Source organism: Borostomias antarcticus (assembly GCF_949987555.1).
Source record: "Borostomias antarcticus genome assembly, chromosome: 16".
Taxonomy (NCBI): domain Eukaryota; kingdom Metazoa; phylum Chordata; class Actinopteri; order Stomiiformes; family Stomiidae; genus Borostomias; species Borostomias antarcticus.
The window spans coordinates 3,275,398-3,347,486 of record NC_140249.1 but is presented as its reverse complement, the minus strand read 5'-3'; the positions used below and the strand labels follow the sequence as shown (position 1 = coordinate 3,347,486).

At 46.6% G+C, this 72,089-nt stretch overlaps 3 protein-coding genes across 4 annotated transcripts; 1 reads left to right on the top strand and 2 right to left on the bottom strand.

The window, feature by feature from the left end:
- Window positions 1-9,948: 9,948 nt before the first annotated feature.
- mtfr1l (mitochondrial fission regulator 1-like) lies at window positions 9,949-18,786 on the bottom strand. Of its 2 annotated transcripts, XM_084450602.1 has the most exons (8): window positions 18,708-18,786; window positions 18,168-18,317; window positions 17,899-18,006; window positions 16,609-16,718; window positions 16,130-16,344; window positions 14,653-15,013; window positions 12,555-12,707; window positions 9,949-12,260 (listed from the first exon to the last, which is right to left on the bottom strand). In XM_084450602.1, the coding sequence occupies exons 2-7, from the start codon at window positions 18,180-18,182 to the stop codon at window positions 12,590-12,592; spliced, it is 927 nt and encodes a 308-aa protein (XP_084306728.1). In that variant the 5' UTR covers window positions 18,183-18,317; window positions 18,708-18,786; the 3' UTR covers window positions 9,949-12,260; window positions 12,555-12,589. The 2 variants fall into 2 exon arrangements, with proteins under 2 accessions (XP_084306728.1, XP_084306729.1); XM_084450603.1 differs by lacking the exons at window positions 9,949-12,260; window positions 12,555-12,707 and adding an exon at window positions 14,505-14,537 and having other exon boundaries at window positions 14,605-15,013.
- A 2,451-nt stretch (window positions 18,787-21,237) lies between these two features.
- On the top strand, window positions 21,238-40,126 carry LOC311319471 (nuclear receptor coactivator 7; the record flags this gene model as incomplete). The annotated part of the gene is made up of 16 exons (XM_084451032.1): window positions 21,238-21,299; window positions 22,157-22,365; window positions 26,742-26,818; window positions 28,594-28,743; window positions 29,596-29,772; window positions 30,815-30,946; window positions 31,491-31,675; window positions 31,827-31,959; window positions 32,005-32,212; window positions 33,868-34,027; window positions 34,802-34,970; window positions 35,464-35,580; window positions 36,239-36,391; window positions 36,812-36,907; window positions 38,586-38,659; window positions 38,976-40,126. 16 exons carry the CDS (start codon window positions 21,238-21,240, stop codon window positions 39,109-39,111), a joined length of 2,238 nt encoding a protein of 745 aa, XP_084307158.1. The 3' UTR covers window positions 39,112-40,126.
- A 1,831-nt stretch (window positions 40,127-41,957) lies between these two features.
- Window positions 41,958-49,317, bottom strand: selenon (selenoprotein N; the record flags this gene model as incomplete). The annotated part of the gene is made up of 12 exons (XM_084451478.1): window positions 49,193-49,317; window positions 47,897-48,014; window positions 47,442-47,572; window positions 46,516-46,728; window positions 46,112-46,236; window positions 45,202-45,339; window positions 44,985-45,066; window positions 44,343-44,531; window positions 43,725-43,830; window positions 43,097-43,209; window positions 42,385-42,486; window positions 41,958-42,125 (listed from the first exon to the last, which is right to left on the bottom strand). The coding sequence occupies exons 1-12, from the start codon at window positions 49,262-49,264 to the stop codon at window positions 41,958-41,960; spliced, it is 1,557 nt and encodes a 518-aa protein (XP_084307604.1). The 5' UTR covers window positions 49,265-49,317.
- Window positions 49,318-72,089: the final 22,772 nt, after the last annotated feature.

Sequence of the window (72,089 nt, the reverse complement as noted above, 5' to 3'; positions counted from 1 at the left end):
CTAGCACCTTGCATGGCAGCTGCCGCCGTTGATGTGTGAATGGGTGAATGAGAGGTCATTGTAAAGCGCTTTGGATAAAAGCACTATACAAGTGCAGTCCATTTACCAATTATAATACACATATACAAATGCAAAGCTAAACCAGGCGTCATGGGTGGCCCTCAACACCCCCATCATGCTCCATATCCGTGCCCCCTGGATTCTGTATTTCATTGTGTGACGCACGGCTGCCCACCCCCCCATCAAGACCGCGGTGCTGGTCTCCAGCTGGTCACTCCATGCCTGTCTGCCGCAGCCAGGCAGCACTAATGAGCCAGCAGGCCGCGGTCTAAAAACAGCAGCTCGTCACAGCGGCCGCCCCCCTCCACCCCTCACTCAGACGCCAGAGGGGTCCGCGCTCAGAGGGCTGCCCTGTGGAGGGAGAGCCGGAACTGCGCTCCGGGTCTGACCACGCCGAGGCACAAAGTATAGACCCGCTTATTTCTGCACGGTTCACCTGACGTGACGCTGGTCCTGAGGGGAGTGGCGGCACATTTCCACTGTGCTGAAAGGGTCTGTGATGCTGCAGGAACATTGAGGTCTGGGCGGTGTTTTTGCTAGCCCACAAACAACTACAAAGATAACAAGAAAGATAGAAAGATATGAACTTTTATACTCCCAGTAGGAGGAAATTTGGGGATAATTACTACAGGGATTATTAAAGTTCATATCTATTACTCATTTCATTACTATAAAGCTGCTCTTAATCTCTTTGGGTATTGCAGATCCAGTAGACAATAATCCATTATGCAATTTCAGGCTAGCACCTTGCATGGCAGCTGCCGCCGTTGATGTGTGAATGGGTGAATGAGAGGTCATTGTAAAGCGCTTTGGATAAAAGCACTAATCAAGATACAGATCCAGTAGACAATAATCCATTATGCAATTTCACACATTTTCTCCATTGTTAACACCTGTCGGAGTTCTCTTTTAAGATTTCGCACTGACAGTGAAGCTGAATGTAGCCCACAGTGACTACAGTATGTCTGTCATAGTGTCTCTATCATGTAAGGCATGGTGACATATTGGATCGGTCTATAAATTGCACATAGTGAGGCCGCTGGCTGTGGGCCGCCTCCCTGGGGCGGTGTGCTCTAAACGGACTACCGTGGGGATCCAATGCTCTCATAACCTCCAGCCCACCGATCTAAACCTCCGGTGAGCTACGTTATTATGAGCTGGTTAACTAGCTTATTAATACCGCCAGAGCCCGGGGTCAGCTATAGGCTGCATGCAGGGATGAAGAGGACATTATGCTCTCATACTTACTGGAAAGGGCTTGGCGGAATATGTGGTATGTCATACAACAATGCCTCGACAAACCAGCCTGACACTCATACTGAATTCTCATTTCGTTTCACTTCATTATTCAGTCTGAACAGGCTCCAATTACAGTCGTTTTCCAAGATTGGAGTCGCCGAAGGAGTCCACATCAATTCGTTTTTCCCCTAACCAATCACGTTGCGCAGTTTAATTCAAAGGAAGCATTCAATGGACGCTGACTGGCCTGTTTGGAATTTCAACCAAGACATCACTCTGGATGAGAGCCTTTCCAGACCTGGAATTGCATTTAGAAAATTCAGATTCAGGGGCTGGAGCCAGGCTATTGCAAAACAGCTTTTCCTTGAAGTTCCTAGTTGTTTGTTAGAGGAACGCTCAACAATATGTGCCTCCCAACAAAAGAGTGGGCCACCAACGAAGACATACACAAAGAAACTAATGCATTCTGCAACATTTTTCACATACAAAAAGCATGTACAGTAGACTTTATTATTATACATTTGCAGTGACAGGAGAAAGAGGCGACATAAAAAGTGTTGTCAGGGACTATATACCAGTCTAGATACCAGTCTAGATAAGCATTGCTTTTACAAGAATTCTGCAGAGAATTAGCCTCCTTTTGATCTCCCTGGGAGAGGTGAGATAAGATGCTTAAGCCCTCACATGTCATATGTTCCTCTAATCCTTAAAAGGCCCACAAGTGACAAGACAAATATGGTGAAATGTGTTGTTATCTTGACTGTTCTAGAAAGAGGATAGTTTCAAACCATAAGATAACACGTGTTTTGTTTATTTTATTTCATACTAAATATCTAAAGTGTTTCCTTTCACAGTGACACACAGATTATTTGGATCTTGCTGGATCACACAGTTGTCTCACTGAGCTGAAATAGAGCAGCACAAATGAAGGGCTAGACGTCACAAAAACATGAATCGTCACTGACTGAAAATTACTTAATTGTGTTGTGATGCAAGAAATTGACAACCCAGAAGCTGTTATTCACATAGGACTACATTGGACTTGTTTGAGGGGCTGTGATTCATAGAGTGTGGCACATGGCTGGATTAGAACTGTGGAGGTGATGTCTGCTGGCTCTCCAGCTGAATAAATACACATAAATCCCATTCAGCTCCAAATAAAATAAACAAATAAATACCTTTCAGCTCCACCATTTCCCTAATTGTTTCTCCATTAGCTCATTATATTATAATGCTGCTCTCCTCTCATGGTAGCTTCAATATTTTAGTTTTACCAGTCTAATCTTACAAATATGAAACTAATTTATCAGACATATTGATTGAATATGTGCCTTTCATTTTTAGAAAATGGTGTTGAGAAACCCAAGACAAGCAAACAGTTTGTGACAGTTGATTAGCCTGCACCCTGTCTGAATTCACAACAGTGCCGCCAGACAGCTGACCCCTCTCATATCCAGTTTATACCGTGGCAGACGCGCACCACTGCACCCTATAGGTACCGTATCACTTTTAATGTGTGTAGTCCATTTCACTCTGCCACACCGGCTCTGGTTGCCGTCTCTGCCTGGGGGAAGGAAAACTGCCTCGCATCAATTTGTAATCGAAACGTGAACCTGAGGAGGAGGAGGAGGAAGAAGATCAGGAGAAGGAGGAGGAATAGGAGGAGGAGGAAGAGGAGGAGGAGGAGGAGGAATAGGAGGAAGAGGAGCAGGAATAGGAGGAGGAGGAGAAATAGGAGGAAGAGGAGCAGGAATATGAGGAGGAAGAGGAGGAAGAGGAGCAGGAATAGGAGGAGGAATAGGAGAAAGAGGAGCAGGAATAGGAGGAGGAGGAGGAGGAAGAGGAGGAGCAGGAATAAGAGGAGGGAGAATAGGAGGAAGAGGAGGAGGAAGAATAGGAGGAAGAGGAGGAGGAAGATTAGGAGGAGGAGGAGGAGGAGGTCCCTTCTCTCCCTCTGTTCTAGATGGAGGCAGCTGGTCGCGGAGGCTGGGCGAGGAGCCAGTCTGGATATGAGGTCTGGGCCAAAATCAAACCATTCTCTAACAAGGTGTCAGATCAGCACCAGGACAGACGCCCCCACCAGGGGATGCCGAGCAAAACAGGGCTGTGGCAATGACATGCTCCAATTAACATGAGATGGGCTTCCTGAAATATCAACAGTATATGTTTCACAGTCACTCATAGAGGCCTGATGAGGCAGTTCCAGCTTGTCCTCTGTACCACCATTGTGCATTATATCACAATAGTAGCACCACAACTTAACAAAAGAAGAAATCAATTATTGAATCGCTTTTGTAATACGATTTGAAAAGGGTGCTGTATGAAATCCAACTAATGTGCTATTAAGCAGACAGGTCATAGAGCCCCAGTGTCTAATGAGGTTTTGTCCCCCAACACCACAAATGTATTGTATTTACCAGTGAGTCATGCGCTTGTCTGTTCTTTCACATTAGTTGTGAAAAGGGCCTCCAGCACGACCAGGTGCCAATCAGTGTCTGAAACAGAAGTGGGCCCTCGTACGCTGGTAGACAGGTGACTAACAACACCGGTGAATGAGACAGGAAGTGACACCACGTCCCCACTCAGCCTGTAATATGACAGTAATAACCAATACATCCATGGTAATAACACAACACAGCTGCCAAATTAGAAACAGTCACATTTATTCAGTATGGAAGGAGCAACAGGAATAAGTATTTGTGCAGGTTCCGTTGTCGTGGGCTATGAGTCATATGTGTCATTGTGTGAGTGGGTGAGGCAAGGGGGTGGTGACGTGCGCGCGTGTGTGTGTATGTGTGTGTGTGTGTGTGTGTGTGTGTGTGTGTGTGTGTGTGTGTGTGTGTGTGTGTGTGTGTGCGAGAATGGGGCAATGCCAGGTCGGTGTTCCCCAAGTTCCCCATTTAGTTTAACAGCTTCCTGTTGGTTGTTGCTATGATACAGTACCTCCTGCTGACGTCAGGAGGAAGGCGACGGCTCCGGGAACAGACACAGACCACGCTGCCAACATTACAGCCGGCTACACACTCCTCCTGGGAAAACTTTAACACACAGCTCTAGTTTAACAGTAACAGTCTAGATTGAGGGTAAGTATCTGCATGAAGCCACATGTGTCCCTGCCTCTGACAATCTCTAAAGCACCGACTGAACCAAAAGCCAGAAGCATCTGTTAGATCGCTTGAGCATTAGAATTGGTCCCTTCTGTCTGTTGATTGCAGATCAGTGTAGTCAAATTATTACAGGTGTATTCCCTGAGTGAATATCAATATACCAAATCAGATATTTATGGCTTTCTGTGGAGATGAGTCCCGTAGCCAACATGACATTCACACAACAATTTTAAAGAGTAGGGTACACCCGTGGTATGAAAAAAACATCTACTGCTTTCCCCCTGCTAATCTGTTGCTATGGGAGAGGCAGACTTCGGCAGCTGTAATCGTCATTAAGATGTTCTGATACGTCTACTGGCAGGCTGGCCATTCATACAGTCTAGACAATGGTGTCATTTTTACAACAGAGGAAGTCTCTAGGCAACCAAATACTGTGCTGAGAATGGTAAATGGACTGAATCTAGTGCTTTTATCCAAAGTGCTTTACAATGAACCCCACAGTGAGGGCGTTGTGATGGTGTGTCCCCTCCTGACTTTGGCTGTCTGCCTAAAGCAGGGGTTCTCAACCTTTTGTAACTTAAAGGTACCCAATGTCGTTTTTGACCACTAGTATGCGCTCTAGAGCAAATTTGAGAAGGTGGTCCCCGAAAATCGTGTACTACGTCATTGCGTCAATACACGGAGCACATAATAGTGATGTTTCACACATCTTTGTTGTTTTCAAAACATTAGCGAAATATCATTTTGCGAAGAAATTACAAGGTAGGAAAGACATTCAAGTGATTCAACATGTTTATTAGACTACAAGGAACCATATAATCGAGGAATTTCGAAAATAAACAAAGAACTGATTGTTTTGATTCACGTTTCGTTGGGTACCTTTAAGCCCACTTGATTGTTAAAAAAAATCCAAAATACATGAGGAAAAAAAACATGATTTGAGAAAAAATTAACTGTAAATATATGCTTGATATGTGTTTTATGTGTACACTTGTCAGCTGTAATGACCAAAATACATATTCTGCTCACCCAGCATCAGATACTTGGGCTTCTGGTTCATAATGAGATGAAGTGGTGCTGGGATGGCTGAGAGGCTGACACAGAGTAGCGTTCAGGTTCAGGGATGGCTGAGAGGCTGACACAGAGTAGCGTTCAGGTTCAGTTTGTTCCTGGCCTTTGATTTTCTGACAGTCATAATGGAAAAACCATGACTCACATACTGTAAGTACTGTAGGTGGAGGTGAAAGGCAGCAGAGATGTGATTGCTCGTTTTGACAGAGAGGGATATCGACTGGCAGCCAGTGAAACGCCAATCCGCCACCCACTTGACAGCGCTCTGCTGGTTGAGAGTGGCTGGCCTAAATGATGCACTCTCTGGCACCATCCCTCCTCCTCTGAAATATCTCTTCACCTCCTCAGCCTGGGTCAGGATGGCCTACGCCATGGCATTTCTTCTTCTGACGCAATCGTCGGAGAGATCAATCAAACCCAAAGCCGCTGGCATATTCCTGCCCCTAAAGTGAAACTTCATCACTCGCTGGGGGATGGCTAGCTCCCAGGAGAACATCCAGGAGAACATCCAGGAGAACATCCAGGAGAACATCCAGGAGAACATCCAGGATGGGCACCTGAAGAAACTCCCACTTTCACATTGTGCTGGGTGGGTGCAAATGAAGTTATAAATTGTCATGTCGACATCCAGGCGGTAGAAAATTGGGAACATTTATGTTCTAAAAGGCAGGTCTGTTTCTAAAGAGCTCCCAGCAGGCTACAGGAGACAGTGATGAAAGGCACTGTAGCGGGCAGAGTGATGGAAAGGCCCAGCTGGCGTCGTTAGTCTGACTGATAGCACTACTTCCCTGGCTGGAAGGCCTCTTCGCAGGGAGCCTGCTATGAACTACTCCCCTGGTGACTGCTGTTTAAAATAGCAGTGGAAGTGATTTAACACAAACCATAATCCAGAATCATTTGATAACTAGGGCTGCAAGCAGCAGTGAGCGGGCCCTCGCACCCCACGCGTGCTGGGGTGCTGCGCCATTAAAGGGTGTGCTATTTCGGTGTCCAGTACTGAGAGAAACCTGTCACCAGTAGGTGGCGCTCTAAGCTTGACTCAATACTGACGCATAGATGTGTTGAGGATGGTACCTTGATGAAGCGTGAGAAATGTTGTGTAAATCAGACAATGTATGTAGGAGTTATGATGACTTCCTGCTTGACCTGTAGGCAGTGCTATAAGTATGACTCAATACTCACCTACAGATGTGTTCAGGACGCGACCTTCATCAAGCGTGAGCAATTTGGGGTAAATTGGATAATGTATGTAGGAGTTATGAGGACTTCCTGTAAACAGTAGGTGGCGCTATAAGTATGACTCAATGCTGATGCACAGATGTGTTCAGGATGCGACCTTCATCAAGCGTGAGCAATTTGGTGTAAATCGGATAATGTATGTAGGAGTTATGAGGACTTCCTGTAAGCAGTAGGTGGCGCTATAAGTATGACTCAATGCTGACACACAGATGTGTTCAGGATGCGACCTTCATCAACCCTGAGCAATTTGAAGTAAATCGGATAATGTATGTAGGAGTTATGAGGACTTCCTGGTGTCCGTTGGTGCCGCAAAGTATGAATCCTGTAGGGTGAACTAGAATCTTACTTTATGGCGAATTATATGTCAGAACGCCAACTAACACCTCAGTGAGTTTCTCAGGGGACCATCATGAATGAGTGTGCCAATTTTCACAACTTTTTACCATACGGCTATGGGCTGCCATAGACTCCCATGGCAAAGAAAGAAAGAAAGAAAGAAAGAAAGAAAGAAAGAAAGAAAGAAAGAAAGAAAGAAAGAAAGAAAGAAGGTACAAGAACAATGGTGGCCTACGCAGCTTCGCTGCTTGGCCCCCAATAATTCTTTAACAATTTCAATAGGGCCTCGCACCGCCAGTGCTCCAATTCACAGGAATGTTTTCTTCAAGATCACTGGAGCAGGTAAATTCAATACCATCTGTCCCCTAATGTGCCTCTCCTACCTGCGCCTACCTGTTCCATGAGCACAGGAAATCACTGGGAGCTTTACAGATATATAGTGGAATTACATAACTGTGTCAATGTCACCCTAAGCTCTACATTACTAGTTCTAACAAAGCCACGTTGAGATACAAAGCTCGGATCGGATAATGTATGTAGGAGTTATGAGGACTTCCTGTAAGCAGTAGGTGGCGCTATAAGTATGACTCAATGCTGACACACAGATGTGTTCAGGATGCGACCTTCATCAACCCTGAGCAATTTGAAGTAAATCGGATAATGTATGTAGGAGTTATGAGGACTTCCTGGTGTCCGTTGGTGCCGCAAAGTATGAATCCTGTAGGGTGAACTAGAATCTTACTTTATGGCGAATTATGTCAGAACGCCAACTAACACCTCAGTGAGTTTCTCAGGGGACCATCATGAATGAGTGTGCCAATTTTCACAACTTTTTACCATACGGCTATGGGCTGCCATAGACTCCCATGGCAGAGAAAGAAAGAAAGAAAGAAAGAAAGAAAGAAAGAAAGAAAGAAAGAAAGAAAGAAAGAAAGAAAGAAAGAAAGAAAGAAAGAAAGAAGGTACAAGAACAATGGTGGCCTACGCAGCTTCGCTGCTTGGCCCCCAATAATTCTTTAACAATTTCAATAGGGCCTCGCACCGCCAGTGCTCCAATTCACAGGAATGTTTTCTTCAAGATCACTGGAGCAGGTAAATTCAATACCATCTGTCCCCTAATGTGCCTCTCCTACCTGCGCCTACCTGTTCCATGAGCACAGGAAATCACTGGGAGCTTTACAGATATATAGTGGAATTACATAACTGTGTCAATGTCACCCTAAGCTCTACATTACTAGTTCTAACAAAGCCACGTTGAGATACAAAGCTCGGATCGGATAATGTATGTAGGAGTTATGAGGACTTCCTGTAAACAGTAGGTGGCGCTATAAGTATGACTCAATGCTGACACACAGATGTGTTCAGGATGCGACCTTCATCAACCCTGAGCAATTTGAAGTAAATCGGATAATGTATGTAGGAGTTATGAGGACTTCCTGGTGTCCGTTGGTGCCGCAAAGTATGAATCCTGTAGGGTGAACTAGAATCTTACTTTATGGCGAATTATGTCAGAACGCCAACTAACACCTCAGTGAGTTTCTCAGGGGACCATCATGAATGAGTGTGCCAATTTTCACAACTTTTTACCATACGGCTATGGGCTGCCATAGACTCCCATGGCAAAGAAAGAAAGAAAGAAAGAAAGAAAGAAAGAAAGAAAGAAAGAAAGAAAGAAAGAAGGAAAGAAAGAAAGAAAGAAAGAAAGAAAGAAAGAAAGAAAGAAAGAAAGAAAGAAAGAAAGAAAGAAAGAAAGAAAGAAAGAAAGAAGGTACAAGAACAATGGTGGCCTACGCAGCTTCGCTGCTTGGCCCCCAATAATTCTTTAACAATTTCAATAGGGCCTCGCACCGCCAGTGCTCCAATTCACAGGAATGTTTTCTTCAAGATCACTGGAGCAGGTAAATTCAATACCATCTGTCCCCTTCTGTGCCTCTCCTACCTGCGCCTACCTGTTCCATGAGCACAGGAAATCACTGGGAGCTTTACAGATATATAGTGGAATTACATAACTGTGTCAATGTCACCCTAAGCTCTACATTACTAGTTCTAACAAAGCCACGTTGAGATACAAAGCTCTATTATCTGCGCTCTCCACAGGCATCCTGCATCTAAAAACGGCAGGAGAGGTGAGGCAGGATGAAGTAGGCCAAGGACTTGAACGCAAAATAGACTCTGACTCACAGATGGCCTGGATCATCTTAGGGCCTTCGAGAGAGGAGAGAGAATGAAAAAGGAGGGAGAAAAGAAGAAAGAGACAAGGGAGAGAGGTGGAGGGAGAACGAGATGAAGAGAAAGAGAGAGAGAGAGGAGTGGGCCAAAGGGGAAGGGAACTAGGGTAATTAGAACCATCAAAGTTATACTGGGCTGGTCTCCTTGGTGTATGAAGAGAAGATATTCCAGGCTGGGACTGGGGTTAGTGTTCGTGAAATTGGCCACTTTTTGTATACTTTCTCGTTTTACTGTGTTGTAGGTTATTTATTTTACTATGCACTTTTTTTTTACCTGCACCTGATGTGAAGCACTCTGTGCATTCATGCTGAGAGGGGTGCTATACAAATAAACTTTTATTTACTTACTTACTTACTTACTTACTTACTTAGGGTTGGGGCTAGGGTTAAGGTTAGAGCTATGGTTGCAATAAAGAAATATTACCAAATAATTTGCATGCAATCCCTCTGAAATGGCTTCTACGTGTTCAACTGTACACCATTATCTCCACCTGCTGGTAATCTTCTGCTACCGCAGGCGATCAGTTATTACAGTTCGGACCTGAAACAGTCTGAAGACTGCAGAAGGAGACTAAAAAATAAAGTTCAAAAAGTTTAAAAGTTCAAAACATCAGCCCGTCTTTATTATTGTTTTCAACACAAGATAAATCTCAACAGAACACGTCTTCATTCAGTTTGGCGGGATGCAGACATGGTTGCAGAGAGCTTCTCGGGTGGTCTTCCTGGGAGTTTGTTTAAAACAAAGTTGTTTTTTTAAAGAGACAAGCAGAACAAATGTACAAAGCTGGTGACAGACAAAATGGTCTGTTTAACAACAACATTAGCGAGCACAGGCCAACTGTTACAAGTGACAATTGCAATGGTTCTTCCTTGTACCAGGCTCATATTAGCAGTTCCTAAGTCAATCGACTTAACTCTGCAATGTTGAACCAGATCAAAACAACCCATATCAAAAACATCATGAGCCACAAACAAAAATGGTTCAAACGGTTGATCTTTTATGAAATTCTTAGCTATAGCCAGAGCTTCACCTCACTTTGTCTGCCGGGAAAGGCCTGAATATTTGAAAAGGCCTGAGGACAGTTAGAGGAACACTTAAAATGGAGAAAGACAACTAACAGATTCAGTTTCAACAGAAGACTGGGCACATTCTTCATCCATTATTTTTGACAAGGACCCGACTCTCACGGCAAACCTACACTATGGGGTCATCACTTCTAGACATAACCTGGTATTCACACACATAACCTGTTATTCACACACATCATAGGAGTCAGGATATCACACAATCTATCCTGATATGATGGGAGCTCAACATGACTGGAGAGAGACAGAGAGAGAGACAACCTTCCTTCCTTCAGTGACAGACGGATGAAGAAATGACACGATACGCTCTCCGAAGCAGTCAGTCATTCGATTTAAAAACACTCAAAACACCACTGGATTGTGGGAATATGCTCCCTGAAGAAAGAAAAGTGTCAGAAACTGGAAAAACAGGTGGGCTGAGGATTTTTTTTTTTTAAGCAAACTCATGGCACATCATCAACCAATAAATAAAGAGGTTCAGTCATCGGAAGAGGCAATAGGTTTGTAGTAAGGCGTCGACAGGAGAAGCGTCTCATAATCCCTCTACAGTATTGATGTGACAGCACACATGCACAGGCTTGCTTATTCCCAAAGAGTCACACATTCTCCCCCGTAGGGAAGTCTATACATCTACACTCAAAAAGATCTGTACATGTTTATTCATGGTGTCTTCAACAGGCAGATTTAGCACAACAGCAGTAAACGAGGAGGGGTACAGAACACAGTCACACTCTGCAGTAGATAATATACAACGGTTACACTTCATCTGGGAGGGGGGGGGGGGGGGGTTATTGATAGATTAACCATAGATAAGCATTCAACAAACTATCCACTAAACCTTACTCTTGCATATCATCATCACTGGTTGCCGGTGATGGTCTACTGGATAATTTGAGTCTCTGTAGCTTAGCTATGAGGGGCCCCCGAAAAACAGTGCTGCCTTCACAAACCACCACCAAATCAACCATGCGTTTATGTATCACACAGGTCAAACTTCAAACCATTTCCTTGTTCCCATTTAGTCATGGGCATCTCCTTCCACTGCTATAGGCTGGGATCCCTCCGTCAGTAAAGCCTTACCCAGTTGCCGTCGACCAGGCTGCATTATTTAAAACCTCAAGGCCAAGGTACAGTACAGTAGAGTTTGGTGTGTGTGTGTGTGTGTGTGTGTGTGTGTGTGTGTGTGTGTGTGTGTGAGATGGTGAAGGACAAACTATATATGCTGTACCAGATGCAATGGCAGCTAGCTCAATATTGCAATGTAAATATCTGTACTTTTGAAATAAGAAAAGTCGGCGTGAAAAGGTTGGCTCTTCCGCAATTCTTCCGTTGATAGTCCATCAGCTTGCTGGGAGAACCAGGCCCCTGTGAGAACCATGGTTCTCATAGCATACCAGGATGGGTAGAACACAGGAGAGCCTGCAGACAGAGGGTTTACTGAGTAGCACTACTGTCACCTGAGGGCTCAAACACATCCACCATGGTGGCATGACAGATTACAACAGTATCATCTCTAAGGGTGCACTGACTGACTGACTGACTGACTGACTGACTGACTGACACGCACGCACGCACGCGCACACACACACACACACACACAGTGGCGTTGACCTCTTATCACTGTGATACAGCCAGCTTCCTTCAGAGGGGTGTGAGGGAGAGAGAGAGGAGTGTTGACTGTCGAGTGCAGATGGACCAGGTGAGTGATGTAAGGTTCCTCCTCCTCCTCTACGTCATGGGGGTTGGTTCAAGGTTGGTTTGATTCAAACAGGCCTGCCAGGTGGGTAGGATTGTTGTTGTTGTTGATGGGTTTTGTTAATAGCCGTTGCCACGGTTGATGAGGTGAGGTGAGGTTGGGTCTCCATGGGAACACAGTCCAGAGGCAGAGCCAGGTCTGGTGACAAGAGAGAGAGAGAGAGAGATTAAGCAAGCTTGACTAACGTCCTTCAGCAAGGCCACAGTCTCGTGGTGGCGACACACTGAAATACCAAACAAACAGAAATACCAACGGCTCATTTCACATCACCAGTCCCGTCACAAACGGAGCGCCAGAGACGCACCATTAACGTTACACACAGCTACTCTAAACACTTGGTTCTGCTCAGCTGCTCAAACACAACAGGAATAAGAAGTAACGTTCCCAGCGACGCAACGCAAATTATGTTGCGTTTATTCCTGCTTGACATACATGGGGAGGCGGAGCCAGGTGTCAAGGGGGAGGGGCTACTTCCGTTTGACGGCACCGATGTCCTCCTCCTTCAGAGTGAACTTCTTCCTCAGGGCCTCGGAGATGAGAGAGGCGGAGTCTTCCTCCATGAGGGATGCACAGCCTCGGTTATACCTGTGGAGAGAGACACACCAGACCAGACAACCCACCGTCAACACCACGGAGCGACCGGCTGGGTTTCACACACTATTATAGTGGACTGGGAAATGGTCAGATGATAAATGGACTGCACTTACATAGCACTTTTATCCAAAGCGCTTTACAATGGCCTCTCATTCACCCATTCTCACACACACATTCACACACCAATGTGGACAGGAGGAGGCGGGATTCGAACCGCCGACCCTATGATCTTTGGACGACCCGCTCTACCTCCTGAGCCACAGTCGCCCCACAGTTAACCGATTCTGCAGTTAACCGATTCCTCCAATCATTCATATGTCCATTCACGCGCACGCATGATCCTTCATCAATACCCTCACTGTTACACAGTCTGTCTGCAGTAGGTTACACTTCATCTGGAGGGGTATTGATAATCTATTAACCACAGATAAGCATTCAACAAACTATCCACTAAACCCTAACCAGTTCTTGCACATCATCATAATTGGTTGCCAGTGATGGTTTACTGAATAATTTGAGTCTCTGTAGCTCAGCTATGAGGGGGCCTATACCCTACCTGTCCTGTCTGGTATAACCCTACCTGTCCTGTCTGGTATAACCCTACCTGTCCTGTCCTGTCTGGTATAACCCTACCTGTCCTGTCCTGTCCTGTCTGGTATAACCCCACCTGTCCTGTCTGGTATAACTCTACCTGTCCTGTCTGGTATAACCCTACCTGTCCTGTCTGGTATAACCCTACCTGTCCTGTCTGGTATAACCCTACCTGTCCTGTCTGGTATAACCCTACCTGTCCTGTCTGGTATAACCCTACCTGTCCTGTCTGGTATAACCCCACCTGTCCTGTCTGGTATAACCCTACCTGTCCTGTCTGGTATAACCCTACCTGTCCTCTCTGGTATAACCCTACCTGTCCTGTCTGGTATAACCCTACCTGTCCTCTCTGGTATAACCCTACCTGTCCTGTCTGGTGAAACCCTACCTGTCCTGTCTGGTATAACCCTACCTGTCCTGTCCTGTCTGGTGAAACCCTACCTGTCCTGTCTGGTATAACCCTACCTGTCCTGTCTGGTGAAACCCTACCTGTCCTGTCTGGTATAACCCCACCTGTCCTGTCCTGTCTGGTGAAACCCTACCTGTCCTGTCCTCTCTGGTATAACCCTACCTGTCCTGTCTGGTATAACCCCACCTGTCCTGTCTGGTATAACCCCACCTGTCCTGTCCTGACTGGTATAACCCCACCTGTCCTGTCCTGTCTGGTGAAACCCTACCTGTCCTGTCCTCTCTGGTATAACCCTACCTGTCCTGTCTGGTATAACCCTACCTGTCCTGTCTGGTATAACCCTACCTGTCCTCTCTGGTATAACCCTACCTGTCCTGTCTGGTGAAACCCTACCTGTCCTGTCTGGTATAACCCTACCTGTCCTGTCTGGTGAAACCCTACCTGTCCTGTCTGGTATAACCCCACCTGTCCTGTCCTGTCTGGTGAAACCCTACCTGTCCTGTCCTCTCTGGTATAACCCCACCTGTCCTGTCTGGTATAACCCTACCTGTCCTGTCTGGTATAACCCCACCTGTCCTGTCTGGTATAACCCTACCTGTCCTGTCTGGTATAACCCTACCTGTCCTGTCTGGTATAACCCTACCTGTCCTGTCTGGTATAACCCCACCTGTCCTGTCTGGTATAACCCCACCTGTCCTGTCTGGTGAAACCCTACCTGTCCTGTCTGGTGAAACCCTACCTGTCCTGTCTGGTATAACCCTACCTGTCCTGTCTGGTATAACCCTACCTGTCCTGTCCTGTCTGGTATAACCCTACCTGTCCTGTCTGGTATAACCCTACCTGTCCTGTCTGGTATAACCCCACCTGTCCTGTCTGGTATAACCCCACCTGTCCTGTCTGGTATAACCCTACCTGTCCTGTCTGGTATAACCCTACCTGTCCTTGCTCATCTTCATGCGGTTCATGTCCTTCAGGATGTCCATGACGTCGGCGAAGCTGGTGGACTTGGACAGCGACACCGTGTCCTCCTCCGCCTCCCGGAAGTCCATGCTAGGCCGGTCCAGGTCGAAGGTCACGGAGGCGGTCATGGACACCGGCGGCAGGGGGTCCGGCACCAGCTCTGATACGACGGACACCACGTCCTCCTCCTCCTCCTCCTCCTCCGTGACGTCGCTGATGACGAAGGAAGCGGCGGTGGCGGTGGTGGGCTGGTAGGGCGTGGTCTCGAAGGGCGCCATCGAGAAACTCATACTGGTGTCGTCAGGAGACAGCAGGTCAGGGGTCGCGGGGTCGGAGCCTGGGAGGGACAAACAGAGCAGAGGCGGGTAATCACTCATCACAGCACATTCAGGCCTCTCTCTCCCCTTAAATAAAGCGGAGAACTGGGACAGGGCAGAGATGAAGGGACACAGATAGGCCTGATCACCTTGTGGGAAGCACTGGGTTCTTGTGCTCCACAGTGACTCAATCTGAGGCGTGGGCACTGGGCAGGTCAATGTGTTTGGCTATCCCTGGCTACCCTCCAAAGAAAGGCAGACTGACTAACGACAACTCTGTAAAAGCTGTGTATTTTTCCACATCTGAACTGTAGCCACAGTATGTAGGCCGTGACTGCTACTGAACAAAAACATCTAAGACAATGCTGTAACTACCCAAGACTATTTATTTAACCTTTATTTAAGGTTGGTCTCAACACAGTATCTAACTATACACAACACAGTATCTAACCGAACACAGCTCTACACACCACAACGCAGTATCTAACTGAACACAACACAGTATCTAACTATACACAACGCAGTATCTAACTGAACACAACACAGTATCTAACTATACACAACACAGCACAACACAGTATCTAACTATACACAACACAGCACAACACAGTATCTAACCGAACACAGGTCTACACACCACAACGCAGTAAACTGAACACAACACAGTGCTTGGACATTAACAGCGGCATTAATAACACCCAGCTATTCTGGGATTGTCCCTGCAATAACATTACAACCCAATATACTTTATTGTGTCCCCTGCATTGAATGCCTCCGCAACATGAGCCTGTAGGTTAGCGCATCGTCTGGGCAAGATTCCCAGACAGAGAGCTGCCTGAGACCGCCACCGGGAGGGAGAGGCAGGGAGGGAGCGAAGAGGAGTCTTAACAGTTCAGTTAGCTTAGAGAGAAGATAGAGAGCCTCCAAACACACCGGTCGCCATTGTATATGATAGTGATAGTGGGATTAGGCAGGCAGACAGACAGACAGACAGACAGACAGACAGACAGACAGACAGACAGACAGACAGACAGACAGACACAGACAGACAGGCAGGCAGGCAGGCAGGCAGGCAGGCAGGCAGGCAGGCAGACAGACAGACAGGCAGACAGACAGGGGACTAGCTGTCCTCCTACCGGTGTCATTGGAGACGATCTTGGCGATCTGTGCGCGTAGTCGGCCCAGCTCGTCCTGCAGGGCGGTGGTCCGGTTCATGGCCGTCACGCCGGGCTTACGCAGACCCTCCATCTTCTTGGCGCCCTCACGGCGGAAGTTGGGCACGGAGGAGTTCCTGTGGAGCACCAGCAGGGGCGTGGGCCGCCACTCGTGTCTCAGCGGGCGGGAGTCGCTCCTGGCGGGGGCGGAATAGTAACACAACAGTGACTATAGATCAAACTCAACGCAGTCTTTCCTTGACTTCTCAAATATTCTCTCCTGGCTCATTCTACATGCTCTCCTTGCATATCAATAGACAATTTTGGTTGACAAGTTTGTCGATCGTTTGAGCGACTGCAGTAGTTACATGGGCCTCCAATACCTACCGATCAGATCATCATACAGTCTAATATCACCTCCCACAGCAGCAGGGCGATTGAGGAGAACAGCCAGAACATACCGGACCCGTGCGTAGGTTTCCTCCTCATCTGCGGCGATCCAGGCAATGTCAGCCAAGGTGGGCACCATCGGGCCAACCATGGGCCTCAGCGGGGGGAGGCCGGGGAGCTCCTGGTACACAACAGTAACAAGCTCTATTACAATTTCACCACATGATCAGTAGTTTGATAAGAGATAGTTGAAGAAGATAAATTCTGGACTCAAAAGGTCCCTTTAGGTTGGATGGGTGAGAGTCTAGTCTGTGACAAAAAAACGCCTCAGTGACCAACACACTTTTGATCAGATTTATTGCAAGCTTTAAGGTAGTCTAACCCAAAGAAAGTTGAGTATCAAAATACAAAGATACATTCAGAGACAGTTTCCTTTAGAGCAGCGAATAAATGAGTGTGAGCTCATGCATTGCCTTATCTTGGTGAATAAGCTTCCCTTTCATATATTTCTGGGCGTACTAGCATAAGGGGTTTATCGACCCTACGCTGCGCTAAGACTGATTTCTGTCGTGTGCTAGGCTAGCAACATTTTAAACTGCAATGGAAAAGTTACTGACCCTCCTACAATTACATATCATAGAGAGGCTACACTCATATTTTCAGCTTTTTATGTTCATTTAGTTGTATAAAAACAACCTCAAATCATCACTATGAATTCCGTGAAGCTTCACCCTGAAAGTGTTGCTTGGCGATGCCGTGCTATTGTGTGAGAATTCCATTCATACTTTACCGTACTAATATTAGGTTACTCTACAGTACTTTACTGTACTAATATTAGGTTACTCTACAGTGGGTCGTTAATAAAGACCCTCTCCAGCGTTCTGAACTGCAGCATTATCGTAAAAATTAGCAATCCAGTCTAAAACCGACAAAACGACGTTAGATTTGAAAACTGGAACTGTTTAGACTAGAGCATATTTTGAGCTACAAAGTAACACTGTTATCACCAGACATTGCTGGTTTTATTATATTTACGTTTTAGTAACAATTTGTGACGTTGTTGCCTCAGAGGGGTCTTAATAACACCCCTTCCACTACCAACTGTGCCCATCTGCTCCTTAAACGTATCTGCTGTACTCCAACCTCAGACCTTGCCTGGTTAAATTGATTGGTCCTATTCTGTACTCTTTCTGTGACCTTTCACTGTTTACACTAACACACACACACACACACACACACACACAACTCTGCCTTTAAACCTCTATCAATTCTTTACAGTAAAAAATACAATTGTTAGAAATACATTTGTAGCCTCCATCTCCATCTTCAGTTACTCCCTGCTTGGATGGTACGGTCCTTACCTGAAAACACGCCCTGGTACAGGGTTTGAGGGGCAGCGTGGAGCCGATTCTTCTCACCACACTACGGGTGGATCCATGAGGCTTGTTCTGCCAAATAGGAATAACCTCCTGAATCATTTGTGAAAGAAACGACGTGCTGTTAGCCTTCTCAGATTCACCGCAACCATTTGTTGGTGAAGCAGTACACTTGTGTTAGTAGTATTAGAGAGAATACGAGTTATTGATGATACATTTGCTGATATTTGAAAAAGGCTCAGGAGAGAACTTACAGCTTGGGTTTCCATGGTGAACACGCAGGCTTGGGTCAGAGGAGAAGGGCACACCTTGAAGATGGATGATGTGTTTTCAATAAACACAAGACATGTTGGGCTGTAGCTCAGAAGTCTTCAGTGGGCCACAGTTTAGTCTTGCAACATGGGCTGGAAAAAAGGGACAAGGCAGTGATCAGGGGAGCAGCATCCAGTAGGTAGCCGGCTAGCTCCCTCACTCATCTGGCTAGCCTAGCTAATTGGTTTACACAGTTTACAGTAGTGGCAGTCAAACCATGCAAGGGATTTGCTGGTCGACTATTGTCGCAGTAGCACAAAGTTGTAGTGACGTTAAGTGCATTAGCACCAATAGCTAACAACAACCGGCGAGGCTAGTTTAGACCTGAGTAATGGTGCCACTACGCTAGCCTAGCTAGAGCAGCTAAGCTAACATGCTACGGTCCTTTAATTGATCCCCACGCGTAACAACGTTGTACTGAACTAGACATGCATTTTGCTTATCTTATTTATGCAAAAAGGCTTAAGTGTACTAGTACTTACATGCGATCATAAACTACCAGGGAGGTTTCAATAGACAGGTTTCTTTAGCTAAGTCACAATAACAGAGCTGTTGTCCGCCTTGCACACTTCGGGGAATGTTTCCATCAGACCGAGGATTGTGGGTAGTGTATTTTTTGCCCATATGACAGCAATAGGGAGCCAAAGCGTAAAACGATGCCCTCTACTGGTTGGGTTCGCACCTGATTATTAGAATTTGAAAGGGTTTAAATAGAAATATAATGTCAACATTGTTGTAATAGTGGTCATTTTAAAACAAATAGGCAAATATAATCAATGCACATAATGCACTGTTTGCATTAAGATTACAATGACTGGGTAATGTGAATATTTGCACAGTCAGATTATTGAATCGCCCTATCTTTTGCATGGGAATGTTGAAATAATTAGGCTGCCGGTCCCTCTAGGGCGGGCAGCTCAGCCAAAGAGTATGGAATGCCAAGAGGGGACACTTAGGTGAGTTTTTGGCACCCAAAGAGTATGGAATGCCAGGGAGGGACACTAAGGCCCTATCCACACGAACAAGGGTATTTTTGTGCGTGGCTGTAAGCCAGCACCTAGCCTCGCGTCACCAGTCTCTCCTCGGGTAGGAGAGCCTGGTGTCTATTTACTTCACTGCTTAAAATCGCACTGAAACGGACGTTTGAGATCATCTAACTTTTGTAGTTTTACGTATTTCCGACGCAAACAAGCTATGAGGGTGGGACATATGTTTAGAGGAATTTGATTGGAACATTGACAAGTGGACGGGTTTTAAGAACTTTAGACAGATTCGATAGAAGGATAGCATTGATTGACGGGTGGATGTCGTGGTGGCCTAAAATCTAAGGTACCTGTTGTTGTCATTGCACGTGACCTACCGTTTTCCAGGAAGTAAGAAATTACTTTGATATAAGATTACAAAAAAAGTTGAATTTTTTAATTTTTTTGGGCATACAACATTGAATAGGTGAACACTATGACCAATTATGTGAACCAAAATGGGACAGAATGCTTTTTTCATTTCAGTGCGACTTTAAGCCCGCCTCTTCTTCCGGCTCGAGCCTGTAGAGCCCGCCTCCTACTTCCGCTTGCTTTATTTACATCGATGGAAGAAAACATGGACATACCTGAAGAAATATTTCAAGAAGTCATGGAAGAAGTGTGCCGGATACATAATATCACACATCTGAAGCCACTGCAGCGTTTTAGCCTCCGAAATTATAGATACAACTGTTCTTCTTCCAGTCCAGACTGGAAGATTATGCAATGCGTCATCCTAGGCGCTTCCCCTCTAGACCGGCGAAACAACTGCTCACAACAGCAAATGTTGCGCAATCAACTTGACAGTCCAATATGGCGGCGGCCCGGCTCAGACACAACGGCTCACATTTCCACCATAACATTCTTTACTGCGGCAGAATATTTCATATCATCTATACGAGTTACCTGCATTGAAATAAATTGACTAATGAATGCACTTCAGACAAATACCTTTCAACTGATTATTAGAATTTGAAAAGGGTTTAAATAGAAATATAATGTAAACATTGTTGTAACAGTGGTCATTTTAAAACAAATAGGCAAATATAATCCATGCACATAATGCACTGTTTGCATTAAGATTACAATGACTGGGTAATGTGAATATTTGCACAGTCAGATTATTGAATCGCTCTGGCCCTTTAAAAGTGGATGGAAATGAAATGGGCGGAGTGTGCAGGCTGAGTTTGCAGTAGCCTGCAGCGATATCAGGATATCACAGGCATAACGCCGCAATATGAATTGTTGCACCTCTACCCGCTGCCCACCATCATTCCAGGCAATCATAGAGACAGGTCAGCTACTATTTTTTGATATGTCTTGGATTATTGATGGTGATATGTGCGTTTTGCAGCTTCTGAATTCTTAGTCTGTATGACTAGGACATTCATTTAATCCTTTGATGCTGGAATATCGTCATTAGGCTATTAATTTCCTCTAATGCCTGAACTCTTGCTTGGTGATTCGCGATGGTTGGTCTTTTTTATCATTATGAACGTCAGATGTACAGTGGCACATTTCTCAGAAGGTCCTTCTGGACCTGATTATTAAATCAGAGTTGTGGCAGACATCACTGGTGAGGCCCAAAGGAATTTGAGCCCGAGGCAACAATGACTTTCAAAGTGTATGAAGTGGATTCTTCCACAGATAGGGTAAACAGTTGAATACTGTACGCAGGTAGCCATCTCTACCTTCTGGTTGTCTATGCATACAGGTTATGGTTGTAAAGAGTCTTTGACAGGTCATTTTCTCCTGCTGAAATGCTCTTAGTGCATTGATTGACCAGTTAATTTAATAAAGAGGCCAAGTCCATTACCCTGACCCGTATCTATGCACTATATCGTCCATCCTGCTTAGGTACGGGCACAGGGCTATGCTGAGCATGGGGACAGCCAGGAGGAGGAGGGGAGCTAGCTGAGTCCCTCATCCCACCACCGCTGCATCAAACTAGGCATAGAGCTCTGTGAGAGACCCACCCTCTCCCACAGCCATGGAGCCCAAACTACACAGAGACAAGAACAGGCCCAGCTACTTTGGCAACGTCAAGACCAGGTGAGACCCGTGATCAACGCTGGTTAGTTGGTTTAAAAGAGAGAGAAAGCTCTGCTTGGACTTGTGACAAGTTGGCTGGCTTTTAGTATCGGTATGGTATCTGTCCAGTTTATCATCTGCTGCCCTAGTTGTGTCACCTCTCCCTAATTAGCTGTGCAGGTGACATGAGAGTAACCTTTTTATTAGGACAAAACTTGCAAGTTGATTATTTACCATGAACGTGCATGTTAAATTGATTATTGCATGATAATTACATAGTATAACACTCTATGTGGTGATTTCATCATCTAAGGAAGCGTCTGGTTGTTTTGACCCCAGCTGTGTGTGTCTGCAGCGGGGATAGGCCTTTCCCTCTGATTAATCGCTAGTCACATTGCATTTGGTTCTCCCTTGAATGAAGGAGCACAAAAAACATTGGAGAGTATTATGTGGGCGAGAGAAACGCAGGTGCCTGCCAGAAACTGCCCGGCTATATTCTTAGCTCCCACTCCACTGCATAAATAACTCATCAGACTGCTAATACTTCATGATCCCTTCCTATGCCAAACATGCAGAATTGGTCCACTGATATGGAATATTATTCCTGCAAGGAAGGGTTTGAATACAGCCTCCTATGCATCGCAACAAGTTCTTAGCCCGCTAAGCTAAAGTCTAGGAATTAGTTCGGTGAGTTGGAATCAAGTCTTCAGGTCTCAGATAAGGTTGCTCATGAAGCCAGCCTTCTGGTCACCGAACCACCTCTGTTACACACGTTCTCATGGAGAGAGTCAAAAATCAAGGTTCAAAAAGCTTTGTGGGGTAAGAATGGGAGTTTTATATTCCAAGTTTCTCCTCTGCTGTGTCTCGGTGCCTGTCAGGCTGGGATCCAAGCTGCACGCTGGGGTCACTCAGCCCCCAGGCTCCATCTCGGGCCCCTGGGAGACCCAGCCTCAGGTCCGGCCATCCCTGGAGGCCAGGAGCCAGGGCCGCAGCCACCACCCCGGTGCGAGCCGGCCCCTCGGGCACATCCCCCACATCAGGAACGCCCGCCTGCGCCAGTACTACCTCCAAGGTGCCGTACCAGCCGGTCAGTAGCCTGCTGCTCTCAAGGGCGTCCAGCACTAGGCCGCTGCCATCCGTGTGGGCTGGACCCACATCCGTCCTCACCCAGGGACTTGCCTCATGCTCGCTTTCACACTGCAACTTGCATTTTTTCTGGCCACTTGCGTAAGAAAGAGAGTAAGCCTTCTGAAAAACTCCAAGTCAGTCTCCAAGATTACATAATACGTTAAAAAGCCTTTTCTTTTGGCTGTACCATATGGCAGAAACGTGTCTTGTAGATTATCCGTGCGCCAGTGGATTAGGACTGCATAGCAATAGTAGCCATTGCAACCACTCCTCTTTAGTTATAGTGACGCTACACTAACGTTGTTATGAGTTAATTCGCGCTGCTTACTGTAGCAATAGATGCATATTGTGATAAAGTCATCCGTATCAGTCTGATACAGACCACCTCCCCAGCAGGTCTATAAACCTCTCTAGCAGCTCTACCTACAGACTCCCTCCCCAACAGGTCTATCTAGAGACCACCTCCCCAGCAGGTCTGATACAGACCACCTCCCCAACAGGTCTACATACAGACCACCTCCCCAGCAGGTCTGATACAGACCACCTCTCTAGCAGCTCTACCTACAGACTCCCTCCCCAACAGGTCTATCTAGAGACCACCTCCCCAACAGGTCTGATACAGACCACCTCCCCAACAGGTCTATCTAGAGACCACCTCCCCAGCAGGTCTACTATAGACCCCCCCCCCAACAGGTTTACTATAGACCCCGTCCCCAGCAAGTCTATCTAGAGACCACCTCCCCAGCAGGTCAGCTACAGACCACCTCCCCAGCAGGCGTAATATAGACCCCCTCTCCAGCAGGTCTACCTACAGACCCCCTCCCCAGCAGGTCTACATACAGACCACCTCCCAAGCAGGTTTACATACAGACCACCTCCCCAGCAGGCGTAATATAGACCTCCTCTCCAGCAGGTCTACCTACAGACCCCCTCCCCAGCAGGTCTACATACAGACCACCTCCCCAGCAGGTCTGATACAGACCACCTCTCTAGCAGCTCTACCTACAGACTCCCTCCCCAACAGGTCTATCTAGAGACCACCTCCCCAACAAGTCTACCTACAGACGCCCTCCCCAACAGGTCTATCTAGAGACCACCTCCCCAGCAGGTCTACATACAGACCACCTCCGAAGCAGGTCTACATACAGACCACCTCCCCAGCAGGTCAGCTACAGACCACCTCTCTAGCAGCTCTACTTACAGACTCCCTCCCCAACAGGTCTATCTAGAGACCACCTCCCCAGCAGGTCTGATACAGACCACCTCCCCAGCAGGTCCATCTAGAGACCACCTCCCCAGCAGGTCTGATACAGACCACCTCCCCAGCAGGTCTACATAGTACATACAGACCACCTCTCTATCAGCTCTACCTACAGACTCCCTCCCCAACAGGTCTATCTAGAGACCACCTCCCCAGCAGGTCTATCTAGAGACCACCTCCCCTACAGGTCTACCTACAGACCCCCTCCCCAACAGGTCTATCTAGAGACCACCTCCCCAGCAGGTCTATCTAGAGACCACCTCCCCAGCAGGTCTATCTAGAGACCCCCTCCCCAACAGGTCTATCTAGAGACCACCTCCCCAGCAGGTCTGCTAGACCCCCTCCCCAGCAGGTCTATCTAGAGACCACCTCCCCAGCAGGTCTATCTAGAGACCACCTCCCCAGCAGGTCTATCTAGAGACCACCTCCCCAGCAGGTCTACATACAGACCACCTCCCCAGCAGGTCTATCTAGAGACCACCTCCCCAGCAGGTCTATCTAGAGACCACCTCTCCAGCAGGTCTGATACAGACCACCTCCCCAGCAGGTATATATAGAGACCACCTCTCCAGCAGGTCTATCTAGAGACCACCTCTCCAGCAGGTCTGATACAGACTACCTCCCCAGAGATCACCTCTCCAGCAGGTCTATCTAGAGACCACCTCTCCAGCAGGTCTATCTAGAGACCACCTCTCCAGCAGGTCTGCTAGACCCCCTCCCCTCCCCAGCAGATGTGCTGGATGTGTTCTATCTGGAACGGCCTGCTAGCTTTCACACTCAGGTCTGCATAGAAGGCAGACTGTAGCGGACCGATGACCACTTCCTGCCCGTGTGAAAGGTCCTTTAGAGGAACAGTTTCTGGGACACAGATTCATCCTAGTCTTGGACTAATGATGTGAGTGGAGATTTCCAATGCATGGTTTCTCAGTTTCGTAGTCCTTTCTTAGCATTTGTTATGTTGTCGTACCTAAAGGTGAGTTTGCCTGGATTGAGCAAAAAGTTTGCCTTGAATTAGTTTTTTTTTTTTTTGCCATTGTGCTTTTACCGTTTGCCTACAGCATTGTGCTTACAGCATTGGCCCAGAGTCATAGACTTGGAATTCTGGCAAAATACTGTTTGTCAATGAAACAAAGCCAGTATTTTCCGACAGACACACACAAACATGGTCATTAGGGCAGGTCATACTATTTTTTTTCCCCAAAATCAACTAAGGGGGGGTGTCTATTTCATCGTGTTTTTCAACCAGGAATTCAAATATGTGCTTATTTTTGGGATAGGACCATTCCTACCTACATCATTTTGTATTTGTAAATTGGCACATTTACCATTTCGAACCTCTTTATAAGATATTGAATGATATAAAGGAAATCATTTTGCCAAAACCAAATCACAAATAAATGTACCAACAGGTTACAGGTTAGTAAATTATCAACAGGTTTTACATATTTACAGAATGTTTGTCACTTCCAAACATCAGTTTCTTACTTCCTGAACTTTGCCAGTTTGCACAAATCCTGCCTCGAAAACAGTTTTCGCATTTTGTTGCTGCAAGCTGGATGTCAATCCTTAACCATCTGTCTTCTGTTCATATCTTAAGTAATGTACGTCCCCTGCGCCATCTCATTGTTCACCTTGATGGCCCTACTCTGTCACACAATCAGTTATCTGGACCCATAGGGAAACTCATTGCTTCTGCTACAGACATGGATATCAATCCAAACTTCACCCCAATCATTGTTGGCCCTCCAGTGATGAAGCTGCCTGACAAAGTAATTGAAGATCTCTCAACTGATCAACACTATGGCTATAAAATGTTCTGCGCTATCAAGATTGAGTGCTTCCTGCGCGGCTGCCTCTATTGGAGATTGGACCAGTAAAGCACAGCCGCTGGCTCACCACAGCAAACAGACTTCTCAGGCTCTGGGTGTCAAAGCATGGTCTGAAAGGAACAAATCAGAAGAATCTGCAATTAATTGTGGAATACATCAACATACATATTGAACATTCATGATGGCTCAATATCCAAATCTTTTTGGGATTTGGCTTTTGCAAATAATCCCTTATATCATTCAATATCTTATAAAGAGGTTCGAAATGGTAAAAGTGGCAATTTTAAAATGCAAAACGATGTAGGTAAGAATGGTCCTATACAAAGAATAAGCACAGATTTGAATTCCTGGTAGAAAAACACATAAAATAGACCCCCCCCCCCCCCCCCCCGTTAAGATATCCTTAAAATTAATTTTAGTATGACCCGCCCCAATGGTCATGTGTCTGTGAAGCTTCTTCCTCATACAGCATTACCCTTAGCAAGGCAACAGTGGCTCTGAATGTACATACCTGCTGTGTGAGGGCTTGATCAACCTTATAGCCTCATAACCAAGCTGTTCATTCACATTCAACCTGGGAACCTACTATGGGAACGTCTTAATCTGCTTGACCTAAAATCATTTTGTAATTACCTTTCACTGTAGCATCTCCAACATAGACTATTATGCCAGAATGCGCAATTACTTCTGACCCAGTTTACATCGCGCTGATTGTGTGGCTCAATAGACTGCCATGTGCAACCTGGAAGATATATTGTTCCTCTAGTTTCAGACAAATAAATCACAAAAGACACTTTCAGCACATGTTGTTGCAGGACTGGTTTGTTCAAGGTTCATATTGTGCACACATACAGATGTCCATGTTTACACAGCATTCACTATTAGTAATATATAGAGTTAACATAGCTGCTGAAAGCTTATAGCAAACTGTCTAGTGTGCTAACATAGCTGCTGAAAGCTTATAGCAAGCTGTCTAGTGTGCTAACAAGGCTGCTGAAAGCCTATTGCAAGCCGTCTAGTGTGCTAGCATTGACATTTCATGACTCTCTCGGACACCACTCCCATTTCAACGTCGTGAGTCAGCCAGAACACTGCTTCCTTACCACAGAAAACCTGAAACAGAGCAGACAACCAGTCAGACAATGAAGAGGAGAAATAGAAAATAGAAATCTCTAGAAGAAATAGGAGTCGTGGAAATGGAAAGTACAATCCTCTCTAAACACCAAATTCTGAATTCTTGTTCAGAAACTACGTGGGAACTGGGTGGCTCCATGGTCAAGCCAAGTGAGGAGAGAGAGCAGCCAACTGACAAAGACAGTGTGGTGAGTCTCTTTTCGCTTTAAGGAGGGCAGAATCCAGCTTCCAGTCGGTATTTAGGTTGTTCTTTCTGCGAGAAAGGTAAGTCAGTGACTGTCTGGGACCTTCAAACCACCCCGCCTTAAAAACAGGTCATGTCTGGACTGAAATGATCAGTGTTACTGCTAAACTGAGCGCAGGTAGAGTTGTCCTATTTCCAAGCAGGCATCACTGCCCCACACGCTAATCAGATAAGGACACTACACTCATAGATGTGATATGATGGGTAATATATTGCGTAATGTGTGGTATGGTCAAGGTCCAGAGATGAGCGGTAGGCTACTTACTGTATGTGACACAGGAACTGTGCTGTGAGAGCAACAGTCGCAGTCATTCTTTGTCAAAATGGGGATATCCAGCCTGATCCAGAAGGTCTATGCCACTTACCACCGGAGGACTGCCTACTCTAAGGTATCTGTTGACCTTCATTGTGGAATGATGTTCATATATATTTATGGAAATGTGAAGTGTAATGTACTGTTTATTATCATCTGTCAACCATCTACTTTCAGTGTGGCTTACTGTAGGTAATTAGATTTGTAAAAAGCTGGTTTACTGAAACGGCTATAGATGACAGACAAGCACATTCAAACTTAATTCAAAGGGCTTCATTGGCATGGGAAACATACGTTTACATTGACAAAGCAAACAACACAAAAATCAGAAAAATGGTAAAGTATAAATGTGTAAATACAAATGTGTGAAGTGAGTGAATAAGTAAGTGTGATATTTTCTATTGTACTTAAATAGTAACTGTTCTGTTTGTAAAGTGTTAAGTATGTCTATGTAAAGTATGTCTATGTATGGTGCAGATAGTGCAGGGATACAGATTGACAGTCTTTACGGTGGTTGTGTTCCTGGTGGACGTCCTTTTCCTGTCACAACTGCTCACAAATCTTGTTGCTGTGTCACTCACCAGCTCACCCACTCACTCACTCACCAGCTCACCCACTCACTCGCTCACCCACTCACTCACTCACTGACTCACCAGGGGCGGCGCATGCACTTGGCATACAAGGCAATTGGCTAGGGCGCCGAGGCACTAGGGGCACACAAATCTCCGCTAGCACCCCCTTCCTCCGCTCAACACATCTCCCAACAATCGGAATTGCCCGCTAGGGGGCGCACTGTCGTTATTTTGCCTAGGGCAGCCAATCGCCTTCCGCCGGGCCTGTCACTCACTCACTCACTCACTCACTCACTCACTCACTCACTCACTCACTCACTCACTCACTCACACAAAACACACACATTCACTCACTCACTCACTCACTCACACACAACACTCAACCCCAGCCCCCCCCCCCACAACACACTCACATATGCAGGTCAGGTGTGAGCTCTGTCAGACGTCCGGACATAATCAGGTCAATGGATCCAGCTGTCAATAGATCTGTCTCACTGGTCTACTATGGCTCTTCACACAGTATTGACCCAGTTCACTTCCTGTCACCAGTCCCTTCCGTCAGCGCCTGCTTTCCTCAGCACCTCGGTGCTCGCTGATCTGGAGTGACTGGATAGGTCATAGTAATAGTGCTGATCGGTTCTAATCTAAACCTGATATTTATCCATCTGCATTCATATCATTGTTGTATCGTATCATGCTTGTATGCTTTTATGATTGAGAGAATATGCAGTGAAGTACACGCTGGTGCCACTGCCGTGTTTGTGTGTTGTTGTTGTTGTTGTTGTTGTTTACCTACAGGACACACTCCTGTGTTTGTGTGTTGTTTACCTACAGGCCATCCCTGGTGACACGGTGTTCAGCATCACCTCCCAGTTCAGCAGCCTAGCGGCCTTGGACATGACCAAGCTGAACAGGCCTCTGTCCTCCTCACTCCTCTCCTCCTCCTCCTCCTCCTCCTCCTCCTCCACCCTCATCTCCAGACAGGTAGGTGTCTCCATGATTTCAGCTCTTATCAGATGCAGCCTACTGGAAGAGCCGGCTGGCTTCATGCGGCAAGTGAAACCCGCACTGATAGTCTTAAGAGAATACATCAAGAACCATTCGTTTCTGTGTGTGTGTGTGTGTGTGTGTGTGTGTGTGTGTGTGTGTGTGTGTGTGTGTTTTTTTCAGTTAAAATTTGCTTCACTGGTTTGTTGTTTTTTTGTTTATTAAGATCCTAGTTTGTTGCTTATTGTTTATTAAGATCATAGTTTGTTGCTTATTGTTTATTAAGATCATAGTTTGTTGCTTATTGTTTATTAAGATCATAGTTTGTTGCTTATTGTTTATTAATATACAAATAAAGCTTTGATTGATTGATTGATTGATTGCTTATTGTTTATTAATATCCCCGTTAGCAGCCTGCCACACAAGGCAGCCCCTACTCTTCCTGGGGTCCACCACATAAAGAAACAGCACACAGTATATTAACATCCATACAAATAATATCCATACAAATGTCGTACATTAACTTTATACATCCATACAAATCTTGTACAAAAACAAGCTACGGTAGGCAGCTTAATAAGACACGTATGCTGCTGGGAAACAGCACCACCTGCAAGCTGCCAAGTTACATGTAGTCTGCTTCAAGCACTTTGGGTCTGGATTTGAATTGCAAAGCGAGACCTTGGCCTGTATTTGCATGGCGGAGCGCAGAGAGGCAGACGAGTGGGGAGCGGAGCGCTAGAAAGAGGAAGCTGAGCACCAGGGCCGATGTATTCATAGCAGTGACGGAGGGAGAGCGAGTGTGTGTGTGTGTGTGTGATGATGGCCCATCTCGCTTCCCTCCTCAAGCACCTCCGAGTTCCGAAGGGCAAGGCGGCATCCAACCAAGTCTCGTCTCCTGCGGCAACGAACCCTGACCCCAACCTGGGCGTGGAACCAGAGCTGGAGAGTGACCCGGGGTCTGCCCCTTCCCCCCTGACCGCTCCCCCCTCCCCCTCCCCGGACGCGGAGTACGACAAGCTGCTGGTGAGACCCACATCCACCCAATATACTATACATACAGATAGAGGAACCCTTGACAAACAGTGTTTCATACCGACTCTGACACTGTCTGCCTGTCACCGATGTGTGTTCCTGGTTTGGGGATGTAGAATGTCTTGTTTTTCTCAAGCAGAGAGAGAAGAGAGAACCATTGTTCAATAGGCTGGGACAAGAGAGTCCATGCAGGTCTGGAAAAACTCCTCACTGGCTAATGGGGCTGATTGATAGTTTCTCAGATGGCTGTAAAGAAAGAATGTTCTTTATGACATTCTTTATGGCTGTTCTGTGCACAGTCACAGGGAAATGTTCCTGCCTGCAGCCTGCTTATGCTTGATACAGAGAAACTCTTATACTCAATTCTAAATTACAAATTTACAAATTACGAAAATGACGATACAAATGATACAAATTAACACAAATTACACAATAAGGTACCTTATCTATACAGTACAGTACAAGATGGATTATGTACGTGCTATATGGATATGAATAAATAATGGGTATTGGTGAGTTATGTACATGGCTATAGCAATAATAAGTAATCCCGGGGGGGGGGGTGATATTGCGTTGTAAACGGTTGTGTTGTGTAGTTATCCTGCTCCTCTGGATGTAGTGGTTCTATATGTTAGATAGAGTCCTTCAGGAGCCGGATAGCTTGCGGAAAGAAGCTCTTCCTGAGTCTCTCCGTACTCAGAGCCCACTGCATAAACTACAAATGTGTATAAATATGAATCCACTCTTTAACCCAGTGTGTCCACTACTGTATATAAGGCTGTTCTGATTCTCCCGGTGAAGTTGGTTCTACAGGATGTACTTGTATCAGAACCGCCTGTCCTCCTGAGTGTAGTTCAGGGATGTATTAAGAAGGTTTCACTTTCAAAATTCAAGAATTTGCAAAAGGAAAGCCAGATACAATCCCTTATCGCTGTGTATTTCCTCTTCAGTACGTCTCTTATCCAGGTGTTGTGTAACCGCAGGTTCCTGAGCAGGCCCCGTATTTTTTTTATTTTTTTTGTTTCTCTGACAGGATGTGGAGGCGGTGCCCATGCCTGACGGGCAGCTGTGCCTGTTGGCCCTCCCACCGGAGTGTTCCCAGGGGGAGGGGCCGGAGGCCATGCCGTACCTCAAGTTGTTCTGTCGCTCCATCACCGACCGCAAGGTGGGTGTAGTGAACTGTAGTCTTTGGTACTGCACCGGGTCTAGAGAAGCAGGGAACTGTAGTCTTTGATACTGCGCTTGGTGATCACACCATATCGTTATCATGTCATGCTGTCCATATACTCAATACCCAAGAGAAACATAGGAACTCTACTGTATGTCTTGTATAGAATTAGCCTGAAAGCCAGACTTCTTTGCAAAAAAGTTTTCGCGATACAGTCTGGACTTCCAGCCAGCCGCCCAGAACAGTTTGAGTTTTCCCAGAAAGTGGGGCACCAGTCAGGGACTGCATTTTAACTGCTGTTCTGCCCCCAGTCGCTGGTTGTTCCTGTAGATGAAATAGAGGAGTGCGCTAGTAGAATGAAGCAACAAGCGGTAACGTTAACGTTAGAAAAATAAACACAGCCATAAGTGCAGTTACTGTAGAAATAGACTCTATAACAACAATCAAGTCACCTCTCCTTCTCTCTCTTTCTTTATCCCCACTATCCCTCTCTCTCCCTCTCTCTCTCTCTCTCTCTCTCTCTCTCTCTCTCTCTCACCAGGGTGTGGTTTCTGGTATCCTTCTGGTGACGTCCAACAAGATCTTCTTCGACCCTTGTCAGAGCCACCCCCTGGTGAGGGAGCATGGCTGTGAGGAGTACCTGCTCTCCTGCTCCGTTGACTCCCTGGCCTCCGTCACTTTCTTCTCCGACATCTCCCACGTGCACTTCAACTCCTCCACACACAGGTCCAGAATAGCTCTACACAGTATGTTGAGACGTTGTGTGAACGGACTTTGAATGAGCCTAACTTGGCTAGACTCAGGGAAAATGAGCCTGGGGAATAAGAGTCTTATTTATCAATGGTGTTCAACTCATTGTTGCTTACTCACTTTCCAGGTGGAAAGGCAAGAAAACCAAGTCTCAGTCTGCCAAGAGGCCCCAGGGGGGGACCCGAGGGCACAGTCCTCCTCCCCACCACCAGGGGGAGACAGTCCCGGCTCCGGTGCGCGACCTGGCCCTGCGCGGGAGGGTGGGTCGGGAGGAGGAGGAGGAGGAGGGGGCGGAAAGGGAGAGCAGAGACATGGCCGAGGCAGAGAGGCAGCTGCAGGGAAGCCCCCTGGACGAGCTGGCGGCGCAGCCTGCAGGGGCGCTGGGCGTGGCCGTGCTCAGCAGCGCCACCTTCTGCTGCGGAGGACAGGACGCAGAGGGAACCAGGGCGCACACGGAGCTGCTGCATCCAGACGGGACGGAGGAGGAGCCCAGTGTGAAGAATCAGAGTACAGGTACAGGAGGGGAGTTACTTAAAGGGATATAGTCCAGGGGCCAATACTGATATTAAAGGGATATAGTCCAGGGGCCAATACTGATATTAAAGGGATATAGTCCAGGGGCCAATACTGATATTAAAGGGATATAGTCCAGGGGCCAATACTGATATTAAAGGGATATAGTCCAGGGGCTAATACTGATATTAAAGGGATATAGTCCAGGGGCTAATACTGATATTAAAGGGATATAGTCCAGGGGCCAATACTGATATTAAAGGGATATAGTCCAGGGGCCAATACTGATATTAAAGGGTTATAGTCCAGGGACCAATACTGATATTTTCACAAATTGGTAGCACCCAAGGTGACCAAAACAATTTTAGTATTTTTGTCTTCCTACATGTCTTTTGTTTATATTTTGGTATGATAACCCTGCCCATCTAGTAGCTTAATGATAGAAGTCCCTTTTTAAACAGACCACCATATAAAAACACAAAACCCTGATTACTCTACATCTTTTATTATGCCTCCGCCAGGCGATAGCATTATGGTTTCAGGTTGTCCGTCTCTCTCTACGCGGTTTTTCTAGTTTTATTTTATTCTACTGCTAGACAATATTCTTGGAAACCAATGGTCTTACAAATAGTGAATATTATTATCTTGCATACATATCTTACATATACATGTACATATAAGGTTACACAGTTAACCCTTTGATGCACAATGGTTAACAATTACATTAATGATTGGCAGAATGTTAATAGGGTCAATATGAAAACATTAATAAATGATAACCTCTCCAGCCTTACAGCTTAATGACTTTTGTAATAGAACAGGAGAAAAGCCATATGAGTGTCATGTGTAACAAAACATTTAGACACTAGAAGGACACTCAGAGAGCACACTTAGAGGCATATACTTAGAGGCAACAAATGTCAAAAATATACTGATTGGGGGACGCTCGTGAGCAGCACGTGTTTGGTTTGAGCTCTGCATGGAAAGATCAGTTTCATGTAATTTCAGCCTCTAAATCGACTTAAAGTACACCCACATTATATCCTACTTTCATAGTGGCACAAAATCTACTCCTTTTTCTCTCACTCTCCTTTTACCTAAACGATAATCGACCTTCGCGCAGATGGCTCGCAAAAACAGGCCGAAACAAGGACACTGGGCTGAGGCGAAGCGCCCAGGATCTTCAGGTCTGTCCGACCGCTGCAGGATCATGGATGACATCAAATCCTCAGAGCAATCGGTCATGGCCAAAAATAGAAAACACTGAAGTCCAAATATATGATATACAGGAATCAGGGTTTTGTCATTGTGTATGGGGGTAGGTTTGTTTATAGAGTGATTACTATCATTAAGCGACTAGATAGGCAGGGTTATCATACCAAAATATAAACTAGAGACTATGTAGGAAGACAAAAATACCAATATTCTTTGGTCTCTTTATGTGGTGCTAAAATCTGGATTGACCCCCTGGACTTAATTTATAGAAGACTGAGCAGTGGTGGTGAATGATTGAAAGCTTCTTAACTAATCTCTCTTTCTCTCTCCTCTCTCTCTCACTCTCTCTCACCCCTCTCTCTCTTCCCTCAACTAATCTCACTCTTTCTCTCTCTCTCTCTCTCTCTCTCTCTCTCTCTCTCTCTCTCTCTCTCTCTCAGGTTTGTGCGGGCCGTCTCCAGGACGTTCTGGGGGCCTGATGTTTGTCAGGCTGCGTGTCCAGAGGTCCACGGGGAACAGAAAGGGTGTGTTGGGACTGCAGCTGGGGACGAGCAAAACCTCGTCACGTCGGGATGTCTGGTTCACTCTCTCACAAGAAAGGTAACACTAAACAGACTCGCTTTAACAATGTAGTGGAAATAAATCTGATCGAAAGTAAAAGATTTGCCAAGGTTCGCTCAAAGAGGTTAAGTCTGATTTATTAAGAAAACATACGAGCGCAAGGACTTCAGGATAACGCACGTGAGTGGTTCATCCGACAGAAGTGTTGCTCGGTCTTATATTCAAGCAATACACAGGTATGATGCTTCCAGAGATGTGATTGGCTAACCCATCTGTACACGTCATAATAAATGGCAGACATCATCAACAATGGTCAAGAGCTTCAGACATGTGATATTAGAAAGGGCGGTAAATCTGGGGGACGTTAGAACAAAGAAAGGTCACTGTAGGCCAGACTGTGTGTTGACCTCCTGGAGAGGTCATCCTGTTATAAGTGAGGTTAGCACAGCTAGGGGTTTTGCACGTGGAAGGTTGAGGGAGGTAGAGTGAAACTGGGACAAGGCTGATGATAACAATCAATGTATATGACAACAAGGAACATTCAGCAGTCTCTTTCCATTCAGTAAACATCAAACCCTCGAGGGCATCCGTCTGTAGAGGCGTCTCGTCTTCGCCACGCGCACACAGTGTCTGTTTTCCAGCCTGGCGGTTTGCCAATAGGGGCTGTTTAACATTCAAACATCTCCCTTCCCGAAGGAGAAATCACGCTTCTAGAACGCAGCGGAGACGTACTGTAGCGGTCGCCGGTCACTTCTACACCGGTCTACTGTTCTGACTCTGCCTCTCTCTCCCGTCCCGCGCGGCTGATCGTAGCTCGGATGAGCTGCACGCCTACCTGAGACGCCGCCGGCCAGATCTGAGTATCCTGGAGGGGGGGGGGGAGCAGGGGGGTGAGGAAGGCGAAGAGGAGTTCGTCCTGGTCGACGACGGAGAGGAAGAGGAGCTGACTCAGATGAGTGGACGCGCTGGGGAGGACTGGGAGGTGAGTACGTAGTCGTCTGGTCAGTATAGTGGTGCATCCATGCTCATTTAAAGTGAAGTGGAGAGCAGTGCTGTCACTATATACCGCGGCCATAAGGAGAGCGTCAGCTGTTGATCTCTGGTGTCCAGTGACATGTTCACAGCTTGGCCCAGGCTTAGCAGGTTTGTCTAGTGACGGTAGTTGCTTGGCCCAGGCTTAGCAGGTTTGTCTAGTGACGGTAGTTGCTTGGCCCAGGCTTAGCAGGTTTGTCTAGTGACGCTAGTTGCTTGGCCCAGGCTTAGCAGGTTTGTCTAGTGACGGTAGTTGCTTGGCCCAGGCTTAGTAGGTTTGTGTAGTGACAGAATGAGTAGGGGGACAGTGAGGCCCCACATAGAACAACACATAGAAGCGGGGGAAGGTTTGAGGTTTGGGTGAGTGTCTATACAGGGGGTTTTAGAGGTAGACTGACATTTTTGTTTTGTGTGTTTGTGTGTTTGTTTGTTTGGCCTGGCAGATGGTGTCAGTGGAGGAAAGCATGGGGAAGCTAGCGGTGATCGTCGATAAAGACCCCGAGGGTTTGAGCGAGATCGTACAGCAGAGTCGCATCTTAGAGGCGAGTCATGTCAGAGAGGTGAGTGTGAGAAATACATGTGAATTCACACACGCACACACACGCACGCATACATACGCACGCACACACACACACATACACACGCACACACATGCACACACACACACACATACACACACATCACAAGGTTCAGAATCGATTATCACGATTCAATTCGATTCGATTTGATTCAATATCGATTCAGTTAGTGTTTTTTTTTTAGCTGTAACCTTAATTACATGACTGCCAAGTTATGCAACACATCAATACTACGGCTGGGTATCGATACTGATTTCCAAAAATGAATGATTGAATGAATGAATCATTGAATGAATTAATGAACATTCATTAAATAAAAGATCGATTTTGGGATTCATGAATCGATTCAGAATCGATTAATCGATTTTTTTAAACCCAGCCCTATCACACACATATACACACACACACATACGCACGCTCACACACACACACACACACACACACACACACACACACACACACACACACACACACACACACACACACAGGAGCATTCACAGCCCTCTACCTTTCACTTTTTTGGGCATTCATTTTGCATCTACCTTTTGCATCTACCGCGTTCCTCGACTGAGGCTGAAGGTCAACCTGCAGCCTCTGAACATATTACTCCTCCATTCTGATCCCCCCCCTGCCTCTCCAGCTGTCTGCGGAGCTGCCTCCCCGGACCGTGTGCTACGCCTGGCGCCTGGCCTACAGCACCTTCCTCCACGGCTCCAGCCTAAAGTCTCTCTACCGGAGACTCGGCGCCAGCGACTCACCCGTCCTCATCGTCATCAAGGACGCACTCGACCAGGTGACCCCCGCCCGCCCGCCCGCCGGGGGCTGTCGGCTGCTGTTTTCAACTGTAACAGGCATGGTTCAAGTTTAGTTTATCCCTCACTGCTCCTCCCTTCCACCAATGTCCAAATCTAGAGGATACTAGCATAGTTATATGGTAGGTGTAGTTTTACATAGGAGCAGGTGATATAAATTAGGTAAATGCTTTCCGTGTGATTTGCATGACTCACTCTGGGCAGTGACTCCCAGCCCAGAGTGAGTTAGTTTGAAGTGAACAATACAACAGTTGAAAATGACTCACATGAGGCTGTTGCCTCATGTGAGGTCACCATGATATGAGGTCAGACCTGTTTTGTGGGTTGTACTTCGTTTTGTCATAAGATATTCTTGGGTTCAAGGGTTGTTTTTTTTTTTTTGTGGTTGGTCGTCGCCTCAGGTGTTCGGTAGCTTCCTGTCCCACCCTCTGAGGCCCAGCGAGACGTTCTACGGTACCGGAGAAACCTTTCTCTTCATGCTTCACCCTCGCTTCAAGGTGAGACCAAGTCCAAGTACAGGCTGGGTTATTTGGTCAAGGTCAAGGTCAACTTTATTTATATAGCACATTTAAAATCAACCGAAGTTGCACCAAAGTGCTTTACAGTATATAAAAATTAAAACAGACAATACATACAAACAGTACTGAATATAAAAGTGCACCGTTTAAAACTACACAGTCATACCAGGGCCAGGGATGTATGGCTTAACTAGCCTCAGAAAGCCAGTGAAAACAGGTGAGTCTTAAGCTGTGATTTAAATATCTCTAGGGTCTGGGCAGACCCAATTTGTGGCAGCAGGCTGTTCCACAGCTTCGGGGCAGCCACTGCAAAAGCTCGGTCGCTTGGTCACCCAAAAGCTTTGGTCACCCAAGATCAGGAAAGCGGCTTTAAATCTACAATTTGTTGGATTTTAAGCATTTTAATATGTCTGTGTCAACAGGGATCAGTCAGTGTGAACCTCTGTGGAGCTGTGTCTTTGTAGACTACTGTTTGACTCTGCTACAGCAATTTTTTTTAAATCCAGTGTCGGGTTGGTTGACACTAGCCTGGTGAGACCGTCCTGATGTCATGAGCTCACGTTATTACTCGCAAATCAGTCTGGATGCTCTCCGTAGAGAAAATGTTGAGCCCGAACAGAAAACGATCTCGTTTCAATCAGTGTTGGTTCTGAGGAATTTCAGATACAAACATCTACGCTGGGCGGGTTTATGACAGCGAGGAGCGGTTGAAGTTAGACCTTTTAAGATTTTTTCCCCAGATGGTTCATCTAATCACCTGCCAAGTAGTTTTGAAATTGCCTGCCCTTCTCCAAACATTTTCCAGCAGAGTTCCCAAATGGTTACGCAAAGCATTTGTTGTTAAAACCACTTTTTTAAGTTACAAAAAGGCTTATAGTCAAGGTTACAGCCTATCTCCCTCCTAAAGACTTGGAGAGGGTTGTACATGCTTTTATAACCTCTAGGCTTGACTATTGCAACTCTCTGTATGTAGGTCTAGACCAGTCTTCACTCCAGCGTTTGCAGCTAGTGCAGAATGCTGCTGCTCGCCTTCTGACTGGAAAAAGAAAGCATGACTACATCACACCTGCACTGGCTTCCTGTCTGCTTCAGGATCGATTTCAAGATTTTACTTGTTTTTAAGGTTTTGAACGGCCTGGCTCCTCTGTATCTAGCTGAACTCCTTCATGTTCATAGCCCATCTAGAGCACTCAGGTCAAGCAAACAACTGCTCCTCCATGTCCCTAAATCTAGGCTCAAAACCAGAGGTGACCGACCTTTTGAAACAGCTGGCCCCAAGCTGTGGAACAGCTTGCATGCAGCCTGCAGCTGCATATTAGAACTGCCCAGACTTGGGATGCCTTAAAGTCTCTGCTGAAAACTCACCTTTTCTCAGTGGCCTTCATCTCTTAGTGCCAATAATTTATGTATGGTTTCTTTTTTCTTTCTTTTATTGTCCTATTTGCTATTTATTATGTTGTATTTTGTTATTTACTGTACAGCACGTTGGTCAGCCATTGTTGTTTTTAAATGGGCTTTATAATTAAAGTTTGAGTTGAGAGTTGAATAAACTGGATGTACCCTCACAGCACAGGTAGGGGTGTTTCCCAGAAAAGCTCCATATGGTCACTTGTTAGTCCGGTGTCTTGTTCGTGTCGCTGACCCTTCTCCTCCTCAGTGTTTCAGATGGACGGGAGAGAACTCCTTCTTCATCAAGGGAGACTTAGACTCATTTGCCATTGGTGGTGGAAGGTAATGTTTTTGTGTTGCTAAAAAAACATGTAGCTCTAGATTTCTCTAGGTGCTTTCTATCAGTATGACGTAGGTTTTATAAAACTATCTCTCTCTCTCTCTCACTCTATCCCTCCCCATCCTTTCTGCCTAATCTTTTTCTTTCTTTCTTTCTTTCTTTCTTTCTTTCTTTCTTTCTTTCTTTCTCTTTCTTTTTCTTTCTTTCTTTCTTTCTTTCTTTCTTTCTTTCTTTCTTTCTTTCTTTCTTTCTTCCTTCCTTCCTTCCTTCCTTCCTTCCTTCCTTCCTTCCTTTCTTTCTGCCCTCCCCCCATCCCAGTGGTCATTTTGGTCTGTGGCTGGATGAGATGTTGTACCTGGGCAGGAGCAGCCCCTGCTACACCTTCAACAACTGCTGTCTGTCAGAGGCCGATGACTTCCGGGTCATGGAGCTAGAGGCGTGGACCTTCTGCTGAGCTAGACAACCCCACCCCACAAGGGACTCTCCATTTCTCCCACAAACCTTTCTCTCTCAACACATTAAACCAGACTTATAAGGCATGGCACGAGGACTCACTGCAGACAGTGAACAGTTAGGATGTTTAGGATGGGGTGTTTTGACCTCACCTCCACTAACAACAGTGTCCCTGACCGTTGGGTGAACCTGTCCTGTATGATTCATTCCTGTGGTTCCTTGGCTGTGAGCTTTGGGGTTTGGACTGGACCATCTGAACAGGGGTTTGGACTGGACCTTTGTACAGTGAAGTAGGGGACGTTTGGAACTGAGGCCGTAGCACTTTTCCCCCATATGACGGAACCTTAACCTTGCATCGCCAACCTCTCACGTTTCCGCACTTAAGCAAGCCTCTGGAACGGGACATAGAGCGCTGCTCGGTGAGGCTACGGTCATCAAAGTACTGGACTGTTGGTACTGTTGGTCTGGTCTGTCGTGACACACACACACACACACACACAGCTCCTTCGTGGATTGGGACCGCCATTTTGAAGGCCTGCCTGCATGAACAAGCCTGCACCTCCATCCGGCCGTCGCTTCTCCTCCCACCATCTCCTCCCCGACCTGCGTGCCGTACGCCGCCAGAGACACCGGCGTGGACTGAAACGTAGTAAAGACCTCCAACCACACCTGGAGGACTAAAGATGGAGGAACAGTGCTGCGTTGGTGTGGCATTTGGACTGGTGGCCATTTGGAGGGAATGAGGGTGAGATGAGGAGAGATCTTGTAGTCATGTGATCATTCCACATGGGTAGATGATGAACTAACTGTAAGATAAGGTGTCTGGACTACAGGAGAAATGTGCTCATATGAACTAAGATAAGGTGTCTGGACTCCAGTAGAAATGTGCTCATATGAACTAAGATAAGGTGTCTGGACTCCAGTAGAGATAAGCTCATCATGTCACCCAGCCATTCATCTATACAACTTCATTATTCTGCACAACGATAGGAAGGTAGAACAACCAAACCTGCTCTCACAGAACAGTAGAGATAATAAAATCAACACAATGTGGATACATGTTTGGCTTAATAACTACATTGTGTCCTAATCGGGGTAGTATCATATTGATGCTATTGTGCAGTGGACAATGCAAGCTTGCAAAGACAGACAGAGGTGGCATGTTTTAGCAAAAACCTTTATTTGCATTTTATCCTGAAAATGTGAAAACACGAGTTGGGATTATGGCTGTTGAAGAGTTAGTTCCCTATTCAGTGAAGACAAACAAACCAAGGTTACATAGCAGTAAGCCGGTTACATGACAGTTTTAATGTACTGTAGTTGCATACAAAAAGTTTTCTTAGTTTCATAAAATCCACTTGGATTAATGAAGGTCACAAGGCTGTATCACCCAACAGTTAATGCAAAAACATTTGGTTTAGAAAAAAAGCAAGGTTATAAAACAACCGCTTCACATTCTCACATGACACATTCCAGCTGAGTTATTGCTTCTGTGTGTCTGCTGCTGGCGCCCCCTAGGGACAGAGCAGGGGCGTTGCACATCCAGAGCTCCCGGCGAAGACATCAGGCTCAGCCCGACCCTGTTAGGACTTTGAGGCAGGGCCTTCACAAACCGCTGGGGCTCCGGAGAACAACGCCACCTGCTCCAGCTCCCGGTGCCACCAGCAACAACAGAAGTCAAAAGCACATGAACTGTGGTCCAGGCTGTACATATTGCACACAGCTAAGCCAAGACATGAAATACAATAACACATTGTGGTGCCGTTGGACCTGTTTTTGGTATTAGTCTGGTGTTGAGAGGCAACAGGTACAGCTAACTCTAAAGGTGTGTGGGTTCAATAAAATACACAACTTATGCTTAGTATAGCCCTGGTCCAGGTTGCTAAACTATTCCCCGGTATACCGCACTGCCAGGGACCATTCATTTTTTTCATTCGGTCTACATTACCGCATCTACTTTCGTTACCTCACCAAAGTGAAGATATTTTTCGAAATATGAAAGTATTTTCGCTGAGGAGGCTACAGATGTAGCCCCCCACCTTTTATATTAAAAAAATCACTTTTAGCACTTAAATAGCACATATCCACCGATGTCCACTAGCCTGGCTTCTTCGCGACCCTGATCACGTGATCTCTCTCCACCACAGAGAAACGGCATGTGAGATCATGTGATCAGGGTGGTGAAGCCAGGCTAGTGGACATCGGTGGATATGTGCTATTTAAGTGCAAAATGTTGCTTTATATATAAATGGTGGGGGGGCTACAACTGTAGCCACCTCGGAGAAAAGGCTTACACCTTTTGAAAAATGTCTTCACTTTGGTTGAGTAACAAAATAATATTGTCTGTAGATGCGGTAATGTGGACTGAGTGAAAAAAGTCTATGGCGCAATGAATGGTTCCTGGCAGTGTGGTATACTGGGGTATAACCCTGAATAACGTGAATATACCAACTTGGACCAGGGCTATATTTATTACAAAGATGCCTTCCAGGCTAGAAAGGTAGTCAGGGTTTTATAAAGAACTAGTATTACTCAGAGAGTTACAGGTACATGGAAGAAGTGAAGACTTTGAGAGCTACGTGGAAGAAGTGAAGGCAAAAGTCATCAGCTGCCAGCGCTATAAGAAATAGATGGTTGAAGCATTGTCATTAGATTACCAGAATTTCCTTTCATTTCTCTATCTCACACACACACGGGCTCACACACACAGGTGCACGCGTACATACACACACACACACATTCACTCACACACACGTGCACACAGACATGGGCTCTCTCTCACACACACACACACACACACACACACACACACACACACACACACACACACACACACACACACTCTCTTTATTGTGCCTGGTACTCCTTGGCTTTCTCCAGGCCTTCCTTGAGAAAGTTGATGTAGGTGGCGGTGGAGGGGTCCTCGAACCCCCCGGAGAAGCTGAACGAAGCCCCGTCCTCCTCGGGCTTCATGGACGTCTGGTCCAGGAAGTAGTTGGCGTTGATGTGGTGGACCTATCGTCATGGCAGCAGAGATTACAGTCGTTATCTCTAAACCTTATCGCCAACTTCCTGAAATGAGTTTGAGGAACGAGACGCCAGACATAATTGCGTGGGATTTCCCACTATGGATCATCTCTAGTCAGTTGGCGTAATTAATCAATCAATTTAATCAAAGTCCATTTTACGAAATGGAAAAATTAATTTAAAATTAATTTAATTGATCTAATTTTCGGTGAAGTGGTTGAGGTCACGTGAAGTGGTGAGGACTTACGACGGTGCCGTTGGGCAGTGCCACCATCATCTCGACGGGGAAGTTGTACTTCTCCAGGTGCAGGCGAGCCCGCTGACTCAACACGGGGTTGTCCTCATCAGACTGGGAGGAACGCAACAGGGGAAAGGGACATTAACATCGTAAGAGTATCAGGTTTTAGTGACGGGACGACAAGACACGACTGTCTTTGCCGTCTACGTTTCCATGAGAAAGACAACGTGGTTGAAATCTCAAACCCTTTCCTTGCGGGGGTCTTGGGGTGTGAGGAATCAAGGAGGGGGTTTTGAGATTTCACCTGGTCCTGGACTCCTGGGTTAGTTAGTCTTGTCATCGCTCACCAGGAACAGCTCAGGAAGGGTGCGAGGTCGGGCACTGCACTCATCTCTGAGATTCAAAACAAACCCCAACATTTCGACTGCCCACCCGAACACATCCTCCTAGAGCTGTCCCTGCTGCTCAACTACAGGCCCTCTGGGTCAGTCACCCTGCCCCTCCTACAGGCCCTCTGGGTCAGTCACCCTGCCCCTCCTACAGGCCCTCTGGGTCAGTCACCCTGCCCCTCCTACAGGCCCTCTGGGTCAGTCACCCTGCCCCTCCTACAGGCCCTCTGGGTCAGTCACCCTGCCCCTCCTCCAGGCCCTCTGGGTCAGTCACCCTGCCCCTCCTACAGGCCCTCTGGGTCAGTCACCCTGCCGCTCACAGAGCCGCTCACCTGCAGGTCCTCTAGCTCCTTGACCAGGGACCAGCTGCTGATGAAGCTCTGGTTGAGCAGGGCCAGGACGGGCGAACTTTCCAGGACCGTCTCCCGGAGAGTCCGCCCCGAACCTGCGGGGAGGAGGACAGTGGAAGAGAGAGGAGGAGGGAGGAGGAGAGTGGAGGAGAGTGGAAGAGAGAGGAGAAGAGAGGAGGAGGGAGGAGGAGAGTGGAAGAGAGAGGAGGAGGGAGGAAGAGAGAGGAGGAGGGAGGAGGAGAGTGGAAGAGGGAGGAGGAGAGTGGAAGAGAGGAGGAGGGAGGAGGAGAGGAGGAGGGAGGAGGAGAGTGGAAGAGGGCAAAGAGTCAGATAACACCCAAGTTAAGACACACAAGCCATGGGGTATTCAGATACATTTCTCAGCGTTCAGGGTTAGTTCCAAAACAGACCAGTAACCCAGTAGGTACTGGAACTAACTGCAGTGCTCACCCAGAGGCCCATAGGCCCCATTTCACCTGCTCCCCATTCAGGGTTAAAGGACACGTTTTCACCGCCACTAACTTGTCATAGGTCCATAACCCAGTCCATAAACCCCCCCCCCCCCCCCCCCCGCCGCCGCGTGCAGAGGCTCCCAGGCGAGGCGTCTCACCTCAGCAGGACTGGTCGTCTAGCGCCCCCCACAGGAGGATGGAGTGCACCAGCTTCTGCTCGGCCTGGGCCCGCTGGAACGCCTGGGAGAAAGGCAGGTAGGACACCTGTGGACAGGAGGAGAGGGACCACTGGGTTCATTCTACAGGTTATGGCACATAGCAGTACTATCATGTACAGTAAAGGTCAACATAACAGTATCATGTACAGTAAAGGTCAACATAGCAGTACTATCATGTACAGTAAAGGTCAACATAACAGTATCATGTACAGTAAAGGTCAACATAAAAGTACCATCATGTACACTAAAGGTCAACATAGCAGTACTATCATGTACACCAAAGGTCAACATAGCAGTACTATCATGTACACCAAAGGTCAACATAGCAGTACTATCATGTACACTAAAGGTCAACATAACTGTATCATGTACAGTAAAGGTCAACATAAAAGTACCATCATGTACACTAAAGGTCAACATAGCAGTACTATCACGTACAGTAAAGGTCAACACAAGCGCAAGTTCTACATCAAATATATCAAAATAATAATACGTTTGTTTCGAATCAGACTTGACCCCATACAGTAGGACTCACGGTAAGCAGGTTGATGGACGTACCTTTTTGAAGGGGTAGAACGTGACCCCTATGTGCTGAGCAGCCTCCTCCTGGCTGATCTCAGAGGTCCAGTGGATCTCCTCGAACACGAAGTGGACGGGGTCGCTGCCGTCCCCCCGGCTGTCCAGGATGTTCCCTTCCTCATCCTGGATGAAGGAGGGGGTGGAGGGTCCAGAGGACTGGAGCTCCATCTGAACACACACACACACGCACATACACACACAGACAGACACACGTACACACACACAGGCACAGGCACACACGCATGCACACGCAGACACACAGACACGTGCGCACGCACAGACACACACATAATAGAAAAGAGAGAGATAAAGAGACAAAGGACCATGACTAAGCATAATTCTACAGAACAAAATTGATGGGAGATTGTTCAGATCAACACAACATCACCCTGAGAGCAGGGATGTGTGTGTGGTACCTGTAGCAGGATGTGTGTGTGGTACCTGTAGCAGGATGTGTGTGTGGTACCTGTAGCCGGGTTGTGTTTGTGGTACCTGTGGCAGGATGTGTGTGTGGTACCTGTAGCAGGATGTGTGTGTGGTACCTGTAGCAGGATGTGTGTGTGGTACCTGTAGCAGGATGTGTGTGGTACCTGTAGCGGGGTTGTGTGTGTGGTACGGTACCTGTGGCAGGAAGCCGATGTCCACCTCCATGTTGCTGCTCTCACTGGCTCCGTAGAGCCACTCCATGTCCACGTTCAGAGACCTGGCAGACCAGAGGACACCAGGGCACAGATACCACTCAGAGGCCTTCATAGGTAACTGAAGCATGTGTGTGTGTGTGTGTGTGTGTCTCTGTGTGTGTGTGTGTGTGTGTGTGTGTCCGATGCTCTTCCCAGACCTGTCGTTGGGCACATAGAGGCGGAAGTCGCGGACGTGCGAGGCGTCGCGGGACAGGATGACGTGACCGGTGAACTGACCGGGAGTGAACCAGAAAGGGAAGTCCGGCACATCGTTCAGCTGGAACTCTGCGTGGATCCTGAGGAGAACAACAGAGGTCAGAGGCCCTTATTCTTCTACGCATAGAATAAATGTATAAGTCCATATTTGTAGTTAAACACTATTACACTTTGTAGGTTTGTAGGTAAACACTATTGATAAAGAGTCTCTTGCACACCTGGATGTAGTCTCAGTGACACGTGCAGAGAAGGTATAAAAAGGCAGACAGAAGCACCCACACACCGTGTTCACTTGCTCAATGGAATCCGTTTAATATACACAACGTTTCAGTCTGGGACCTTCTTCAGGTATATCTGGGCTGCGTTCAAATTCAGCGAACAGAGGCGAACGTTCGCCGCAAACATGTTTTCTCCAAACGGTCACATTTGACGACTTTTAATGAACGGTCCAAATAGTTCATAGAAACGCAACAATCCCCATCTGGGAGCACATCTCCAGTAAGACTGGGTCCATTGTGATCCTCGTTCCGTTACTGGCGAACTACCTCTCCAGACTGTTAGCTTCTGTTAGCAAACGTTTGCGGCGAACACAAAGCTAACGGAAAATAGTTTGCCAACGTTCGCAAACGTTCGCTGAATTTGAACGCACCGCAGGTATTCTTCAGGTACTCCTGAGGAAGGTCACAGACTGAAACGTGTATATTAAACGGATTCCATTGAGCAAGTGAAGACGGTGTGAGGGTGCTTCTGTTAGTTGAACACCATTTAAATCTCTACGTGAGAAGTCAACTCAAACACTTCACAGAGCATCCAGACCCAGAGGAGGAGGTCTGCGCCCGGTCTTCTGCTCACCTGAAGACGATGTGGTAGTAGAAGTCGCTGCTGGCGCGGACGCACGCCACGGCGCCCTGCGGGGCGAAGCGCGACTTGACGAAGGGCCGGGGGTGGAACATGCTCAGCAGAGAGTGGATGAGCACCTGAGAGGATGACATCGGTCACTCATCCCTTTCATCACCACAAGCTACCACACACAGAGGATGACGTCGTGTATTTATCGACGGTAGCGCATAAAGAATTACTTCTGCGTTCATGGGAGAGCGCGTGTGCGCTGTCACTGAGGTCACCGCTATGGAATTCACTAGAAGTAAACGCAACGTGATCGAATTCGACCGCTGAGCGTGAGTAGGGGAACGCCTGTCCGAGGAGCACAGCGGAGCTGAAACATATCAAACACGGTATCCCGGAGCGTCCGCTACCTCTTTGCCTCGCGGTGCGGGAGCGTGGTAGCGGTTGTTGGGCAGGTACCCTGTGAAGATGTTGAGGTCGCTGGAGACCACCCACCAGGTGTCCCCCACCTGCTCCTTCCCCTTGGGGGGCAGGAGGGCCCTGAACTGGCTGGCAAAGAAGGGGGAGGAGGGCACCGCCGGGCTCCGCCACGCCTGCAGGCCACTCAGGGAACTGCGGGTAACCTGGAGGACAGGGGGAAACACTGCTGTGACTTCTGGGACTGCTGAGGTCCATGACATATACGGTATGTTGCAGTCAACCAGGAAATGACAGAGAATGTTCACGCCGAATTGAGCAGGGAGGAATTGCAGCCTGGCTGAACCAACTACTGACATCTGGTTCTGGAAGGGTTAAATGTTCCTCCTCGCGTCATGGATGAAAACAAATGTCTTCTTGTACACCGTGTCTTCCTTATTTACCAACAATTACTAACATTCCTCTCAGGGACATCTTCGTAGGTGATCCTTAAATACACTTAAAGAGTCAAGTTCAAAGAGTGTTTGAAGTAATAAAATTACAACCCTCAGACGTTCTTCGACTGGCTTGCATACCACTCATTCCACAGCATCTCCCAGGTAGAGGAGATCAATCAATCAATCAATCAAAGCTTTATTTGTATAGCGCATTTCATACCCAGAGGCAACACAATGCGCTTTACAGAGAACAAGGGAGGTGAGCAGACGTCCCACCCCTACATATTCCAGAGGGAAGCAAAAAAACAGAGATCCCAGTCATTACATTCAGCCAGGCTTGTGTCCGACCCCGTGTTCCTAGACCTCCCCTCCCCAGGGCGCCAAGCCAGAGTGATCAGTCATCACCTCACTACTCTAGGATAGGCCCAGTCTCATCCCCCAGACGGAGAAACACCCAGCTAAAAGGTCAGGCCCAGCCTCACCCCTAGGAAGCCATCTTTGCTCTTGGTCATGGTGTCCAGCAGCAGAGGCTGCATCTTGGCCTCCAGGGTCAGGGTCTCACCGTTGGGGTCAACAGGCCCTTCCTCCTCAAAATCAGCAGGAGGTACGACCCCTGCAGGAGGAGAGAGGTCATGAACTGAGTGAATATAGTGTGTGTGTGTGTGTGTGTGAAGATTATGCATGAAGAAGTCTTAAATCTGTGTGTGTGTGTGTGTGTGTGTGTGTGTGTGTGTGTGTGTGTGTGTGTTAAATGTAAATATTGTACCGTAAGTCGCTTTGGATAAAAGCATCTGCTAAATGACTAATGTAATGTAATGTGTCTGTATGCTTAGGTAGATACATCTGCCTCCTTAACTTGGATTGGATTCTGTACATACTGTTTCAATATTTTCTCAATATAACCCAGAGTGTGGTGGTGGTGGGGTTGGAACCAAACCTGTGAGTTTCTCTGCGATAGGTTTGAACTCCTCGGGGCTGAGGAAAAGGTTGTGGTCGGTGTCCAACGAGGAGAAGAGGAAGAGACCCTCGGCGCCCAGGGTCTTCAAACCCACCTCCTGTAGGGGAAACATACAAGAGGAGCTCCTTATTGTGCCGGCAGCTCACACACTCCAGTACATTTCAATGGCGTGAGCACCAACATGATCCAAACTGGGGCAGCAAGCAATGACAACCAAATGCAAGTGTTTTGAAGTTCACAGACTAACATATCAAGATTCAGGATCTGTTTATTAGCCATGTATATGGTTTACACATACTAGGAATGTGACTAGGGTTAAGACACACGCTGTTGTAGACGACATAGGACAGGGTGCAGGACAGGACAGTGCAAAGACATGACAGTGCACAACAGTGCAAATACAAAATACAGTGCGAACAAAGTACAGTGCAATGTACAATTACGATATACTGTTAAAAACAGTTGAGGTGCAAATGCAATTTGTGTATTATATACAGAATGGGATGTGGTGAGTGTGTGTACAGTGTGTGCAGAGTGTAGTGTGGTGGATGAGCGGTGTTATGTACAGTGTGTGCAATGTGTGCGCCGTTCGTTAAGGTACAGTATGTGGAACAATTAGCGGTCGTGTGCAAGTGGTATATATACACAGGGGGTATATAACAAGATCTATAGTTTTCAATGTTAAACGATGGTCTGAATCAAGGGCCCTTGAACAAACTGCCAGAATGGGAATGCATAGAATTGTAAGGGTACTCTAATTTAATATAGAGGTGGCAAAGGCACGTTGGATTCCTGATTCAAGTCTTGAGGTCATACTAGCTCCCAGGACACATTGTTTGCGTGCGCACAGGGCTGGCTCAATGGAGGACGTACGAGAACAACTTTAAGAGCCAAACAAACGCTACTTTAAGTGGGGGGTTGAGTTGTGTTACCAGCTGGGGCGAATTTCCAGCCCCCTAATAAAAGGAATGGGGGTGAAAATTGCTGAAGGGGTAGAATGTCTGTGTTAATTGTTGCCATGCTAATTTACAATACGTGGCACATATAAGACTTGATACATACTAAAACAAAGAAGTACATAGAACATTCCACATTAGTTGGAAACTTGTCCTAATTCTAGGCTATAAGAAATATGGACAGATAGCAGCCTATATAAACACTCTTTGCTATAATTTTATTTATCCTACAACTAAGATAAACAGAGTTATACCAAGCCATGTAAGTGTTACACCACCAACTTCATCCCAGACACCCAGTGCCAATTGTGATCCTTACGTGACGTTTGAGAAGCTGTGCGTCCTGATAATATTTGTAGCAAAAGGCAAGGGCGGGAACAATAATGATCATCAACAATGTTGATGAGATTGCCCCGGTGATCCACGATCTCCTCTTACTCCTTCCAGACGGAAGTTCACCATCTTGAGATTGGACAAGATGCTCTTTCTCCGGGGGCGTCACATTCTTTCTCCCGGCGATTGTTTTATGCACGTCCGCGGCCATCCTTGCTCGCCTGCTCTACACAGACCCACACATCCCCCCTTCGGAGTGTCGCCTGCACTACTTATAGGCCTATAATACCGATTAATGGAATCAACGTAGTTATTCGTGGTCTAGACGTCTTCGCCTTCACTTGCAGCTTCCCTGGAAGAGTAGGCTAGTCTACATCAGTACATGTAACGACAGCGCTTTCCTCTTTTACGTATCCATCCATTGGGGGCTGGCAGCAGGCAGCGTGACCACTCTTAAAGGGCCAGCATACACATTCTTATTTGGTTTGGTTAGTGACCATCGCCATAATGATAGGGTACATTCAAATCAGCCAAATAGCCTTTTATATCTGTTATATTTCTCCTTGAAAGTAATTTCAATTTTCAAAATATTTTTGGCGTTACTCTGCCGAGTCTCCAGTCTACCAAGGGTCCCTACATTTTTATAATAATGTATGATTAAAACACATTTCTTTTGTGCAAAAACTGAAAGTGAATTTAGAGATTGGAAACAGCTTTCTTTTAATACATTTTGTTTAGTGCATACATCTTGTTTAGTGCATAGTAAATTAAACAACTTTAACTGTCATTCAGTGGATTTGCACAGCACACGGTGAAGAAGAAGAACCTGGGCTGAGCCCAGTTTATATGATACCTCCATGAGCCCAGGCCCTTTGTAGGCTACTCGTTTCGGATCACCGCCATTGTTCGTTTAACGAAATCTGCAGAAATAACGAGGACAGTAGTCCGACTCCTATAGGTTACTATGCTGAAGTAACTGTCGGCTTATTTATTTCCCTGTCATTAATACAGTAGTATACAGTAGGCCTATATTTAGACATTATTGAATGTGAAGGCTTGAGATGAGGTTTAAGATTCCTTGAAGTTAACATAACTTGCTCAGAGTTAGTTGTGCCTAGGGCTGGATTAAGACAATGTGGCTTTGACCAAGTTTGGAAGGGATGGAAAAGTTTGCAGTGGAAAAAACACAGAAAAAAGTTGGCTCGATTAAGGAATTTAGGAACATGGTTTTCTCCCACACCTCCACCATGGAGGTATAAGACCTCCACTCATCAGATGCAAGTGAAACATTGTGCTTTAGCGCCACATGTCTATGGTGAGATGTGTTGTTGAGCTTTACCCGTCTGCTCTGCATAGTGCTGCTGGGGCCATTATGACATCACTACCACGGCTAATGATACTGGACGACGTCATAATATAAGAACCGTGTGTACTTTTAATCAATAAACATTCATATCATTTTGATTTCGTCTTGGAGAGTGCTGGCTTGGTTTTATCATGAGTGTGTTATTTTCCCCAGCATCGCGCCTAATCCGCCAGCGGCCGCTGCTGTGCGCCGCTGCTGGTCTAGGTGCAGCATGGGCCGTTTACCGGTACTTTTACCAGACGAGGGATCCAAGTCCCGATGCGTCGTCGATAAGAGGTAAAGCAACATCAGGTCATGTTACATGGGAGGTCTACTCATTGTCCAACCTCCCCTTCCAAAAGACCGAGAGTGGAAAGAACACACACACACACACGACTGAATGTTGAATAGGCCTAGTGTTACTTTTTGCTTTACTTTCTCTAACTATGCCATTGGCTGTATCTGATGAACTTATAAGGAAAGGGCTAAAAAAAAATTAGCCCAGGGTGATGTACCAGACAGCATTCATATTCTGGCCTCTCTGAGACCCACTAAATCACTTATTTGATGATTCAGTACATAAAACGGACAATACAGGGATACAGCATCTAAGGGACACCTATGGGTTGTTACCGGCCACAAAGTTCTAACAGTCGACATCTAGATCGTTGTGTGACATGCTTGAGAGTATGTGATGCGAATAGAGATATTTATTTCCAGGGAGACTTAATTTTCTTTGCTATCAGGGGCCCATTATAAAATCTATAATTACCTTACAGAATTAAGACCAGTAAACATAACTGTTAATATGTTCCCATAGTTCCACTTGAGGACACACAGAGGGGCCTGCAGGATGTTCTGGCACTGGTAGGCTCCGCAAAACAGCCAATCACAACAGGCCTAGAATGTTGCATGTTAGACTGCCTCACAGCAGAAACTCCCTCTAGCCTGATGTTCTCTACACTCAGGACACAGAGGAGGAACATCTCTCCAGCCGCCTGGTCCTCCACCGGTGTGCTCTACCTGCGTGGTCACCTGTAAGTCTGCTCTGATCAGGGTTGGGGTTTTTCAAAGGGTTCATGAACATATTTACCTGAGAACGCAGTGTCAAAATACTACCAAAAAAAATAAAGATGGGTATAGGATTTGTATAGGAGGGCTATAGAATCTCTGATCTCCCTCATACAGGCCCCCTCAGCCCAGTCTCCAGTGTTGTGCTTCCCAGCTGCTGGGAGAGCTCTGGACCCTCTGGTAACTATTCACACTACTGAACACCACTAGCTGGTTCCATCATCCAAGCATAGACCATAGTCCCCCCTCTTGTGACGAGATACCTCAATCTTATGTTTATAGGTCATCCTCAGACTAAGAAGATGTATGTTGATGTCTCTAATTCATTCCCTCTCTCTTTCACAGACATCTGAGGTTGTGCCTCCTCTCAGCGCTGGGGGAGCACTGGTCCCCTACATCCCTGTGTGGTGCCCTGTAAGTCTGCTCTGATCAGGGCTGGGGGTTAGAGGGGTCAGAAACTCTGCTCTGATCAGGGCTGGGGGTTAGAGGGGTCAGAAACTCTGCTCTGATCAGGGCTGGGGGGTTAGAGGGGTCAGAAACTCTGCTCTGATCAGGGCTGGGGGTTAGAGGGGTCAGAAACTCTGCTCTGATCAGGGCTGGGGGGTTAGAGGGGTCAGAAACTCTGCTCTGATCAGGGCTGGGGGTTAGAGTCAGAAACTTACGTTATATAACAACGTTATATTCTGGAAAATGACACCGTTTGGTAATTCCAATCTTAAGAAACATTGACAAATAGCTTTGTAAAGGGAAATCCTGTCATTGTTTTCAAGAAGGGTACTCAAAAATGGAACCCATGGTTCTCTTTTTTGCCATAGGCTGTCCCATTTGGGTAACTTATGGCCTGTTGTGAAAAATAAAATGTTTGAATTCGGGGTGATTTTTTGGGTCCCTTTGCAGCCGGAGGCGCAGACCCAGACGTCTCCCTGGGAGGAGCTCTCTGGTGAGGACCTACTGCACCCTTGGTGCTACATTCAAATAACCCTTTTAAGAGGATTCAGGCATAGCTCTGTGTTGTTGCATGTAGGTATCCCAGACATTCAATTGTATTTATGTGTTAGGTTTATTTACATACTTCCTGTGTGTGTGTGTACTTGTATGTGTTTAGCTCATAGCTCTGGTGAGCCTGCTCCTGCCCCTGCCTGCAACAACCACCAAGTGCGGCTCACGCTCGACAGACTTGCCCTCTGCAAAGTGCTGGGCAAGGGCGCCTTTGGCAAGGTCAGCACCACACCACACCACTGGTCCTCTCTTGCTACCAACACAAGGCACTCATAAAGATTGGGGTGGGGGTGGTGGTGTAGGGGCTTCTTAAACGTGATGTGCTTTCAATATAGGGAAGTGTATTCCCAGGAGTAAAGAGTATCTAGTGAATAAGCGCTTGGCTGGTAGATGTGACCCGCTGGGCGTCCCTCTCCCGGGTGCTCAGGTCCTGCTGGCAGAGCTGAAGGGCAGTGGGCAGTATTTTGCTCTGAAGGCGCTGAAGAAGGACGTGGTCAATGTGGAGGACACCATGGTGGAGAAGAGGGTCCTGACCTTGGCCAGGGAGAGCCCCTTCCTCTCCGACCTCTACGCGTCCTTCCAGACCACAGTAGGACTTACCTCCTCAGTTCTCAATTACTATTTGGTCATTTAGATAGGCATTTAGCAACTTACAGTGTGTTTGAGCTAGCATTAGGTTTAAGTACTTTGCTTAACGGTAGGCAATGATTGCCAAATGGGCTGGCCTGGTCTTGAACCAGCAACCTTGGTCAGGGTCAACTATCACAGGGCTACCTACCACTCCATCCTGTCCCGCCATCTCTCTCTCACACACACACAAACACACACACACACACACACACACACATACACACACACACACACAAATGCACACACAGACACAAGCACACACACAACGACGACTGACAATGGTGTTAATGTGTGACCAGGAGCACCTGTTTTTTGTGATGGAGTACCTCAATGGAGGAACTCTGTTTTTCCACTTGTCGGATAAGGAGCGATTTGACGTCTTCGAATCCACGTGAGTGCCAATGCTACACCAGGTCATATACAGGCCCTTTATAGGAGCTACACCAGGTCATATACAGGCCCTTTACAGGAGCTACACCAGGTCATATACAGGCCCTTCTATAGGACCTGTTGTATGAAGAATGGGCTGTTAACCTCCCTGCTCTCTCAGTTTCTACTCTGCAGAGGTCATAGTCGGCCTGCAGTTTCTCCACGCCAAGGGCATCATCCACAGGGACCTGAAGCTGGAGAACATCATGCTGGCCGGCGACGGACACGTGAAGATTGTGGACTTTGGCCTCTGCAAAGAGAACGTGTGTGAGGAGAACCCAGCCTATGGGATATGTGGAACCGCGCCCTACATGGCCCCTGAGGTGAGTGTGAGGCACCAGGGGGCCCACGTCCAAATACTATTTTCGTCATGCTATCTCTCTTTCTCCTTCTCTCTCTCTTGATTCTCCTTTTCTCTGTGTATCTTCAGATGCTGCTCGAAGCGACGTATACTTTCTCGGCCGACTGGTGGTCCTTCGGGGTGATCCTGTACGACATGCTGGCTGGCGAGCCGCTATTCGACGCTGACAAGGATGAGGAGCTGTACGAGTTAATCAAGACGGCCACTCTCGAGTACCCCAAGGACTTGAACCAAGAAGCCCTGGACCTGCTACAGAAGGTTTGTCAAGCATTCACACACACACATCATGGTATGTGAGGGAAATTCAGTGGTCAGCAACATTTGTGAGTATCACTGAGCCCCCTCTCCCCCCCACCCAGGTGTTGGAGCGAGACCCCAGTCTCAGGTTGGGAATGGTGGGGGACATCAGGGGACACCCATTCTACCAGACCCTTGACTGGTCCGCTCTGGAGAGGAGGGAGCTGGAGCCCCCCTTCAAACCCGAAGTGGTACGGCCCGTTTCTCCAGCTTCATGATTCAACTATTGTGTCTATTAACTCTGTGTTCTGACATTAGATTTGTCTTTGCGGTACAAATGTCTCATGATATGAGTGCCTAAGTAGCTCAGCAGTTCTTAGATGAGTCAGCAGAGTGTTGTATGCATATCAAAGGCAGCAACATTAGTATGATAAGCATCTGGTCATCTAGCGCTCTTTAGTATGAGCACCTGCTCCAATGCTTTTGGCACACTAGGGATCTAACTAAACCTGGGCATAAGGATTGGCTGCATGAAACACTACTTTTCTTCATCTCCTTATTGGTACTAAGAGTGTATCTATTACAAACCTTGTTCCAGTCACATCAGAACATCAGAACACTGAACGTTCTAAGGAAAGGAGAACATATATTACTGGGACCGTAGTGCTTACTGATTGCTTGTTACTGACAGCCCTTTTCTGCCAATCACAGACAGGCCCTGGTGACTGCCCATATGCTGAGGAGGACGTTGAGGGCGAGGAGCCCCGCCTCTCCCACACAGGCACAGTGATGGACTCAGGGACCCAGACAGCTTTCACTGGCTTTACCTACGCCAACCCTGAGATGGAGCGCCTGCTATCGGTAAGAGGACTCAATCTTTGGTGTGTCACTGTACTTTAACTCATGACAAGCTCCGCCCACTGCTGCGCCAGGTGGCCAATAAGCTGCACGCGCTGCAAGGCAGGCGGGTATGTCAGCACTAGGGCGCCGCCGTCACCCGGACAACCCAGACCCAGATCGTTAGACACATTGTTTTTAGTTTGAACAAAAGTGATGGTAATTCTCGTTGGTTGGTGGATTATTACAAACCAATTTGGTGGGTCACTTGGCTTGACTGATCATCTCGCTCAGTGTGTCTCAGAAATCATTGACATTATTTTGTTAAACTACTGATCATTTTACACATTCTGTAAATCGTCAGAGAGGTCTGAGAGGTCGACTACAATTGCTTAGCTCTTCTCTGTAGTTCTAACCATTGCATAGTTCTCACTTTTGTCCATTTCTCTTGATCTGGTAGGCAAACAAACTGGCTCCCCTGGAATCCTGACTCCCTTCCTCCTCACCTGACTTCCTGACTCACCCCATTTATTGCATATTAAATCATCTGTTCCTTGTTGTTTTAAGAGTTCTCCGTCTATCACAAACCTGTAGCTGAGCACATATACATTCCAATAGCCATTCCCATCCCACCTGACGCATGGCAGAAACAGGCCCAGAGACAGGACAGTACATCAGGGTTTATTCCATGCACCTGTTTGCTTTGATAGTATTCTCCTGGGTGCCCATTGCTCTGTACACTGAACAACACAGGAAAGTGTCAGGATTGGTTGATCCGAGTGCCCCTGATGCACCCCAATCATGGGGCGGGTCCACGAGCCGCCCAAACACGGCCAGCCATTCACCGCCATTCGTTTTTTGGGCCAGGATTACGCAAGAACTACTCGACTGATTTTCATGAAACTTGGTGGAGGGGTGAAGCATGGGCCCACTTAGAAACCATTACATTTTGGAACCAATCTGAATCACGGGACGGGTCCACAAGCCGTTTCTTGGTTTGTTTGTTTATTAGCAGGATTACACTAACCAGTCCAGGTCCAGCCTGGCTTATGTGCGTGGCTGGCTTGTTTCTGTTCAGGTCTGCTAGGACGGAAGCTAGTCATGCCACTGAAATAGCTGTGAATTTAAATTACATGAAATAATGTCTGATAAATTAAGATAGATCTTGTGCCTGGACACATGAGTTCCAAAGCTTCCAATGATAATCCATACGAGCGGGATAGCCAGTTAGCTCATGACCTCACAACAACTAGCAGCAGCTTCCATAACATGAATTGTAGCAGTCAGTGGCTAAAGCAGTTACACTGATGATAACATAAAGTCATCCCCACCGGGTCTTGAACCGCGGTCTCCTAGGTGGGTGTCCAATGCTCTGACCACTACTCTACTTGTGCAGTGGAGATCAGTGGGTTGATTTTGGTGTGCTGGGACTATGGCCTCTTGTAGTTAATTACGTAGCATTTCACTTCACATTATACATGATTATGTGTTGGCTATCCCTGTAGTCTCTAATATGATATTTGAGTGAATCATATAACAAAGCACAGTAAGCACTTAGCAGAACAGGCTCATAGAGAATGCCACAAGGCAGAGGTGGGGAAACAGAAAGCAGAGAGCCAAAGGTAAATAATGGGTAGGGTTGGCTGGATAGGGACAGCTGACGACACAGAGTGGGAAGGAGATAGTCATGAGGAGGCAGGGGGCCTTTCCGGGAGCCATACTGTAGGGTGGACTTTTGGCCGAGGACGGGGTGGGTTCTCCGGGACCTGCTACAGCTAACCACCCAGCTGAGTTGGTTAGTGTGTGAAACATAATTTGACATCAGGCATCCTTATTATCCAATCCAATCCACTTTATTTCTATAGCACATTTAAATAACACAGTGTTGCCAAAGTGCTGCACACTGAGAACACTATCAGACACTAAAAACTATAAAACACAAAACTGTTAACAGCAAATACACAGTGACTCAAGACAAAACAACACAAGAGCTCGAGACAATACAAACACACAGACACGATTCACATCCAGCTGTAGACATGACAATAAAGCACATAGATAGGTAGAGCACGGCTCACACTGAATCAAAAAGCCAAAGAAAAGAGGTGGGACTTCAGGCGAGACTTGAATGTTTCATGGGTGGGGGCCATTTTCACATGGGCCCCCATTCAACATTCATATCATTTTGATTATTAAGCATATTTTGTCATCAAGCATCCTATCAACCCAGCATCCTTATTGCCATCAACTGTTTAATTCTACATAACATTATTGATTGAAGTGTCCTTCAGGATCATGATCTAATAATTAGGCCTATGTGAAGAGGCTGGAGGTCAGTAGGCTACAGATAACACCTGCTGTCGGTACTATGACTGAAGGACCAGCGGAGGAGGAGTTCTGTGCCGCTGCTAACCAGCTGTGGTTGTGCCAGTCTACAAAATGTAACATTCATTAAAATCTTGAAAATGAGGGGACACGTGACCATGGCTGGCTGAAAGTCGTGTTTTCGCCGATCTCCCGCTCCTACATGACTATATTAATATTATCGGCAATTTAATGCACTCATTTCGTTTTTTCTCTCGCTAATATAGTGATATTATAACTTTTGTGAAGAAAAGAAGTGCCTCAAGATGACAGACAAGGCGAAACAGACGAAACTCCAACCTTGAACACTGTCTGCTAGCAATGTTGCTAATCACGCTCAATCTAGCCATGCTCAGACTGTAGCTAGCCAAACTGATAACTCTCCAGGGAAAAGTGATGCATTAGCTATGGACACCCAGGCTCTGATACGCGAGTTAACTCAAGACTTCAGCAAGATTGTGGAAGAAAAGCTTTCTACAATTTCTGGAACCCTGGACAGAATCTCCACAACCTTGGAAGCCCAGTCCACGCGCATTACCGAGGCGGAACAGCGAGTATCGGTTGTGGAAGATGACGTGAGTGATGTGAGGGCCAGACTTGATGAGGCAGAAAAGAAAATCGAGACAATGGTGGACAGCATGGATGATATGGAGAACCGGAGCAGACGGGACAATATTTGTGTCCTTAATCTGAAAGAGGGCCTTGAGGTTAAAGATCGTATACAGTTCTTTGAAACCTGGCTGCCCACTGTGCTTGGTCTGAACGCGAGCACAGCCCATGTTAAAATCGACACAATGAACAAGATTTATCCCCAGGTTTCCCCCTTATGTGTTAAGCGTAAGAAAGATGTAGGAACCTACTTTCACTGTATACTTTCACTGTATTTGGCAATGCCCCCTGATATCCAGGTACTGGAAAAACGTTGCCAAGGAGCTCAGCTCCATATTCCATCAGACAGTTAAGTTTGATCCAGGCTTATTTATTTTGGATACACCTGCAGGGCCATTCTCGTTATCCCCTGGACAGTTAACTTTAATCGGTAAACTCTTGCTCTTAGCAAGGCGATGTATCCTGCGTCAGTGGATTGAGGAGAAACCCCCACAGTTACACAGTGGTATAAAGAAACCTTTAAGGTCTTTCCTATGGAGCGTCTCAGTGCTACACTGAAGGGGAATGACAACTTCTTCTATAATATCTGTCAGTCCCTCCTTGATTATCTTCCCCATGATGTTGTTGACCTGCTACAGAAAGGGCACCCCCGCCTTGTTTTCACGAATAAATCCTAGACAATGCCTTTGACCTAATGTATGTGATGTAACCTGAATGTATATGCTGGAACATGTGCAACCCATGTACGCAAATCACTTTATTTTTCCTTGTAACTTGTAATATGCTGTCTTATGTTCTGTTTTGAAAACTCAATAAAATATTGTTTAAAAAAAAAGATCTTGAAAATGACGAATGCCTTTCTTTTTTTTTTACACTTTGTAACAGGGTTAAAATATTATATGGGTGAAGTTCGCCAAAATCCAAGTTCCTTTGGTTTTGTTGCCTGGGGTGCCCTCTAGTGGTAGTTGGCGGTTTCTGTTATAGTCGTGTGATACGGTACCTCCCTGCTCGTCCCTTTTGCTATGAGAACAGAGCTGTATAAATTATGCTCCTGTCCTATGTAGTAGTAAAATCTAACAAAGTAAAATACATATAATAAACTGTACTCAGATATTGTTCATAAGGTCTTCCTGATATGTTTTATTTCATTTGGTTTATGACATTTTTATCCCTCAGGTTATCGATTAGTGAGTTGCCGCGTTAGCTACTAGCTAGCTTGCTGGCTACTGTCTTGCTGTGGCGTTGCTACATCCCGCCCTTGTATATATTCATTTGATGTGTTTGAAATATGATAGCTAACATTTCCCTATGTTGTTAGTGCTGGAGCAGAGGGTACAGCCAACCACCCACTGATGTCTGTTTATTGTGCCTCCAGGTAACGCCGTTATTCTTGTATTAGTCTGTTAATGTGTTTTGTATTATAATGGAGTGAAATATATCACGTCAAGCCCTTTTGCTATGAGAACAGAGCTATGGGCTGGAGCAGAGGGTACAGCCAACCACCCACTGATCTGAGGTCTGTTTATTGTGCCTCCGTGAACCAAGAGAGAACGTGTCTGCGTGGTCAGTAGAAATTCGAGGGGTTACACATAGGCTACATAATCAAGCTATTGCATATCTTATCATATTATAGGCTAGTATCTCTTAACATTCTGCACAAATAATGACAACCAAATGTGGTGTGACACTTGTTTATTGACTAAAATGTAGAACTAAAATGTACTGTAGTCCAGACTACACAAACTTGACAATTTTGTCAAGCAAGCTTCTCAGCTTTAAAGATAAGCTAAGAAAGGAATTTAGGAACATGATTTTCTCCCACACCTCCACCATGGAGGTATAAGACCTCCACTCATCAGATGCAAGTGAAACATTGTGCTTTAGCGCCACATGTCTATGGTGAGATGTGTTGTTGAGCTTTACCCGTCTGCTCTGCATAGTGCTGCTGGTGCCATTATGACATCACTACCACGGCTAATGATACTGGACGACGTCATAATATAAGAACCGTGTGTACTTTTAATCAATAAACATTCATATCATTTTGATTTCGTCTTGGAGAGTGCTGGCTTGGTTTTCTCATGAGTGTGTTCTTTTCCCCAGCATCGCGCCTAATCCGCCAGCGGCCGCTGCTGTGCGCCGCTGCTGGTCTAGGTGCAGCATGGGCCGTTTACCGGTACTTTTACCAGACGAGGGATCCAAGTCCCGATGCGTCGTCGATAAGAGGTAAAGCAACATCAGGTAATGTTACATGGGAGGTCTACTCATTGTCCAACCTCCCCTTCCAAAAGACCGAGAGTGGAAAGAACACACACACACACGACTGAATGTTGAATAGGCCTAGTGTTACTTTTTGCTTTACTTTCTCTAACTATGCCATTGGCTGTATCTGATGAACTTATAAGGAAAGGGCTAAAAAAAAATAGCCCAGGGTGATGTACCAGACAGCATTCATATTCTGGCCTCTCTGAGACCCACTAAATCACTTATTTGATGATTCAGTACATAAAACGGACAATACAGGGATACAGCATCTAAGGGACACCTATGGGTTGTTACCGGCCACAAAGTTCTAACAGTCGACATCTAGATCGTTGTGTGACATTGCTTGAGAGTATGTGATGCGAATAGAGATATTTATTTCCAGGGAGACTTAATTTTTTTTGCTATCAGGGGCCCATTATAAAATCTATAATAACCTTACAGAATTAAGACCAGTAAACATAACTGTTAATATGTTCCCATAGTTCCACTTGAGGACACACAGAGGGGCCTGCAGGATGTTCTGGCACTGGTAGGCTCCGCAAAACAGCCAATCACAACAGGCCTAGAATGTTGCATGTTAGACTGCCTCACAGCAGAAACTCCCTCTAGCCTGATGTTCTCCTACACTCAGGACACGGAGGAGGAACATCTCTCCAGCCGCCTGGTCCTCCACCGGTGTGCTCTACCTGCGTGGTCACCTGTAAGTCTGCTCTGATCAGGGTTGGGTTTTTCAAAGGGTTCATGAACATATTTACCTGAGAACGCAGTGTCAAAATACTACCAAAAAAAATAAAGATGGGTATAGGATTTTGTATAGGAGGGCTATAGAATCTCTGATCTCCCTCATACAGGCCCCCTCAGCCCAGTCTCCAGTGTTGTGCTTCCCAGCTTCTGGGAGAGCTCTGGACCCTCTGGTAACTATTCACACTACTGAACACCACTAGCTGGTTCCATCATCCAAGCATAGACCATAGTCCCCCCTCTTGTGACGAGATACCTCCATCTTATGTTTATAGGTCATCCTCAGACTAAGAGGATGTGTGTTGATGTCTCTTATTCATTCCCTCTCTCTTTCACAGACATGTGAGGTTGTGCCTCCTCTCAGCCCTGGGGGAGCACTGGTCCCCTACATCCCTGTGTGGTGCCCTGTAAGTCTGCTCTGATCAGGGCTGGGGGGTTAGAGGGGTCAGAAACTCTGCTCTGATCAGGGCTGGGGGGTTAGAGGGGTCAGAAACTCTGATCAGGGCTGGGGGGTTAGAGGGGTCAGAAACTCTGCTCTGATCAGGGCTGGGGGGTTAGAGGGGTCAGAAACTCTGCTCTGATCAGGGCTGGGGGGTTAGAGGGGTCAGAAACTCTGCTCTGATCAGGGCTGGGGGGTTAGAGGGGTCAGAAACTCTGCTCTGATCAGGGCTGGGGGGTTAGAGGGGTCAGAAACTCTGCTCTGATCAGGGCTGGGGGTTAGAGGGGTCAGAAACTCTGCTCTGATCAGGGCTGGGGGGTTAGAGGGGTCAGAAACTCTGCTCTGATCAGGGCTGGGGGGTTAGAGGGGTCAGAAACTCTGATCAGGGCTGGGGGGTTAGAGGGGTCAGAAACTCTGATCAGGGCTGGGGGGTTAGAGGGGTCAGAAACTCTGCTCTGATCAGGGCTGGGGGGTTAGAGGGGTCAGAAACTCTGCTCTGATCAGGGCTGGGGGGTTAGAGGGGTCAGAAACTCTGCTCTGATCAGGGCTGGGGGGTTAGAGGGGTCAGAAACTCTGCTCTGATCAGGGCTGGGGGTTAGAGGGGTCAGAAACTCTGCTCTGATCAGGGCTGGGGGGTTAGAGGGGTCAGAAACTCTGCTCTGATCAGGGCTGGGGGTTAGAGGGGTCAGAAACTCTGCTCTGATCAGGGCTGGGGGGTTAGAGGGGTCAGAAACTCTGCTCTGATCAGGGCTGGGGGGTTAGAGGGGTCAGAAACTCTGCTCTGATCAGGGCTGGGGGGTTAGAGGGGTCAGAAACTCTGCTCTGATCAGGGCTGGGGGGTTAGAGGGGTCAGAAACTCTGCTCTGATCAGGGCTGGGGGGTTAGAGGGGTCAGAAACTCTGCTCTGATCAGGGCTGGGGGGTTAGAGGGGTCAGAAACTGCTCTGATCAGGGCTGGGGGGTTAGAGGGGTCAGAAACTCTGCTCTGATCAGGGCTGGGGGGTTAGAGGGGTCAGAAACTCTGCTCTGATCAGGGCTGGGGGGTTAGAGGGGTCAGAAACTCTGCTCTGATCAGGGCTGGGGGGTTAGAGGGGTCAGAAACTCTGCTCTGATCAGGGCTGGGGGGTTAGAGGGGTCAGAAACTCTGCTCTGATCAGGGCTGGGGGGTTAGAGGGGTCAGAAACTCTGCTCTGATCAGGGCTGGGGGTTAGAGTCAGAAACTTACGTTATATAACAACGTTATATTCTGGAAAATGACACCGTTTGGTAATTCCAATCTTAAGAAACATTGACAAATAGCTTTGTAAAGGGAAATCCTGTCATTGTTTTCAAGAAGGGTACTCAAAAATGGAACCCATGGCTCTCTTTTTGCCATAGGCTGTCCCATTTGGGTAACTTATGGCCTGTTGTGAAAAATAAAATGTTTGAATTCGGGGTGATTTTTTGGGTCCCTTTGCAGCCGGAGGCGCAGACCCAGACGTCTCCCTGGGAGGAGCTCTCTGGTGAGGACCTACTGCACCCTTGGTGCTACATTCAAATAACCCTTTTAAGAGGATTCAGGCATAGCTCTGTGTTGTTGCATGTAGGTATCCCAGACATTCAATTGTATTTATGTGTTAGGTTTATTTACATACTTCCTGTGTGTGTGTGTACTTGTATGTGTTTAGCTCATAGCTCTGGTGAGCCTGCTCCTGCCCCTGCCTGCAACAACCACCAAGTGCGGCTCACGCTCGACAGACTTGCCCTCTGCAAAGTGCTGGGCAAGGGCGCCTTTGGCAAGGTCAGCACCACACCACACCACTGGTCCTCTCTTGCTACCAACACAAGGCACTCATAAAGATTGGGGTGGGGGTGGTGGTGTAGGGGCTTCTTAAACGTGATGTGCTTTCAATATAGGGAAGTGTATTCCCAGGAGTAAAAAGTATCTAGTGAATAAGCGCTTGGCTGGTAGATGTGACCCGCTGGGCGTCCCTCTCCCGGGTGCTCAGGTCCTGCTGGCAGAGCTGAAGGGCAGTGGGCAGTATTTTGCTCTGAAGGCGCTGAAGAAGGACGTGGTCAATGTGGAGGACACCATGGTGGAGAAGAGGGTCCTGGCCTTGGCCAGGGAGAGCCCCTTCCTCTCCGACCTCTACGCGTCCTTCCAGACCACAGTAGGACTTACCTCCTCAGTTCTCAATGACTATTTGGTCATTTAGATAGGCATTTAGCAACTTACAGTGTTTTTGAGCTAGCATTAGGTTTAAGTACTTTGCTTAACGGTAGGCAATGATTGCCAAATGGGCTGGCCTGGTCTTGAACCAGCAACCTTGGTCAGGGTCAACTATCACAGGGCTACCTACCACTCCATCCTGTCCCGCCATCTCTCTCTCACACACACACAAACACACACACACACACACACACACATACACACACACACACACAAATGCACACACAGACACAAGCACACACACAACGACGACTGACAATGGTGTTAATGTGTGACCAGGAGCACCTGTTTTTTGTGATGGAGTACCTCAATGGAGGAACTCTGTTTTTCCACTTGTCGGATAAGGAGCGATTTGACATCTTCGAATCCACGTGAGTGCCAATGCTACACCAGGTCATATACAGGTCCTTTATAGGAGCTACACCAGGTCATATACAGGCCCTTTACAGGAGCTACACCAGGTCATATACAGGCCCTTCTATAGGACCTGTTGTATGAAGAATGGGCTGTTAACCTCCCTGCTCTCTCAGTTTCTACTCTGCAGAGGTCATAGTCGGCCTGCAGTTTCTCCACGCCAAGGGCATCATCCACAGGGACCTGAAGCTGGAGAACATCATGCTGGCCGGCGACGGACACGTGAAGATTGTGGACTTTGGCCTCTGCAAAGAGAACGTGTGTGAGGAGAACCCAGCCTATGGGATATGTGGAACCGCGCCCTACATGGCCCCTGAGGTGAGTGTGTAGCACCAGGGGGCCCGCGTCCAAATACTATTTTCGTCATGCTATCTCTCTTTCTCCTTCTCTCTCTCTTGATTCTCCTTTTCTCTGTGTATCTTCAGATGCTGCTCGAAGCGACGTATACTTTCTCGGCCGACTGGTGGTCCTTCGGGGTGATCCTGTACGACATGCTGGCTGGCGAGCCGCTATTCGACGCTGACGAGGATGAGGAGCTGTACGAGTTAATCAAGACGGCCCCTCTCGAGTACCCCAAGGACTTGAACCAAGAAGCCCTGGACCTGCTGCAGAAGGTTTGTCAAGCATTCACACACACACATCATGGTATGTGAGGGAAATTCAGTGGTCAGCAACATTTGTTAGTGTCACTGAGCCCCCTCTCCCCCCCACCCAGGTGTTGGAGCGAGACCCCAGTCTCAGGTTGGGAATGGTGGGGGACATCAGGGGACACCCATTCTACCAGACCCTTGACTGGTCCGCTCTGGAGAGGAGGGAGCTGGAGCCCCCCTTCAAACCCGAAGTGGTACGGCCCGTTTCTCCAGCTTCATGATTCAACTATTGTGTCTATTAACTCTGTGTTCTGACATTAGATTTGTCTTTGCGGTACAAATGTCTCATGATATGAGTGCCTAAGTAGCTCAGCAGTTCTTAGATGAGTCAGCAGAGTGTGGTATGCATATCAAAGGCAGCAACATTAGTATGATAAGCATCTGGTCATCTAGCGCTCTTTAGTATGAGCACCTGCTCCAATGCTTTTGGCACACTAGGGATCTAACTAAACCTGGGCATAAGGATTGGCTGCATGAAACACTACTTTTCTTCATCTCCTTATTGGTACTAAGAGTGTATCTATTACAAACCTTGTTCCAGTCACATCAGAACATCAGAACACTGAACGTTCTAAGGAAAGGAGAACATATATTACTGGGACCGTAGTGCTTACTGATTGCTTGTTACTGACAGCCCTTTTCTGCCAATCACAGACAGGCCCTGGTGACTGCCCATATGCTGAGGAGGACGTTGAGGGCGAGGAGCCCCGCCTCTCCCACACAGGCACAGTGATGGACTCAGGGACCCAGACAGCTTTCACTGGCTTTACCTACGCCAGCCCTGAGATGGAGCGCCTGCTATCGGTAAGAGGACTCAATCTTTGGTGTGTCACTGTACTTTAACTCATGACAAGCTCCGCCCACTGCTGCGCCAGGTGGCCTATAAGCTGCACGCGCTGCAAGGCAGGCGGGTATGTCAGCACTAGGGCGCCGCCGTCACCCGGACAACCCAGACCCAGATCGTTAGACACATTGTTTTTAGTTTGAACAAAAGTGATGGTAATTCTCGTTGGTTGGTGGATTATTACAAACAGATTTGGTGGGTCACTTGGCTTGACTGATCATCTCGCTGAGTGTGTCTCAGAAATCATTGACATTATTTTGTTAAACTACTGATCATTTTACACATTCTGTAAATCGTCAGAGAGGTCTGAGAGGTCGAGAGGTCGACTACAATTGCTTAGCTCTTCTCTGTAGTTCTAACCATTGCATAGTTCTCACTTTTGTCCATTTCTCTTGATCTGGTAGGCAAACAAACTGGCTCCCCTGGAATCCTGACTCCCTTCCTCCTCACCTGACTTCCTGACTCACCCCATTTATTGCATATTAAATCATCTGTTCCTTGTTGTTTTAAGAGTTCTCCGTCTATCACAAACCTGTAGCTGAGCACATATACGTTCCAATAGCCGTTCCCATCCCACCTGACGCATGGCAGAAACAGGCCCAGAGACAGGACAGTACATCAGTGTTTATTCCATGCACCTGTTTGCTTTGATAGTATTCTCCTGGGTGCCCATTGCTCTGTACACTGAACAACACAGGAAAGTGTCAGGATTGGTTGATCAGAGTGCCCCTGATGCACCCCAATCATGGGGCGGGTCCACGAGCCGCCCAAACACGGCCAGCCATTCACCGCCATTCATTTTTTGGGCCAGGATTACGCAAGAACTACTGGACTGATTTTCATGAAACTTGGTGGACGGGTGTAGCATGGGCCCACTTAGAAACCATTACATTTTGGAACCAATATGAATCACGGGACGGGTCCACAAGCCGTTTCTTGGTTTGTTTGTTTATTAGCAGGATTACACTAACCAGGCCAGGTCCAGCCTGGCTTATGTGCGTGGCTGGCTTGTTTCTGTTCAAGTCTGCTAGGACGGAAGCTAGTCATGCCACTGAAATAGCTGTGAATTAAAATTACATGAAATAATGTCTGATAAATTAACAGATCTTGTTGCCTGGACACATGAGTTCCAAAGCTTCCAATGATAATCCATACGAGCGGGATAGCCAGTTAGCTCATGAGCTCACAACAACTAGCAGCAGCTTCCATAACATGAATTGTAGCAGTCAGTGGCTAAAGCAGTTACACTGATGATAACATAAAGTCATCCCCACCGGGTCTTGAACCGCGGTCTCCTAGGTGGGTGTCCAATGCTCTGACCACTACTCTACTTGTGCAGTGGAGATCAGTGGGTTGATTTTGGTGTGCTGGGACTATGGCCTCTTGTAGTTAATTACGTAGCATTTCACTTCACATTATACATGATTATGTGTTGGCTATCCCTGTAGTCTCTAATATGATATTTGAGTGAATCATATAACAAAGCACAGTAAGCACTTAGCAGAACAGGCTCATAGAGAATGCCGCAAGGCAGAGGTGGGGAAACAGAAAGCAGAGAGCCAAAGGTAAATAATGGGTAGGGTTGGCTGGATAGGGACAGCTGACGACACAGAGTGGGAAGGAGATAGTCATGAGGAGGCAGGGGGCCTTTCCGGGAGCCATACTGTAGGGTGGACTTTTGGCCGAGGACGGGGTGGGTTCTCCGGGACCTGCTACAGCTAACCACCCAGCTGAGTTGGTTAGTGTGTGAAACATAATTTGACATCAGGCATCCTTATTATCCAATCCAATCCACTTTATTTCTATAGCACATTTAAATAACACAGTGTTGCCAAAGTGCTGAACACTGAGAACACTATCAGACACTAAAAACTATAAAACACAAAACTGTTAACAGCAAATACACAGTGACTCAAGACAAAACAACACAAGAGCTCGAGACAATACAAACACACAGACACGATTCACATCCAGCTGTAGACATGACAATAAAGCACATAGATAGGTAGAGCACGGCTCACACTGAATCAAAAAGCCAAAGAAAAGAGGTGGGACTTCAGGCGAGACTTGAATGTTTCATGGGTGGGGGCCATTTTCACATGGGCCCCCATTCAACATTCATATCATTTTGATTATTAAGCATATTTTGTCATCAAGCATCCTATCAACCCAGCATCCTTATTGCCATCAACTGTTTAATTCTACATAACATTATTGATTGAAGTGTCCTTCAGGATCATGATCTAATAATTAGGCCTATGTGAAGAGGCTGGAGGTCAGTAGGCTACAGATAACACCTGCTGTCGGTACTATGACTGAAGGACCAGCGGAGGAGGAGTTCTGTGCCGCTGCTAACCAGCTGTGGTTGTGCCGGTCTACAAAATGTAACATTCATTAAAATCTTGAAAATGAGGGGACACGTGACCATGGCTGGCTGAAAGTCGTGTTTTCGCCGATCTCCCGCTCCTACATGACTATATTAATATTATCGGCAATTTAATGCACTCATTTCGTTTTTTCTCTCGCTAATATAGTGATATTATAACTTTTGTGAAAAAAAGAAGTGCCTCAAGATGACAGACAAGGCGAAACAGACGAAACTCCAACCTTGAACACTGTCTGCTAGCAATGTTGCTAATCACGCTCAATCTAGCCATGCTCAGACTGTAGCTGGCCAAACTGAGAACTCTCCAGGGAAAAGTGATGCATTAGCTATGGACACCCAGGCTCTGATACGCGAGTTAACTCAAGACTTCAGCAAGATTGTGGAAGAAAAGCTTTCTACAATTTCTGGAACCCTGGACAGAATCTCCACAACCTTGGAAGCCCAGTCCACGCGCATTACCGAGGCGGAACAGCGAGTATCGGTTGTGGAAGATGACGTGAGTGATGTGAGGGCCAGACTTGATGAGGCAGAAAAGAAAATCGAGACAATGGTGGACAGCATGGATGATATGGAGAACCGGAGTAGACGGGACAATATTTGTGTCCTTAATCTGAAAGGGCCTGGAGGTTAAAGATCGTATACAGTTCTTTGAAACCTGGCTGCCCACTGTGCTTGGTCTGAACGCGAGCACAGCCCATGTTAAAATCGACCGAGCCCAGGATTGGGACTTGCATTCTGTTTGGTCCTCATTGCTACGAGTTGGCCTGCTAATGACTGGGTGAGTCCCCCTCTGAGGAGGGGGGAATCACGCATGCTTCGATGCACTGTAACGGTGCTTTTTTCCTTTAGATAGGCTGATTTCCTCCAACCGCACATAGGGCTCGATATTCTTCATATTGATGATAATTAAGGAGCCCCTGGAATCTGGAGGTTGTTTTTTTTTCTTTTCCAGAAGCGATTACTCCTTTTAGCCACGCGTGCTCCTATAACACTTCCATTTGGATAGCTCCTTGTTTTTGTTTTTGTTTTGTTTTAGTTCTCTACTGCCTTTAGGCTAAGTTTTTTTCTTTTCTCCTTTAGGCATGGAGAAGGTTTTTGGTGTTCTCCCATTCGTTTGACATGTTTATGACAGCATAGTTTATCCATTGCTTCATAGTGAAATGTGTTCTGAGGGGTTACATTTTTATTCAAGTAGGATCGAAGGGGTGTTGCCCATTCTAGTTAGGTCGGATCAGACAGGATTCATCAGGGACAGATACTCCTACTCCAACGTTCGACGACTCCTTAATGTAATACATAATTCACAAAGTACAAGGAAAAGGGCCCTTGCTATTTCTTTGGATGCTGAAAAAGCATTTGATCGAGTGGAGTGGGAGTATCTGTTTGACGTCCTCGACAGGTTTGGATTGGGCTCTGGTTTTGCGGACTGGGTTAAACTTTTATATAAGTCTCCGATGGCAAGGGTTCTGGTAAATGGTTCAACATCTGACATTGTCCCTTTGAGTCGAGGCACGCGTCACGGTTGTCCCCTGTCACCGCTGTTATTCACACTGGTGCTGGAGCCCCTTGCCGAGACTATTAGGAACCATCACGAACTGTCGGGGGTCATACTAGGAGACATTGAGTACAGAATTTCGCTTTATGCTGATGACGTTTTATTGTTTGTTACCAACCCAGAGAGGTCCATACCTGCTTTATTATCAATTATTAACCAATTTGGCCAAATCTCAGGGAACAAAATTAATTATGACAAATCAGAGGCCTTGCCGTTGGGGGAATTTGGGGACCATGCAGCTCTTGTTAATTTTCCTTTCAGGTGGTCAACTTCAGGCTTCACATACCTGGGCATTAGAGTTTCAGCAAACGTCAATGAGTTGTACAAACTTTTGACATCAATCAAAAGTGACCTTAACAGGTGGTTTGATCTCCCTCTGTCATGGATGGGTAGAATCAGCCTAGTTAAGATGAACGTTCTTCCGAGGATATTATATCCGATGCAAATGATACCACTAAAGATTCATAGAAAGGCCATATTAGATATTGAAGGATTTCTTTCCAAATGTATTTGGCATGGAAAGAAACCTAGATTAAAGATGAGGACTTTGCAGTTGTCTATAGAGGAGGGAGGTCAAGCCTTTCCTAACTTTCAGTATTATAACTGGGCTTTCCATGCCAGAATCGTCTCAGGCTGGCTCAAACACTCTATTTATCAAGGAGAGGCCCCAGTGGATGCGTGGTGTTGTGCCCCTTACTCGCTTTTTAGCTTACCTTTCAACTGACATAGGTGACCTTCCAGCAGGGGTTAAAGACAATTCTATGATATATAACACACTCAAGACATGGCGTGACATTACTAAACATGTTAACAGGCAAGGGTTCTCTTCAGCACTACAACCTATTACTCAAAATAAAGCCTTCTCTCCTGGTGTAGGAAAGAGCATCTTTGATGACTGGCACGCAAAAGAGCTAAGGTTTATTGCCGATGTGTTTGAAGGGGATACTTTTATGTCATTTACACAACTTCAGACTAAATATAGAATACCTCGTAATCACTTTTTTTGGATGCCTTCAAGTCAGGCATTTTGTGAAATCTGAGTTGTCGTTCCCAACAGACCAGCCAATGGAAAGTTCAGTTGAAAGCTTTCTTCGCAGCTACACAACTGGCCTCAGCAACAAAAAGTTAATTTCCGTTTTCTATGGGAAACTTCTTTCTACTAACTGTGGTAATGTCAACAGAACTAGAGAGTTATGGGAGAGAGACCTGGGAGTTGAAATTGGAGCTGAGGAGTGGTCACGTGTTTTTGATTCTGCTAAGAAAGTGTTAACATGTAATAGACTCCGAGAGAACCAATATAGAATATTACACAGGCTTCAGCGCACTCCTCACTTTATGAACAAGATTTATCCCCAGGTTTCCCCCTCATGTGTTAAGTGTAAGAAAGATGTATTTCACTGTATTTGGCAATGCCCCCTGATATCCAGGTACTGGAAAAACATTGCCAAGGAGCTCAGCTCCATATTCCATCAGACAGTTAAGTTTGATCCAGGCTTATTTATTTTCAATACACCTGCAGGGCCATTCTCGTTATCTACTGGACAGTTAACTTTAATCGGTAAACTCTTGCTCTTAGCAAGGCGATGTATCCTGCGTCAGTGGATTGAGGAGAAACCCCCACAGTTACACAGTGGTATAAAGAAACCTTTAAGGTCTTTCCTATGGAGCGCCTCAGTGCTACACTGAAGGGGAATGACAAGTTCTTCTATAATATCTGTCAGTCCCTCCTTGATTATCTTCCCCATGATGTTGTTGACCTGCTACAGAAAGGGCACCCCCGCCTTGTTTTCACGAATAAATCCTAGACAATGCCTTTGACCTAATGTATGTGATGTAACCTGAATGTATATGCTGGAACATGTGCAACCCATGTACGCAAATCACTTTATTTTTCCTTGTAACTTGTAATATGCTGTCTTATGTTCTGTTTTGAAAACTCAATAAAATATTGTTTAAAAAAAAAGATCTTGAAAATGACGAATGCCTTCATTTTTTTCTTTTTTTTTTACACTTTGTAACAGGGTTAAAATATTATATGGGTGAAGTTCGCCAAAATCCAAGTTCCTTTGTTTTTGTTGCCTGGGGTGCCCTCTAGTGGTGGTTGGCGGTACCTCCCTGATCGTCCCTTTTGCTATGAGAACAGAGCTGTAGTAGATATAAATTATGCTCCGGTCCTATGTAGTAGTAAAATCTAACAAAGTAAAATACATATAATAAACTGTACTCAGATATTGTTCATAAGGTCTTCCTGATATGTTTTATTTCATTTGGTTTATGACATTTTTATCCCTCAGTTTCTCGATTAGTGAGTTGCCGCGTTAGCTACTAGCTAGCTTGCTGGCTACTGTCTTGCTGTGGCGTTGCTACATCCCGCCCTTGTATATATTCATTTTATGTGTTTGAAATATGATAGCTAACATTTCCCTATGTTGTTAGTGCTGGAGCAGAGGGTACAGCCAACCACCCACTGATCTGAGGTCTGTTTATTGTGCCTCCGTG

What these genes read in the sequence shown, in the direction of transcription:
- mtfr1l (XM_084450602.1), bottom strand. An exon ending in GTACCAGGGCGTGTTTTCAG is followed by an intron (nt 16,719 to 17,898) that starts GTAAGGACCGTA and finishes GTTGTGTACCAG; the next exon opens with GAGCTCCCCGGCCTCCCCCC. An exon ending in GATCGTCTCCAATGACACCG is followed by an intron (nt 15,014 to 16,129) that starts GTAGGAGGACAG and finishes TGTCCCTCCCAG; the next exon opens with GCTCCGACCCCGCGACCCCT.